We start from the raw sequence: 52500 nt of genomic DNA, 5'->3' as shown, positions 1-52500 counted from the left end.
GTTAAGGTTAGGGTTTGGGTTATGGTTAGGGTTAGGGTTAGGGATAGGATAGAGTTAGGGTTAGGGTTAGGGTTAGTGTTAGGGTTCTGTTAGGGTTAGAGTTAAGGTTAGGGTTAGAGTTAGGGTTAGGTTTAGGGTTAGGTTAAGGGTTAGGGTTAAATTTAGCGTTAGGTTTAAGGTAGGTTTAGGTTTATGGTTAGGTTTAGGGTTATGGTTAGGGTTAGCGTTACGGTTAGGGTTAGGTTTAGGATTAGGGTAAGGTTTCTGTTAAGGTTAGGGTTTGAGTCAGGATTAGGGTTAGGGTTAGGGGTATGGTTACGGATAGGATAGGGTTAGGGTTAGGGTTAGGGTAGGTTTAGGGTTAGGGTTAGGGTTAGGGTTACGGTTAGGGTTTGGTTTAGGGTTAGGGTTAGGGTTAGGATTAGGGTAAGGGTTCTGTTAGGGTTAGAGTTAAGGTTAGGGTTAGAATTAGGGATGGGGTTAGGTTTATGGTTATGGTTAGGGTTAGGGTTACGGTTAGGATTATGGTTAGGTTTATGTAAGGGTTAGAGTTAGGGTTAGGGTTAGGATTAGGGTGATCGTTACAGTTAGAGTTAGGTTTAGGGTTAGGGTTAGGATTAGAGTTAGGGTTAGGGTTAGGGTTAGGTTTAGGTTAGGGTTTCGTTTAGGGTTAAGGTTAGGTTTCTGTTAAGGTTAGGGTTTGGATTAGGGTTAGGGTTATGGTTAGGGTTAGGGATAGGATAGGGTTAGTGTTAGGGTTAGTGTTATTGTTAGGGTTAGGGTTCTGTTAGGGTTAGAGTTAATGTTAGGTTTAGAGTTAGTGTTAGGGTTAGGTTTAGGGTTAGGGTTACGGTTAGGATTATGGTTAGGTTTATGTTATGGTTAGAGTTAGGGTTAGGGTTAGGATTAGGGTGATGGTTACAGTTAGGGTTAGGTTTAAGGTTAGGGTTAGGATTAGGGTTAGGGTTAGGGTTAGGGTTAGGTTTAGGTTTAGGGTTACGGTTAGGGTTAGGTTTAGGTTTAGGGTAGGGTTAGGGTTATGGATATGGTTACGGTTAGGGTTAGCATTAGGGTTAGGGTTAGGTTTAGGGTTTATGTTAGGTTTAGGCTTAGGGTTAGTGTTACGGTCACGGTTAGCATTAGGATTAGGGTAAGGGCTATGGTTACATTTAGTGTTAGAGTTACGTTTATTGTTAGGGTTAGGATTAGGGTTACATTTAGTGTTAGAGTTACCGTGAAATGTTAGTGTTGGGGTTAGTGTTACGGATAGGGTAAGGGTTAGGGTTTGGTTTAGGGTTAGGGTTATGTTTATGGTTAGGTTTAGGGTTAGGGTTAGTGTTCAGGTTAGATTTAGGTTAAGAGTAAGGGTTACGGTTAGGGTTAGGGTTAGTCTTAGAGTTAGGGTTAGGTTTAGGGTTAGGGTTACGGTTAGATTTAGGGTTACGATTATGGTTAGATTTATGTTAGGGTTAGGGTTAGGGTTAGGTTTAGGGTTAGAATTAGGTTTAGGATTCGGGTTAGGGTTAGGTTTAGGTTAGGGTTAGGGTTAGTGTTAGAGTTAGGTTTCTGTTAAGGATAGGGTTTGGGTTAGGGTTAGGGTAAGTTTTAGGGTTAGGGTTAGGGATATTATAGGGTTAGGGTTAGGGTTAGGGTTAGGGTTCTGTTAGGGTTTGAGTTAAGGTTAGGGTTAGGGTTAGCTTTAGGTTTAGGGTTATGTTTAGGGTTAGGGTTAGGATTAGAGTTAGGATTAGGGTCAGCGTTATTGTCTAGTTTAGGGTTAGGGTTAGGGTTAGGGTTAGGGTTAGGGTTAGGGTTAGGGTTAGGCTTAGGCTTAGGCTTAGGCTTCGGTTTAGGGTTAGGGTTACGCTTAGCTTTTTCCAGCTTTCTTCAGTTAATCAAATCAAGTTATCAGTCTCTCAAAGAGAGCAAAGCCTTGAAATCAGCTGTTACATGAACTAACTAAATATTAAAGTTCTGTAAAGCTGCCAGGAGCTTTGTCAGCAAGTGTTCTCTTCCACATCCTCAATAATATGACTTGGAGCACATCTGGAAGCCTGAAAACGGAGTCACTCCTTAAAAAACCACCTGATGATACATGCAAGTCAATAATCAACTATGGCTACAAATAACTTCTCTAGAACACTGTTAGGACGCATTAAACAGCACGTTCCAGGCCCTGTGGGTCTTCGATTTCACCTACCTGGACAACCTCAGCAAAGTTATCGATCTTCAAAGGCTTCCAGTTAACTGCTCCTGTAGGCCGAACCAAGACTGAATCCGTGAATTAATAATAAAGGGGTAGGAAGAATTTTCCTCCTCACTTTGCCAAGGGAACCTCTCATCCACAATTCAAACATAGGATGCGCTTTTAAACAGCTTATAACTAAGAGAGGAAGCAAGTCCATTTGAATGCTCTCTCAGACTGGACGCAGCCAGGGTTAGTTAGCTCTTCAAAAAAATAAAAAACAAAAACCAAAACAAAACAAAAACAAAAAAAAAACAGCGCATTTAGAGATGAACTCGTGATTCAAAGTGGCTGCAAAAATGAGGCTCCATCTTCCACAGCCGGACAATTTAACTTTTTTTTTTTTATTTTTTAATTTAAAATTCAGCATGTTCCAATCTCTGGTCTTCAAGATTTCTTCACCTATTAAGAAAACACAAAAACCTTTCCCCGTCTTTATTACCTGTACAGCAAAAAACATACCAGTGCATCTAAATCCACAGATGTGCATACGCATACACACATCCGTGTTTATACACACACGAGGAGGGAGTGAGAGAAAGTTAGCGAGAGCGACAGTGAAAATCAGAATTTTTGCCTTTTCGACACAGAGCGCGTAAAAATTCTCTCATTTTGAGGGAACTAGAAAAAAATGGAGGCTCTGCAAAAGTTTTTGATGAGTATGCCTTCGAGGCCGATGCTTTGTAACATGAGGGATCTGGGGGCCAGCACACAAATATGCATACGGATGTACATGCATACAGGATAAACATATCTATACACACAAGCGTGCACAGTATATGTTGTATGATCTCCATATCGAGAACAACTCGTAGCCCTGATCAGACATGTAGAGTTGCAATCAATTAACAGCAGCAAGACAGCAGATCAAGGGTACAGCAAGCTTTGAGAGGCAGGGGAATGCTCACTTTGCCAGTGGCACGGCTGCATGATACCAAGGATTTTGAATTACTTTGATTTTTTGGAAGCAATTTGGTTTTTCTTTCTGCGCTGTAGCTGTGGTGGTTTTACCCTGCTGGGCAGCTAAACCCCACAACCGCTCTCTCACTCCCCCTCCTTTAGATGAGGAGGGGGAGAAGTAAAGCAAAGAACAGCTCACGGGTTGAGATAAGGATAATTTAATTAAAGGGAAAAAATTATAATAATTAAATAAAGACTACCATGAACTAAACAATTTAACTAAGGGGAAATAAAAAGGGAAAGGGGAAAAGGGAGGGGAAAAGGAAAAATAAAAAGAAGGGAGGAAAACAAACAAACAAAATAAATGAAGGCTATATGGAAGTGCAGAGGAAAGAAATTACTCTCTACTTCCCACAAATGAGCCATGATTGACCACGTCCTTGAAGCAAGGCCTCAACGCACGCAGCCGGTGTTCGAGAGGAGGACCGACGTTTTCCCAACGAGAGCCCACCCCTCCCCTCTTCTTCCTGTTTCCACCTTTTATTGCTGAGTGGGACATCACATGGTATGGAATATCCCTTTGATTGGTTTAGGTCAGCTGCCCTAGTGATGTTTCTCTCCTCACCTTTTTGCCCACCCCCTAGGAGGGTTAGAGAAAGGCCCAATGCTGTGCCACTGCTGCTCAGCAGTAGACACAACACTGGTGTGGTAACACTGCTGTTCCAGCTACAAGTACAGAGTACGGCACTGTATGGGCTGCTGCAGGGAAAGTAAACATTCCAGCCAGACCCAGTACAGTAGCAAATACCACAAGTTTGCCATCACGTGCTGTTCCCTAATCCATATATCCATCATCAGCCATTGCTGCAGGATCATGAAAGGTTAGAGAAGACGACTTAGGTCCAATTTAACAGCCAATGATTTTTCGATGAGCAGAGCTGCAACAGATTTTATTTCGCCACAAGCAATTTTTTTTCTTTTTTTCTGATATGAAGTCAGAAATTTTGATTTTTTTTTTTTTTTAAAGACACTAAATGTCACAAAACCTGCAACCAGTTCAAATTAGAGTGATTCTGAATCCTTTCATTAAAACGCTGCACATTTCTGTGCAAATTATTTCTGACTCTTCTGGACAAAAGTGGATGAAATAGTTCTTACAAATTAATAATAAAAGGTTGGAAGCTTTTACTCACACAAACACTAGTGAATTTTCCAGGAAATATTGTTTTGGCAGGGAATTTTCCCAAATCTAAAATAAAGAGAGGAAAAGTTGGGTTCTCATATTAGTTACTGCTTTTGACTGCTGGACAAAGGGAATAAAAACAGTAGTTAAGTGCAAGGTTTCCTTCTCTTCTTTAGTATGGATAGGAATCGTCACTTCGGACCTTTAGCACCTTCAGAAACACACCCAGTGCCATGCAGGTTCCTCTGCAGCTACTTCTAACAATTACTGGTGCTCCTTAGCATGGAAGTTTGACTCAAAACACTCTCCAGATTTAGCTCTTTTGACTGCCCAAGGAGCTCATCATTTTGCTTGTTGCCTTCCATTTTCCTGAACACACCGGGAACGCTGTTCAGAATCTGAATGGATCTGGTCTAAGGAATGGGAAGAAAGCAAAACCAACGATACCTTGCAGTATTCCAAATTCCAAAAAAGCAGTCTCATTTTAAAAAGGACCTCAAAAGCTTTTTTTTTTTTTAAACTGACATCTGCCAACATAGCAATCCAAGCGCTAAACCAACTGAAGTTGCCCCTGAAAGCCTGAATAAAAATGAGTAACTCTGGTGCACTCAGCAGGTCTGTAATAGAAGTTGGTAAGGGTTTTAGATTTCTTTTTTTTTGCTCCAGGGTGCTGGTAAAATTTTTGCATTAAGAGATTTTGAACCTTTTGTACCAAAGAATTAGAGATGCGCTACAGTGCCAGTAGCTGGGGGTCTGGAAATACACACCAACAAGTGTCATAAGCTTTGCCTTTGCTGAAGGAAGATGAATAGTACAAAGAAAATCTGTCTAGTTTGTTTTACAGGCTTGTCTTTCTCAGTACGGAACAAACTGACCTCCCTGGTCTAACTTTGCAGTGCCTATTCTGCCTTTGTCCTGCAGAGAAGAGCAAGAAAGGAACAAATCTATTTTTGCACCCCAAAAACGCATTAGAGGAGGATTATCACACCCACCTAAGGGTACTTCCTTGTTTGTTTATAAAGCACAAAGCATTTCTCTTGGACAGTCTCTGTTGCTGGCCTCTTTTGTGCCTTCCATTTATAATAAAGATATTAAGATGCTTACCCCTTGCTTGTATTTGTTTGTTTGTTTGTTTGTTTTTTTAAAGAACAGTGGAAGTGGAGAGTCGGATGACAAGCAAGAACAAACACTAGAAACTCCTTGTTCTGCCCCTGCTTTTTAATCACCCAGCATCACCCCGGCTGCAAAACAGCCTCTGCTGATTTACCTGCTTGTTAAAGCACCCCACAGGCTGCAAGTGCGGTGTGCTAGGTGTCAAGTTATATTTAACGGTGCACACGTAACCATTCATCTTCCCACAGTCGAAGCACAGAACAGCCTCTTGCTAACACAACTCATCCCTGCTGCTGCAAGAAACCTCATGGCCTGCAGGAAAACCTCAAGCTAAGAGTTCCAAAGCAAAAGCAGAAAACGCATCATTTGTACTCTTTCTATTTGAGGGAATTCTAGCTGCTAAATGCTGCCTACATCTGAGGGCACGTTCTGAGGCTGCCGGGAAGGACACTCAACACCCACTGACAGCAGGAGTGCAAAGATGCCAGCCAAGAAGGCAAAGGTTAGAGCTGAACGCTGCCTCAGCTTCCTCCAGCAGCCAGCTGGGGGTCACCTTTCACCACGCTCTCTGAGACTCGGAGCCCCGAGTTAGCGCAGCCGCCACGTACAGCTGCTCCTTGCTGGCCCAAACTATTTGAAGAGTCTTCAGACTTCAGGGACCTGTTTTACGACAGCCTCAAGATCAAATTCATCTGTTCCTGAAGGCGCTGATCGTCCTGCTGTTTCTGTAGCTGTCAAAGAACAATCCTGAACTGAGGCACTCGTCTGATCAAACAGTGCTTCGGCACAGATTTGTCTTTAGCTTGACACATCAAGGTGAAGAGGAATCGATTCTTGCAAGCAACCTCTCAAGCAGGGATCTAATAAGGTGAGCAAAACGACAGATCTGTTGTGCAGATCTGAGCACGTCACTCTGCAGGGAATCACTTTCAAGCCTAAGATGTTTCACCCATCTCCCTGCCCCAGAGCGACACAAGGAAAGCTCTTAAGCAATTGCTAGCCTCTCCTCAGTGCTCACGAGTCCCAAATCACTAATTTTACAATATATAAACCATGGCAGCTGGCACCTAGTTGGCACACGGTGACACTGCACACGTTGGCAGTGCTGTCAGGAGCTGGAAAGTCAGGGGTGAGGGGGTTAAGGGAAAACCACACATCAGTTTAGCAACTTGGCTCCCGTAGGATACTTCCTACGGCAGGAGTTTTAGCAAAGTCCCTCCCTCAGAGGGACCTGCTGGCTAATTAAAACAGGACTTCTGCTGGAGCAGTCAGAAGGCAGCAGGGTATCAGGAGATATCCAGTGGGCATCACCGTCAGCCTGTGGCAGTTTGGGGTCCAGGTATCAGTGGTTATGCGTGGTTTTCTCTGCTTCACTTTCTCCAAAGCTGTGAAAAAATAGTTCTTTTACAGCACTGTACAGTCACACGTTACGGATGGAACCAGCTGCATCAACTTCCAGTACGACGGTGTTGGAAAAAGGTGCCTTTGGTGGTCAGGAGCACAACAGCTCTGGTGAGGTGTTATTTAAGTGTGTTCTTACATCTGAGTTTCCTCATAGCAGTATGTAGCTGAGGGGGTCCAGGTTTCCCAGGTAAGATTGATGTTTTTTCTCCTACCAAGCACCAGCTCAGTATACAAAGCTCTGTTAATAACACCCAAGCGTGTAGATGTTAAACTGAAACTGCTTTTAAACCTATTTGTTGTTACGAAAATAGCTTAATACACCATCTTCACAGGGTAAAAATTCACATGGAAGGACAAAAAAACCCAGAAGCGCTTCCTGAGCTTCAGTTTACCAACAGCACCATCGGATTTAGATCCTGGCCTGGCAGCCAGGATGCAGGGTCTGTAAGCATTGCTGCGATGTGCAAGTGCCAAGGCAGGTTTCTGGCCTGCCCTGAATAAAATACCTTTTTTTTTTAATACAAACAGCGTGCCAGGTACGCTGTAATGCCAATGTGCCAGCTCAATAGAGGATGTCAAACAACAGAGGCGTTTATCCTAATTTCTGGCATGAAAACACTTTTAACAGCATTCTTTTCATGAAGAAAACCCTCTCTATCTTCTCCAATGCTCCAGGATCTGCTGCAGCTGCAGCAGCCGCGCTGGTACAACCCACATCTTTGCCAAATCTTTTCAATAATTGTGCTTTACCTCGGCAATGTTGAGGTCACTCCTCTTCCTCCTCCAGCTGAGCAAGCAGCTCGCTGGCTCTGCCACACCGCAGGTGCGGAAGCGAAAGCTGGGAACACAGGAGTCAAACTCTCAGTGCTCACAAAGCCACCAGGGCAGAGGGCTGACACAGAGGCACCCCGGATCCGCTCTCCCTCCCCGCTGCGAGGCTCGCAGCAGCCCCAACCCGAAGCACACACAATGCTTCGCATGGTGATGTCACCGCTGATTCTGAGTCCCCACATGAGGATCTGCTTCACCACTCTCAACGTTGGTGTTGGTTTTTGATTTTTGTTTTTTTTTTTTTTTTCTTTTAAACATTCTCAGCTTATGGGAAACCATCAGGTAAACCACAGATCGCTAGGGAAGAAGGCCCACACGAGGGAAGTCCGTGCTTTTCTTCCAGGCAGTGGCACGTGCTTTAACACGCCGCGTTCGACAAAGCAGCTCTCCCCGTTTTGCTCAGTGGCAACAGGCACGACTGCAACGCACACAGGTGTAGGCAGCACCTGCAGGTCCCAAACCCTTAACCCGTTTTTAGAGAGCACCAATTTTTTAAGTAGTGCTTTTCCCTTAATCCATGACCCCTTCTTTCCTTTATTTCTATCGGGTGGCTCTCCTCCATTTTCCTCCTCAGTGTCTGAGCAGACACTGGGAATCGTTTCCGGAGGAAGGGCACGGCTGAAGCTCCTCCATCTACTCTCCGAGAAAAGAGAGTATGTTAAAGAATACATCTTTCCTTTCTTTTCCCTTTTTTAAATACAATTTCTGAAATCAACGCTGCGGCCTGGCAGCAAATACCTACGGGACTAAAGGTGATTCCTCATCCTCACTGTAACGTTGTAGTTAACCTCCCAACGAACCCATCTCCCCAGGAAGCGGCCATTTGAGATGGGAAGGGGCAGAGCAAGAGGAAGCTCTCCTTAGCCTAGCTCTTCCCCCAACACCACCTCGCCACCCAGCACCAAATTCAACTCACCTGCTCCGCCCGATCACTCGAACGGGCGTCCGACGCTGGCACACGCCGCAGCGGTGGTTCTGACGTGCCTTAAATCACCTCTCCGCAGAATATCTCGGGTCTGTACGCTCAAATAACGCAGTATTTGAGAAATAACACCCAGAGCTCACACTCTGAGTGCAGCCCAACAGCACCGAAGCACCGGTAGGCTAAACATTCCAAACCTGGCAACAAGGCTGACCCAAGCAACAGCACGGAACCCTTCTGCACCTTCAGCGTGGACATCAGCGTAAGGAAACACAGACCTCCTCGATCCAAATTTTAAGCGAGAAACGCAAAAGGTCACCCAACCGGCTTGTTTTCAGCAAGCTAAAGGAGAAATTAAGGCGACAACCGGGTGCATCCAGAGTTAGTCAGATCCTGAAGGCAGTTCCTTGGGGGAACGGAGGAGCAACGCGCCAGATGAGGGCTGCCTTACAGCGCACCCCTTAGAGGCACTGCTACGGAAGGAAGGCAGAAGGTTGGAACTCGAAAGAACTCGCAAGGCGCCCGTTAAGGGGGAAATCTTTCATTTTTTTCTCAGCAGAACCTCCCCTCTCCCCCCTACCCCCCCCATGAAGGCAGCCCGGGGACTCTTTGCTTCCTTAGGGAGAGGGCAGGGACGGGGCAGGGTGGTGGGACAGATGGCCAGAGGGTCAGATGCACGGACAGACAGACAGCCGGACAGAGGGCCCAGCAACGCCTGACGAAGGGTTCAGGAGCGGGAGGGAAGGGCAGGGCGAGGGGAAGGGCGGCCCCGGGCCTGACAGGAGACCTTGGGCCTAACCCCGGGCAGCAGCTCCGCGTCTCACAGGGCCCAGAAGGGGCTGGTACAGGGGGAGGGAACACCCCAGCCCCCAGCCCTGCCTCCAGGCCCTGCGCCCTTCACCCCCCCCCCTCCCCTAAGGGCACCCCGACCCACAGGGCCCGCGACACGGCCTGCTCCCCCTCAGGGCAGCAGAGGGGAGCCCGGCCGGGCAGGAGGCCTTTCCCCTGCTCCCCGCTGGTCTATGAAGGGCTCTAGTTACCGGCGAGCAGGGATTTTTACTGATACTGGCCGGACAACAAAGACTACTTATTAGAGAAGTACAATTCTTTTTTTCCTTGTGATAACTTTTCTTGACCAAAAAACACGATTGTGAATGAGGGAAAATGAAAGATGTAACATGGGAACGTGCGGATACTCACGATGATGCAGCCTTCTATCCGCATGTTCGCTGCGCTGCTGGGATAGCAGCTGCGGGAGCCTGGCAGCAGAGGGCAGTGAAGCCAAGCAGCTGGGATCCGTCTCTGGGGAAGGGGGCACTGAGAAAGCGCTTGCAAACGGGGCACAAGCCCTCAGCCTCTGGAGGCGGCGCCTGTCAGGCGTGAAGGAAAGGGATCCCTTCACGGAAGATGCTGTGGGCTTGCTGAGGCTCGAACAACAGACGGTGCTGGCTGCTACCAGCGTGCTGCAGCAGCGGCAAGACAGAGCCGTGGTGGTTTTCCTCAGCTGGGCAGCCGAGCTCCAGCACAAGCGCTCTCTCCCTGCCCCTCCTCCAACGCCAAGGGGAGAAAAGAGGCTGGCAAGGGCTCAAGGGCTGCCAGAAGGACAGGGAGATCACTCCACAAGGAGCGTCACGGGCAAAGCAGGCTCAGCACAGCCTGTTCCAGTCCAGCCCGGGGCCTGCTCCTGCGGGGGCTCTCCACAGGCCGCGGCCTCCTCCAGGCCACAGCCACCTGCTCCACCGGGGGCTCCTCCAGCCACAGGGGGGCTGCAGCGTGGAGATCTGCTCCACGGGGGACCCATGGGCTGCAGGGGGACAGCCTGCTCCACCAGGGGCACAGCCTGCTCCACCAGGGGCCTCTCCCTGCACAGGCCGCAGGGGAACTGCTGCTGTGAGCCTGGAGCACCTCCTGCCTCCTGCTGCACGGACCTTGGGGGCTGCACAGAGCTTTCTCACTCCTCCCTGAGCCAGACGCTGCTGGGCAGCAGCTTTTGTTCCCTTTCTTAGATGCAAGATCTTCTTAAATTCAGTCCAGCCAAGTAGGAAATGTAAATGTGGACAGCTGTATCTTGGCAAAGAAGATAGTAGGGAGCAAGGAGGTTCAGCAGTCAAGGTGGAAGGTGATGCCATGAGGCTTACAGGCTAGTAATGTTCTAGTGAAACCCAGCCTTCCTAAAGAAACCTGCCTGACTACTTGATGTGAATAACAGACTCTGTTCAGCTCTTTCCTAACATAGAAACGGTGCTGACTGCTTCTTCAGAGTAACAGAAGTTCATGATACTACTGAAGTAGTTGTGGTTCAGATGTAGATCTGATTTCTCGTAAGCACACTGAATTCACAACTGTTGATCCTCCAGAGGAGGCTTTGCAATTGAACACCTGGAGAATAGGTAAATTTCCCGCTGTTGTTCTCCTCTCCTCTTGTTTTGATTTGTTTTGTTTTGTTTTGTTTTGTTTTGTTCCTAGTAGCATAGGCTTAAGACTCTGAAGAAACAGGCTGCTTTTTTTCATTTCCAGCACTGGCTGTTTCTCCTGAGCCCCGCCTTCTATTTTTGCAGTCATAGGATATGTGGATGTAAATTCGTGGAGAGAGGTAGAAAACTCTTTCAACTGGTGTTTTTTCGGCTATGTGGGGAGAACAAATAGAGTGGCTTTGAATATTCTGGCTCTTATTCAGAGCAGCATGTGGAGGGAGACAGATGCGTTTGCTTTTTTAGTGCAATGGCTTCAGAAGCAAGAGGGGAAAAAGCACTTTCTCTGGGAGCTGAAGAAGGTGTCCTAATCACAGGAGAGGTTTCTAAATGGCATATCTTTGCGAGGGTTCCTGTAGTTCGGAGGTTTTTGTTTGTTTGTTCGACGTTGGAAGGTTTTACTCTTAATATTCATGTCCTTCAGCAGAAGTGAGAAATGTGATTTTATTTTGTGCAGTGTCGTGGACCCTCCGAAATCTCCTGGGAATGATGAATACCTCGCCCAGTACCAATGTGATGACGGTGGAGACAAGGAGAAAGCAAGAAGATCAAAAGAACGTGACCTCATTTCAAAAGAAACCGTTTTGTACGGCAAAGAGTCTTGTGAGCCTGGTGAGAAATTGCGGCAAACTTCCTCTCTCAAGTGTGACACTGAATGTAGCTCTAAAAACCTTTCCTCCTCAGCTGTTACAGAGAGATGCCAAGATACAAAGGACAAGACTAAAACCACTGAGAAAGAGCATTACGAATGCAAGAGGGAACATGCTCCTAGTGAAGAGAAGGAGAGTCAAAAAGCAGGTCCTTCCAGCAAGAGAAGGGTAAAGTTGAATACAAAGAATACAAACTTGAGCTCCTGATTGGCTTCATGCTGAACTCTGTGCTGTTCTTGTCCTAATCTTGGTCTCTCCATAGATAATATGGTTTAAATCCAAATAGAATCGTGCGATGAGGAAGATCTCACTGCAACAAATTCAACATCTAAAATCAAAGTTGACATTTTCCGTGATTTTCTTCCTGAGCAGAAGTGTGCAGTACTCCTTTTATATTAACGTAGAGATTATTTCAAACAGTCTTGAAGTGCTTGATGACTTAACAGTCTGCAGATTTATTATCAAATCAAAAAAAAACCGACTTGGTAGACTATTTTTTTCCCAGTTTTGAATGACCACTAGGAAGAAGGTTATTCCGGCATCAAAAAAGTCATGTGGAATGTATCAAAATTTACTGAACCAGTAAGTAAAAATTATATTTTTCTATTAGTTCCATTGTTTCAACTCTTCAGACGCTTATGGATGGCATAGATAACAGAGGGGAGATCGTGGTAATCGGAGCTACCAACAGACTGGATTCTATAGATCCTGCTTTACGAAGACCAGGACGCTTTGGCAGACACTTCCTCTTCAACTTGCCAAATTAAGAGGTGAGAACTTAAATTCAACGTTAGTGCTACCATGGCAAAGTCCAACTTTATAGGAAAAAAAATAATTGACAACTTGAACAAAAGAGTGACACGTGGAGACACTGCGTTGTTCCATGGAGGGCAAATCTGGTACTGGATATATATGGTCAGGATGATACCACCAAGTAGTTAGTTCTATAATCAAACCTTTAATTCCCAAAGTTGTACCTGTTTGCTTAATTATTTAGTCCACTTGGGCGCTTTCATCATGAAGTTGTGTTTTTGGTCTCAATCCTTCACTTATGAGTGAATAGGGGACGTGTTTGCATTTGATTGTGCCCCGGATCAGTGGTAGTAGTTTGAGTCATAATTCTTTTCTTCTTTATAGTAATTGTAGCAATTGGAAGCATTGTGCCAGAAGTGCTTTCTGTGAATTTACTGGCTGGAAAGCAAATGTGATGAAGTAATGAGACTGTCCCAATGAAAGCTTGCTAAGTTTTAGAGAAGTTTTTTGGACAGCAAAGAAATGTTTCTGGATAAATTTTTCATTACAGTATTTTCCTCTGGGTCCTTAGGTCTCGTAGTTTGGAAACTTGTTATTGAAGCTATAAATGCCTTTTCTTTCACTGTAGGTTCCTAGAAAAAGTTCAGTATAACAAATAAGAAATATTCAATTTCCTGGTTGACAATGCAGAGTGTATATTAAATAACTGTAAAATACTTGAAAGTTGAGCAAGTAAGAAAAGTGTATTAGTAGATGAGGGGTTTTGAGGGAGGACTGTTTTTTTTGTCTGTTTGTTTGCCTTTTGGTTTGTTTGTTTCTTGTTGGTATTTTTAAGGAAAACTTGGGACAAGCTAAAATGCAATGATTTTGCTTCAGGGTTGGAAAAGAAATTTTCAAGATTCATACTTGTGACTGGACCCCTCAGCCACCGGACATGTTGCTTGATGAACTAGCTGAGAAATGCATTGGTAAGACTGAAACAGAAACGGATTCTTGCTTGTGACCAAGTTGTAAAGAACCTTAGCTTGTACCAGGCAGTACCCATGCTCTTGTGCCTTGCTGCACAACTAGTCAACGAGGCAGCTGGCACACCTTCATAGCAATCTGAGTGAGATGCTTTCATCTATTTACTCTTTGTTATCGTTCCTCTTGTTGTCTGAGAACATTAAATGGTTCTGGGGCATCTTCCTCAAGAGTATAGTTTTTGATGAGGAGTCTGCTTCAGCTGCATAAGCGCAGGATATCAGGCAGTGAGCAACATGAAACACCCCTGCAGAGCGGTAGCACTTTGAATTCCCTGTTAAGCTGTTTGGTTTTGGCATTACAAATTCTTTAAATGTTGCATGTTGTAAACCTGGGCCTTGACCGATGTAACGTTTGATTTTTGTTTGTTAGGATACTGTGGTGCAGATATCAAATCTTTATGTACTGAAGCTGTGCTGTGCTCTCTACGCCGATGCTATCCTCAGATTTATGCAAGTAGGGAGAAGTTGCTACTAGACGTTAATTCTATTAAAATAAAAGCAAAGGACTTTTTCATGGCTATGAAGAAGGTTGTTCCAGCTTCAAACCGGATCAAGGCTTCACCCGTATAAGCACTATCACCCATTTTCAAGCCACTTTTTAAAAGATCAGTAGAGAATATTTTACAAGTTGTGCAGAAGATCTTCCCGCATGCACAGCTTGCGCTAAAGAAGGACCGACAGCAAGGTATAACCACAGCATCCACTTCTTTATAATTCTGCTAAAGCAAAAACTTGCGGTTTGTGCAATCAACTTAAACCTTTCAGACATAATGGTGGTAGAATTTTATTATTTCCATGTGCATGTCTTTTTTTTGGGCAAGTCTGGAATACAACGCATAGGTTTTATTGTGGATTCGAAACTGAAATGCCAAATGGAAGCTCTGAATGACTCAAAACACAGTAAAGGACGATGCGTTCTCTACTGAAGCATCCTGCTTCTGACGGCAGCTAAGATAATTAGCATTTGTAGAGGTTGACTTGAGGTTTGAAGTATAAGGCACCTATTTTTCTTTAAAAAATCAAAACTCAGATCTTTGGAGGGGAAGCATTTCTAGGTCAATGTTTCTAATTCCTTTCTGAAGAATGTCAGGACCAGGATACAAGTATAACTGGTCTAAGCTAAATATTGTTTTAGCTATCATCATTTTTAACCAGTCTCCTAATTTAAATGTTTGTGGATCGTACTATACACGTGAGATCAATTAGCATTGATATTTACTAGATGAATGGAATTCTGTGGCCATCACATCCTTTATCCCCATGCTTTCATTGTGGGAACCTCCTCCAGAAAGAAATGGTCTTGTTTGTTTCTTTTTTATCTATTTAGCAACTGCAGAAAGTGTTTGTAATCTCCTTTATTCTAAGGGGGAGAAAAAAATCACCAAGAGTAGCGTACCTTATACGTACACATCAGTGGGACTTAGTACAGCTTTGTAGGGCCTTGTTCCATCTCCTTAGATCTGTGGTGGGCTGAACTCTAGGAAATAGCTTTCAGTGTGTGCTCTCAAATGAAGAAGGGGTTTTGGCACTGATTTAGAAGCTGTATTAATGGAAGAGAAAGAGACAAAGGCTATTCAGGAAAGTTAACAAACCTCTTTTGCCTTTCAGACCATTTCAATCCTATTTTACAAGATGATATGTTTGACAGTGATGACGATGCATCCTTGGTTTCTGGAGATGAATTAAAAGATGGAATGCCTGACGGACCAGAGAAAAATTGCCTCTGTTTCAGCAGGTAAAGAAAGATAGATCCCTGTTACGTTTAAATTCTCAGGTCTGCTGAGTCTTTGTAAACAGTTCCAGCTGTTAAAAGTGCGAGGGGTGGTAGACGAAGGGGCAACATCAAGTTTGTGTGTTGAAGGGGTGCTTGGTATTCACAAGAAGAAAGGGTGGAGGGACTAAAGTTGTAATGAAGTTGCTCTGAATGACCAAATTGAAAAGCCCAGGCTTCTCTTCGTAAGCCAAAGTGATCCGTAGACTACCAGAACACGTTGACTTAATCCATGGCATTCTTTGAAAGACTCAAGACCACATAAATGTGCAGTCTGTCCTTTTAGCTAAAAATACCCCAGCTTTATGGGTTTGTGTTGCCACCTTTTGCCCTTCTGTTTTCCAGGATTGTTAAACCAGTAGTGAATTATGTAGCAGAAAGAAAACTGAGAAATGGCTTGTTAAAACACCTTGAGAGAAAATTGAATGGTGTCTTTATTTGTTAAGCCACCGAGTTGTGTTAATCTTGTGATATTTTAGTATGGAAGTCATGCAAGCCCACAGTTGGAAAGTTAGATCATGTTGTCACAGCTGGATCAGTTATTTTTCTCAGTTTCTATTGCTGTGCTGTCCAGAAGATTTTCTGTGCTTTAGAGCAAGGCTAAGTCTCTAGCATCTTTGATTTAAGCCAGCAGAGGTACAGCCTGATTGTAGTGGGGAAACAAATGCTCCTCACCAATTTATTTTTAAATAAAAATAAATTTAAAATAAAGTATATAATAAATATATAATAAATAATAAATTTATAATAAAGTAAAGCAAGATTGCAGGGATATTAATTTGCAGTCTTGGTTTAGTAAAGAATAGGAAACACAAGGGAAGAAGATGAAACAATTGGAATGAGTGAATAACTTAACTGGAAATCTTACATGTATTTAATGTACCGCTGCCATTTGGATTATTTGGGGAGGGAAAAGAAAGTCTATAGGAAAATTACTTGGAACATCTGTGTGTCTATTCAGCACCTCATTTATAAGCTTGTTTTCTTAACTCTTGTTCTAGGAGTGCTTTCTGCGAACCAACATCATGCCAGCCCCGTCTGCTAATAGTAGGAAAAGAAGGGTACGGCCAGGTTTCTTACGTGGCACCCGCGGTGTTGCACGCTTTGGAGAAGTTTCCCGTTCACACCCTGGACCTTTCTGTTCTGCTTACAAACGTTGCATCGCCAGAAGAAATCTGCGGACAGGTACCTTTTTTCTTTTTCTTCTCATCGGATTCACTGACTGTATGTAAAGGATCAATGGAGTTGCAAGTAAGGTGAGCAAAATTCATTGGTAATGGAGGTGGCCTTGTTTTAATGTGCTGGGATGTTTGCTTCTGTCTGAAAATCCCCTTTTCTTTTAGACAGCACCACAAACAATCTGGATGTTGTACATGTCGACATTTTCCATACTCAGTTTTACAGTGAGGCTGTTGCTAGCAGCTCAGGAAGCTGGGCGGTGTTGCTAATAAACATCTCTTTGTGGAAAGAAATGCTGCTCATGTCACTGGGATCCAGAAAGTAGTTCTCATTGCCTCCTAAGACTGTGTGCTCCCAGTAGATGGCTCTGTATCAGACTGCATGTCGGCTACTTTTTGTAGCCTTCTTCTAAATTATATTAGTAAGGCAACCAAGGTTTGGGGCTTCTGTTTATTTTGTTTTCGCACGGACATACACAACTTGTGCTGTTGCAGTATGTGCAATAAAAGCATTAACATTCAGAAAACACTTCATTTGCACGGTGATGTGGTTTTAACTAGAAAAAATGAACAGATTTGGTGTTTTTACTTTTAGGCAGGAAATCCATTTTCTTGTTTGGCATCACTACCTTAAAATATTTTTACCTTTAGTGGAAACGTTTGAGAGCCATGCAAGTAAGGACAGACATGTTACACGACTGAATACTGATGTGTCCCTTAAGAGGGACATTTCCTTTCTTTGTTATGCGATGATTGTGGCTGTGGCCATATAGCTACGGTGTCTAGCCACTGCGTGAATATATCCTTCCCATCTTCTGACTAGAGTTCTCCGAATACTGATAATCTGAAAGGGTGCACAGAGAAATTCCTTATGTGAAAGGATGCTTGCCACTCTGTTCACGCAGTTTCATTTCATGGGGCAGTCAGATGGCTATGTAGCTATGTATTAAGAGGTTCTTGTACGTGTTTTAGTTTTCTTACCCAAGCTTTCCTTTTCACTAGCTGATCCGAAATGCTCAGAAGACAGCACCAAGCACAATTTATGTCCCAGATATCCATTTATGGTGGGACAACGCTGGACCTGCCTTGAAACTTACTTTTCTAACTCTACTACGTAACATTCCAGCATTTTTGCCAGTTTTGCTGCTTGCTCCGTCTGATGTACGTCACTCAGATCTCCCAGAAGAGGTATTTGTCAATACTTTTCTTACTATTTCTTCAGTGTCTTGTAATTTATATATGCTTTCAGCATCAAAATGCTGTGCTTTCTTAAATGCATGCTGTTATTACTCAGGCACCCTAACAAATCACTTAAAATTTGCTTAGAGAAAAAGAATACTGTGAAAGCATCTGCTTCAGGTTTTTTCTGAATCAAGCAAGTGACTTTCACCCCCTTCTCACACATGCAAATAATAAATTAATACAATAATTCTGGTGGCTACAAAGTGGTTCAGTCAAGAATATGAAGTGCTTGAAATGACAAGAGGATGTTCTTACTGAAGAGATTTCTTCTGACAGTCTGCCATTCCATGCTATGTTGGGTAAACTGCTAATAATGCAATTTAGTAGAGAATTGAAACACTTTGATTAAAAAAATAAATAAATAAATCAGTTTCTTTCTTCATACAGGCCAAAGCTTTCCAAGCTGGAAAGCTGAGTTCCAATTTCTGCTAAAGTAACTTTGGAATCGAATTCTAGTTGTATTCCTAAATAAACTGTAGTAAAAGTACGTGCAGAACTTCATTGACTTCTGAGAGTTTACATTAAGGGAAGGTGCCCAAAACAGGACCACGCTGTTGTCATTCTGATGATTTGGTCTCAGTCATTGGGGGAAGAGAACGGGTCTTACCTAGACGTGTTTATTATCAACTGCTTTGAAAGTGCTTGAGTTCCCACAGAAGTTTTTGTACAGGCTGTAAATTCCTTCTAAAATAAGTAGTGAAATTCCTTACCTACCTTTTAATACTAGAACTTGAAAATGGAGGAAGACGTAGAGGTACTAGCTACTTCAGACACCTTTTGGGAGAGAAATAAAAACTCAGCAAAAAGCCCTCACTTGTCTGCTGAAGCCTTTCTCTTCCCTCTATAGCCATAAAGGTTCTAAGTAAAGGCTGCAGCAAGGCAAGTAAATACAAAGGAGGCGCTGTTGGATGTGGTGAAAGCCATTACTTTATCAGTGTAGCGTACAATCCCTTCACCGAGCATTAATTCTATAGGTGATTCTTAAAGGTGATATTTGAATTTGCCGTGCCAGCCTGTGAAAATGTAGCCTTTTAAGGCCAGGAAGATAACTTTTTTCAGTTTGTGTTCTTCAGGTTATTATTAATTTGAAAAGGTACTCGTCTTTTTGGAATAGAAGATGAGTTTTTTGTGGCCTTAAATCTGAAATGTCTCTCGTCCTTCTGCTTTAGATCCAAAAATTATTTAATAAGGAATTTGGAGAAGTGTGCAATATTGAGTTGCCTGGTAGGGCAGAGAGAGCATCTTTTTTTGAGGACCTAATTCTAAATGAAGTGGCTAAGCCTCCTGTAAAGAAAAGAGGTGAGGAGGATATGAGAAGTACATCTAAAACTTTCCTATCGAAGTTACTAGCTCTTTGGGCTTTGCTTTGGTGGTCATTTTCTGTCAGTAATTTGTCATATGCTTGTATTTGAGTACTGTAAATTGGCTAATTTTTCCTGATGAATTGAAGTTGATTGGACATTGAAAGTCGTGCCTGTAGCACCACCAGCTGAGCCTCAGAAGCCACAAGAGTGATCCCCACAAAAGTAGGGATGTTGGAGGAGGAAGAGGAGGATACCTTGCGTGACCTTAGAATTTTCTTGAGGGACGTTACTCACAGACTTGCCACTGACAGACATTTCAGGGAATTTGCAAAGCCCGTTGACCCACAGAAGGTAAAGTAGTGCTGATCTGTGTGTGTCTGTAACTTCTCAGTGTTCGTATTTCTCAGCGTTTTGGGTGAGGTTCAACTTTGTTTTTAGGGCTGCACTGTAAGGATTTTGCAAGAAGCAGAGGCAGTGCTTTTACTTCTGCTGACTCTCAAATGTCTCTTATGGGATTATTCGCTGAAAGCCCTGGTTTCATTCTAAAAAGCCAGTCCAAATGCCAACACAGTTTGCTCGTGAAAAGGCTTTGATATGTAGGCGTGTCACAGCACTGAAAAGCACAGAGATCTTTCCTTATAATTACAAACAGTATTTACAGGACTACTTTAATGAAGTCTGAAGCCCTTTATTGGACTGTCAGTTCCTGTGGGAACAGGAATAAGAGCAGCAGTTTGTAAAAATAAGTTTTGAGATCCTGTTCTCTGTTTCATCTGGAACTCCTCAATAGGAATCAACCATAAGTGCAGTGTGTTTTCTTTTTCCTCCAATTGGCTGCTTAGATGCCTTTTTCTCCTTAATTTATGAGATAAGCCTAAACTAGGGGCGTATATTTCAAAGACAGATGTAACTTGAATATACCTGCGGATCAGCAAAGTCCTCTTCTTGTGGGCATCCACTGGCTTTTCTTCCCCTTTTCTCCTAGGTTCTTGAGCTGTGAAAAATCTAGACAGATACATATGTCCTCATCTGAACTGGTCATTAGTCTCCTCTTCTGGTCTGAGGGAAGAAATGAGCACCTCAGGGCCCAGTTATCTCATTCTAAAGTAGATGCCTGCAATAGGTACTTCACAGGTGCAATTCATGCACCTTTTCCTCAATGTCGACAACGAAGAGAATGCCGGATGGCTTGCTCAGCTTTCACTGTTGTGATTTTCTGAAGCAAAGTGAAATGAATCTCCCACCCTCAGTGTTTCTTCTCTACCATGCACATGCTTCTGACCTCCCTACTTCTTGTTGTCCTCTCCTAGCCGCTCTAATGAAAAATGAAAGAGCCCTTCCATTTTTGAGAAGCAAACTGGTTAATTTCAGCGTCTTCTGATGCATCGCAAATGTTCAGGGTTTTTAGGAAGTCGTTTATTTAAAGTTTTCAGAATAATTTTAGTAGACAGTGTGCAAGGTTATGAAAACCTCTGAATGCTTGTATTTGATCTGCAGGTACCTGACTATGCCACAAGGATTAAAGAGCCGATGGATCTTTCAACAGTTCTGACTCAAATTGACTCGCGCCAGTACCTCGCTGCAGGAGACTAGCTGAAGGACATCGATCTAATCTGTAACAATGCCTTAGAGTACTACCCGGATCAAAGATCTACAGGTGAGGATGTGCTTTTTAGCCCTAGTTTAAAAAATCTGTCAAACGTATAGATGGAGAAATGCTGTGTGCGGACAATAGACTTCGGATGGATTAGATGATTTTGGACGTCCAGACTGTAAATATTTTATCATTTTGCTACTTGGGCATGGAATTGTGATATAAGTGTTCCCAAGGAACTAGTGCTTTTGTTTTAATTAACTTCGATGTTATGCTGAAAATATTCACTGAGAGAACCTTTCGGAACCAACCTATGAAGAAAGCAATTTTTTTCTGTGATCAAAACAGTTTCATTGGTTGGTAGACAACATTCAGTTAAAGTGTGTAAAATTTCAGATCGTCACAGCGCCTATGTTTTGCAAGACACTGCATATTCAATGGTGAGGAACGAAACGGATACAGAGTTTGGACGACTTTGTGAACAAATTAAAGAATCTCGTGAGAAAAGAGGTACGTGCTTTAACGCTAAGGATTTGAAGACTTGTCTCTGCATTTGTAACTAAAAATGCACGACGAAGATCTTTGGTATCTATTCTTTCTTGCAAGGTCGCACCTCTGCAGCGTGTGCTCCATGCGACAGCTCCAAGTCACCACAGCAGAACCCTGCTACTGAAGACGAGAAACCAGATGAAGAGAGTAATGAAAATGAGGAGGTGCCAGCGGCACCTGTAGATGCCAGTACACCCATTTCTAATGGCAAGTTGCATTTTATTCAGCTGCTCTTGTCGTTCATACCTTCTCTGTTCTTGAGGTGCAACAGGTGTCTCTGATGCCTGGCTCTTTATGGCAGAGGTATTTTGTTTTCAAATTGACTTCCAAATGGGAGAGAGAAATCCAGAGGTCATTCATTCAATATAGTGATGAATTAAAGTTCAAAGAAAGTTGGTTCATTTGATGTACTCTTACTGGAACTTCATTTTGTAAACAGAACGACCCCCCACTCAAGGATATCACAGCTTCCCTCCCGTACTAAAAATGATAGTACTCACCCTTGTAGGAGCAGCAATGTGAAGAAGGTCAAGGGCAGTAAGAAGGGTTCAAAGCTTTGATATAACAAGCCTTACACTTTTTTTGACAGAGCTCCTAATAAGCATCTTTAGCAAGGTCTGGAGATGGGAGAAAAACTCAAACTAGATTTTAATTCTAGGATGTATAATGTCAAGCTTGACTGTTCCTCTGAACAGTCATTTGAATTTAATTTTTTTTAATTTAAATTAATTAGTTTAGTTTTTTTAATTTAAATTCAATTGAATTTAAAGTTTTGAATTTAAATTCCAATTGAATTTATTGAAAAAAATTCCAATTGAATTTAAAGTTTTTGTTGTTGTTTTTCACGAAACACTAAGTTTATGTGAAAGGTTTTGCTGCAATATCTTTTTGCCAAGAATATTAAGCTTAAGTTATCCACAAGAAAATGGTGGGGAGAGGGAAGCTTTAGTTTTGAAAGCTTTTTTTTTTTTTTTTTTTTTTTCTCTCCAGGTTTTTCTTGAGCACAGCAGCGTTTCAGTGTCTGCCTGCCATTAGTTGCCCCACTACCAAGTCAGGAGGGTCAATTAAACTTGCGTGAGGCAGAATTTCTTTATCTGAATCTACGTGGTTCACATAAATATATTCTTGTTTCCTTCTTTCCCTAGGATTATTCTTCTCCCAGTATTGAATGTTTCAACGGACACCGTTTAAGATCAATGAGCAAAAGCATCCTGCGGTGTTCAGTCTCCAGCTTTGAAGAAAGTATGGCGATACTGAGGGGAAATGTCAAGAGAAGATGCTTTTCAAGGTACTGTATTTCTATATGTTCAATCTCTGTTCGATTTGTAGATTGAAAAGCAAGAGAGAAAGCATGTGCAGTGAGTTGTGGCCTGATAAACCTCCGGCTAAAATCAGCAGAGGCCTATGAGCATGCTGATGGCGTACCAGTACCTTAAAACTAGAGTCCCTCTTCTCAGTGAAAGTCTCCCGCTTTTCTAAAAAAAACTGTTTTTTTTTTTTTCCCAACCCCTTTGAGGTGTTCTTGTGGTTTAGCCCGGCCGGCAGCTAAACACCACACAGCCCTTCTGCAACCCTCCCACCTCCCTCTCTGGAATGGGGGAGAGAAATGGGAAAGTGAAGCCCACGAGTTGAGATAAAGACAGTTTATTAAGACAGGAAAATAATAATGATGATGATGATGATGATGATAGTACTGCTACTAGTAATGTGTACAAAACAAGTGATGTACAATGCAGTTGCTCACTACCCGCTGACCAGTGCCCAGCGTAACCCCTAGCAGCCCGGCTGCCCCGCCCTATCCATGGTGCAGCGTGTTGCCATAAGGCATAGAATTCTTTGGCCAGTTGGGGTCGGCCATCCTGAGTCTGTCCCCTCGCAGCTGTTGCTGTGCGCCGATTCTGATCGCCAGTAGGACAGTGAGACACCGAAAGGTCCTTGGCTTGTTGTAAGTACTGCTCTGCAGCAATTGAAACATCGGGGTGGTATCAGCACTCTTCTAAACATCCTTTCACACATTCTAAGCCAAAACATAGCAACCTACCCGCTACTAGGAGGAGAACTAACTCTGTCCTAATTGAAACCAGGACATGTATCTTTTCCACTTGGGTGCTATTGCTCATAATTTTGAGAATTCAACACGAGCAAGCTAGGAAATGTGGGTACATACAGAACCGCGTGTATATGGCACGCAACAGACTTGGGATGTGGATCCTGCGTGAGGCCTACAGGCTTCTCTTTGTATACCATGGAGCACTGGCTTGTAAACATGGTGAAATTTCCCATCCTTGATGGGTCTAATACAACAAGTCTTTTCTCCCTTCTCTGCCCTGTCCTCTTTCTTAATGTAGGCAGTTGAGAAAGCCAAAATTGGAACGAAAAAAAGAATATAACACAGGTAAGTGGCTGTAAGTCCCCGGGATACCTATTTACGCTGGTTACTGAAGAGGATGGCACTTGGTCACTCCATGGCTTTCATTTGGCCCCAAAGCCTTCTGTAGTCATCTGAATTCACTCCTCAGTGACTTTTCTGTGAAGAGAGGTAGGTGCAAATAGGAGATTTTATGAATTCCTTGGGGAGGGAGCAGTGTGAATTGCAGCTTGGTAGGCACAAAGCAAACTGTTCTAATTGTGCAAAGTAAATCGATACTTGATAACTTCAAACTTAGTTTTATAGCTGGCAAGCACAAAAGTAAACCTTAGCTGTGATCCTAGCAGCACAGTGGTGTAGCTCTTCCCTTCCCCTTGTCCTCTTGTCTCTTTTAATGACAGTGCAAGCAACAAACCTGTGCCAAAGGGTGCTGTATGGTAAACAATGGGCAGGCTTTTTTCTAAAAAGCACGAGTTTGAGTTATCTGGTGTTTGGGTGTTTCTCTTGAAACGATTCTTCCCTCCTTGAGCTGTTAGATCCTAATGCAGGAAATGGAAGTGCTGCATGCATAAACAGAGTAATCAAACATACACCTCTTAGGAAGAGGCTTGCAATGTCATAGTGTTTGTTTTGAGCACTGTTAGATACAGTTTGACATGAATGGAGTGAAAACACCTTAGAGAAAGGTGTTGATTGTTCTCACTTTTCCAAGACAGAAATAACTGGAGTAGATTTCCCTCCTGCATGGAACAAAAGTTGCACGTTTGTTTTTGTCTGGCTAGCTTTCAGTCTCTTTAAAAATTTCCCCACAGGTCCCAGTTTTAAGTAGACAGTTTAAACGTGCAGAGCGATAAAGAAGTGGAATGCAGTGGTTGTGACAACAACTTCTGATCTGAAATGTAAAGAAAAATCAATCCACTTCAGGGTGCCTTTTTTGTTTGTCTGTTTACATTTTACAAGAGCAACGGTGAAATAAGGAGAATCCCATCTTCACTGTTTCAAAATACTTTGTTTCTGCGTTTCAGTCACCAGAACATTGAGGAGCAGAGCTGGTGCAAAAACTGTGAGACGAGTCCACGGAGAAAACAGGGACTTGGAGCTGCGCCGCAGCTGTAGAGTCGGACACAGTCGGTACTCGACTACTAACTCGTCCATTCTATTTGACAAACTTATGACAAAGTAAGTCATCTTTTCTTGCAGACCTCTTAGAATGATCTTTCTTAGCAAGCCTTTGCACTATGGCATGATGTTGGCCTCGACTTGCTCTTTATTTTGACAGCAAAGAGGTATGGCTGCTCCTGGCATTTCCTTCATGTTTACAGGGAGACACCGTTACCTGGCTAGATAAACAGATTTTCTTGAAGGTGCTATTTCAGCATATAAGAATTGATTTAAAAAACAACAACAACAACAAAAGTGCTTCATGGCTTACTAGTTTTGTAATCTCACATTTCTCCAGGAATACTTGATTTGCTGCATTTCACCATTACACTCGTCAGCGCCGCTGATTCTGGTTTATCACTATTTGCATTGCAAATATCCTTGTCCAAAGCTTAAACCGATGTATGCACTGCTTGAAAACAAAACCTGAAGTTGCAGAGCAGAAGACTCAAGTCATTATGTTAGCAGCTGTGTAACCATACTGCTTTCCAAGCATAAGATGTCCAGCTTATTTTGTTTCTATGAAGAGTTTAAATGGCTCCCGTTAAGCAAAGATGTCCCCACACTGATACTTACTATTAAGCAAGGATTCCACCTCCTTTGGCTGAGGTCTGCTCCCTTACTCATATTCGAACATTCATCCAAGTAGCCTGCAATTCCACACTCTCGGGGGAAAGTCCATAGAATAGAAAAGGTTCTTCCAGTCTCTTCCTCAGCCTTTTTTTTTTGAAGCATGCAATAAAGCAAAACATTCACAGGCTGCCCTTCCATGCAAAACAAGGCAAATTAGTAAGACAGGAGCCACAAAACTGATTGTCCTTTAAAGTTAAAATGAGATTTGAAATAGATCGAGTTAGCAAGTGTTGTAAGTCTGTAGCTAAGTCTGGTTTTGCCAATGCAGCACAATTCCCTATCACGTAGCCAGAGCTGCTTCTGTAGCTCCAAGAAGCAAAACTGCTTTGAACAAATACTGTGTCATCAAAGCATTCGTTGGCTCAGTAGGCACGGCTCAGGTTCAACAAGTTTGTGAAAAAATGAGTACTAACAGAAGCAGCAGGGTCCAAAGAAACACTTTATGTCCCCACTGCGAAATGAGGGGCTTTACCTTGAGTGTTATGCACACTGTCAATAGAAAAGCACTGTAACAGAATCTGCCACGGCAGTCTGCATGTTACTGAAAGACCATCGGAGTAGGACTGCAGCAAGATCGTTCCGAAGTTACAAAAAAACCATGGGGGTGGGAGTTTAGTTGCGTTAGATAACACAATCTTAGATAAAGATTTTGGTCTTAACGTAAAAGTAAGGATGTCTACTGATCTCTTCAACTCCAACAACTGAAGCCCAAGTCTGAAAAATCGCCTTTAAGAATGCAAAGAAAATATTTAACTCTTCTGTATGTTCATACTTTGCTATCAAGCAAAGGAATGAATGCTGATGCCTTAACTATGTAGGGCTGTAGCTTACAGAGAGACTACACCTTCCTGTTTTTTTCCCTTTAAAAACGTTAAATGCACGTGAAATTATTTGGGGGTGTTTTCACATGCAAAGCCTAATGCAGTGCATGCAAGCCCTGTCATCTTCTTCCTCTAGTAGTGTCGCGTTAAGGGGTGTAGCCAATTGACCGTCATGGGTCCCGTCGGATTCAGGGTGCTGAACTATCACGGTCACGGATTCACCAACAACGCAGTACGGCCTCGCTCTAGTCGCGTTCAAGGAGAACTCTCACAGCTAGGAAGAATGCAATTAAGTGCAATTTCTTACGGCGACAGGTACACAGGTTCTTTGGATTGTCAGTGATAAATTCACTGTCTGCAAAAGCAAGCTAGCATGCATGAAATGCACAGGCACACAGCCTAGGTATTAAGACATTAAAAAGCATCAAAACTCTAGAGATTTCTAAGATTCCACAGAGACGCCTGGTATAAGCAAGCGTTCAGATCTTACCCCACGGCGTCCCAATGGAGTGGGGGTGGGGGAGTGAGAGGCTCAGCCTGTCGAGTGATGTCAGAAGGAATCCTTCCTGATAGTATCTTCCCTAACATCCCCTTTCTCTTAAACCAATTGGTATTATTTTCTATCTTTAAGGTGGAGCTTGAGTGACTCTAGTCGTGCATATCTTGGTTGTGCTTGGTAGAAATGATCTCACTTGCGTTTAAAGGTACAGGCTGTGAGAAATTCCGAGGGCGTGCTCAGTGAGGGGTGGTTGCACCTTGGAGGCGGGGTGCTTTTGGAATGGAGGTGTGCTTATGATGCCTAGTCGCTTAAGGCAATTACTCCACAAGTAGTAACTTAGTGTTGATTTAACTACAGCATATCTAAAACATAAGAAGGATGTTAGTAAGGAAGAAGCTGATGAAACCAGTCCTTAAATCTTACTACTTATTGTGCGTGAGCAGACTGGCGTGAGTTTTAGCTATACTGGCAAATATCAAACCACACCTGTGTCGTCCCAGAGCTGGGAAAAAAAAAAAACAAAAACAAAAACAAGGAAATGTTGAAGCAAATAGGGAGGCCTGTAGCTTGTGCAGTCTTCTAGCTGAGAAAATAAAGAAGGAGAGAGACAGGTAGCCTTGAGCTAGCAGAAGCAAGGAAGAGAAGGGCTAAAAGGGAAAAAACAGGAAGGAGAACACGAGCTCCAGACTGACCTATAGTAACCTTTTTCTCATTAAGGGTCATTAGCACATTAAAAATCACACCTGTCAAAATGCTAATCTATGCTAATGTGGGATTCGGTGTGTGTCCCCCCTCTCCTGTTCCCCCTCCCCCCCGGTATTCCTCTGTAATGCACAAGCTCAGTCGAGATAAGTTAGGTGAGCTGTAATAACCAATCCAAAGGAGCCAAAGAGAGAGTTTTCACAAGTTTCCTGTGTATAAATGATGGCGATTCAAGTCAGAGGTGTGCTTGCTTTGCGAAAGATGGCCAAGTACCTGACTCTGCAGAGTTCTATAAGTAATTATATAATTAAAAGACCTTTGTGTGCATTCCGACTCTGGGTGCTTATTGGCGTGGTGCACTCTGCACGAACCTGCGGACAACATCTGTACTCAGTGTCATGCCTACAGACAACCCTTTACTGTTGGGACCTGCATATTTTTCTGTGCATTCAACACAACCCCTTTGGCACAACTAGTTAACCACGTAGCTGCCAGTCCACCACTCAGTTGCACTTGTGAAGAGGAAAAGCTATTTCCATCTACTGTAGGAGCACATCCTCTAAATGCAAGCTTCACTCACCTGGTCATTTACTGCAGGACAAGATTTGAAAACTGTTGTTAAGTTCTGGGTTTCCTGCTTACAGGAAAAATTAAGTGCTAGATCACCCTCTACTCCGCTTTGTCTGCTGCATTTAATGGAGATTAAACTGATTTTGTTTGCTCCTCTGTTTATGGACAATGAGCTGAAGGAACAGGTACAGCACATTAGCCTGGAATGCCTTCCCTCCCAACCAAAGTAAACTGGATCTGTAACTAACACAAGCAGAAGCAAGGCTTCCGTGTTTTCAGCTGAATAAAGTTCCAACAAAATCATCCTCTGGGATTTGAAGCTTACTTCACATGACATGCCAATGACTCTTTTCCCTCTATTGTAAAGCGGATCCCTGCTGTTAGTTGCTCTAGAAGCAAAAGAATCATCGTTTTGGTTAACAAATAGCCGCTTCTGCAAATGAGAAGTGTTGTGTTCTCTCTTCCCTTTGAATGACTCCACACTTCTCATCAGCTACTGGATTGCTGACCTAGAATCAGAGAACATCCCAAGGTGGAAAGGACTCCCAATAATCACCAAGTCCAACTGGTGGCTCCACACAGGACCACCCCAAAGTGAGACCCGATGTCTGAGAGCATTGTTCAACACTTGTTGACCTCCGTCAGGCTCGGTGCCATGAGCAGTGCCCTGGGCAGCTGTCTCAGTAGCCAGCCACCCCCTCAGCGCAGCACGTGAGGCGCACGGGGCTCGGCGGGGCGGCCCGGGAGGGGAGGACGGCGGGGCGAAGTGGCAGCTCCCTCAGAGCCGTCTCCCCGCCGCCTCGGCCGCATGTTGGGGCTTTTTTGTGTCGGGGCTTTTTCGTGTCACGCCCTCAGGCTCTCGCCGTGGGTGAGATGCTGCTCCCCAGCGCGGACCCCTTGCACGCGGGGCCTGCCCGCGGCGGCGGCGGGAGGGAAACCCCAACCCCAAAGCCCTCCCGGCAGGGAGAGCTCGGGGTGAGGGCCGATCCGGCACCGACAGTAAACACACGCCGGAGGAAACACTCTGGTTTTAGCCGTGAGCAGCGCGGCCAGGTTCAAAAGGCGTCACGCTGGAGCTCGGAGTTTGGCGGCGTTCCGAGGCCGTTGTGGCGGTTGTGGAGACGGCCCCGGCTGAGGTGGCTGCTGCTGACGCTGCTGTCCCCTCTGTCCCTGCTGTTGCCGCTGTTGCCTCTGTTCCCGGACCTTGGAGACCCCCGGCGGCTCCCTGTGCCAGGCCCTGTGGCCCCGGGGAACTGCCCGCCGCCTCGTCGGCCAGCCCGGCAGCAATCCTGCCAGCACAGAATAGCCCACTGCGTTTCAGGGTAAAGTGACGATTAATTTCTATTTCCTGGCCTGGGTGCTGCTTTCTTCTTTAAGGAAGCTTCAAGGTTAAAGGTTCAACTCAGTTATGTCAGGGTTCAACTCCGTTTCGTGAAGGGGCTCTTGTACGAAAGCTTAAGCTGGGATTGACTCTCTGCTAAGCGGAGGCCAAACGTGGACCTACTGAGAAGCAGGTCCTAAGTGATAACATTTTCTAAAGAGACTGCTAAACACATCTGAAGAGTGCTGCTGCAGAACTCTGAATGGGGGGATAGCAACTGTCTTAACTGATCTGGAATCTTGAATTTACTTTTCAATGGACAAGAGGTGTGTCTCTCAAGGCAAACAAAGAGAGGAGTAACACCCGATACTCATGTCAACATAAATTTATGCTCAGAGCATAGGTGTAGGAACAGCATCGGTATGTATATGGAACATCGGGAGAGGAAGCTCTATCGGTATTTACAGTTTTTCTACTACCTTGTCAGAGAGACGTCATCTCCAAATGAGAAATGGATGTATTTTGAAACAGTGGTGGTGGATCGGATTTCTTCTTTCTAGTGTTAATATTTGCTCTTGAATCGTACTTCATACCTGGTAACACCTCAATCAGTTGTCAAAAATAAACTTAAAAATGTGTAAGGCTTATCTCATTGGTCAGTATAAAGATCAAGGTCTTCCCTTCCCTTCCCTTCCCTTCCCTTCCCTTCCCTTCCCTTCCCTTCCCTTCCCTTCCCTTCCCTTCCCTTCCCTTCCCTTCCCTTCCCTTCCCTTCCCTTCCCTTCCCTTCCCTTCCCTTCCCTTCCCTTCCCTTCCCTTCCCTTCCCTTCCCTTCCCTTCCCTTCCCTTCCCTTCCCTTCCCTTCCCTTCCCTTCCCTTCCCTTCCCTTTCTCCCCAGTATTGTTTTTCTGTTCTCCTTCTCACTGCAGTCTTGATTTTGTTTCTTGTCCCTTAAGTATGTTTTCAATGTGTTGCTGAAACATTTTCCCTTTCAATCCTAAAAAAGGAGCTGTCACTGGTGAAGATCAGAGCTTATCCCTGAGCCCAGGAGCTGTCACCTTAGTCTTCCAATCGGACAAGGACGACTTCATTTCTCATGTAAATGCATTTGTCAGGTTTGCGTATTGTTTTTTCAGGAATGGAAAGTGTGTATAGAATGGATTTAAAATCAATTTTAAATGTAAAACGTCAAGGCAAAAAAAGTTCTAATTACAACCTCTGCACACAATTTGCCAGCTGTGGGACTAGGAGTTTTCTTATTTACTGTGTTTTGTTTAACGTGTCTGAAGTTTAATGGATAGCAATCAAGGCGTGCTAGAAATCTGAAAGCACTTTATGCTTTGTTCTCTCCGTCATTTTGGTATAACAAACTAGCTTATGTTTTAAACCCTCCATGAGGTTAGTGGTTTCCCTAAAGGTAACAAGTCCCTGTGTGCTACAGTAAGACAGTAACAAAACATGAAGTACAGAAGTTCATCCTGTCATTATTCAGCTTCTGCCTATGGACACACAGCTATGCTTATTTAAAGCGGTATCACCTTGAAACCTAATCAGCATTTTAAAAAGGACTTTGTAGCAGTTATTGGCTTTTGTCCTGGAGGGCTGAGGTTTGTTTTGTTTTGTTTTACATTCAGCATTTCCGTTTCTAGCTTACATTCCCCTGTTGTTTTGCATGAGGAAAACGTGCAACTTTACAAAGTAGAACGGAAAGAGCTGCTTTTTAGTCTAACTTTTCAGTTTTTCGTAGGAGTTTTAAATGTGGTAGGAGTAAAACACCAGAAGTACTGCTGCCAAAGTTATATTCAAACTCGTCTTTCTTGGAGAAGCAGAAGAAGCCCAGGGAGAAATGAATTTGCAAACATGCTCTTCATGCTCTCCTTTCCCAAGATTTCTCTGAGATATAGCCCATCCTCTGTGGGTTTTGAGGTATATGGTTCCCAGGAGTGAAAAGGAGGGCCAAACATCTCTCCTCTTGGATCTCAACATGCCAGGGCTTTAGTGTACTGCCACTTACGGCTCCGCTTTTTCACCTGGAAAAAGCGACCACATGATGTAGACTGAGGAGCCCTCAGAAATTAACTTGCTATCACCAAGTGACGCCCATGAAAGGTGTATTTAAAAGCTAGGCTCATTATAGAATCACAACAAACCCCTCATGACTGGTGCAGTAGACAGTGAGGTAGAGGGCGAGCCCTGGAAAGACAGAAGAAAAGTAGCAGTGAGTTCTGGGTACCTTTGTGCAGACGAAACAGAAAAACGCAGGCAGTGAAGTAATAGTGTTCCGTTACTCATGCCAGCAATAGATAATTGCAACAATTATCTATTAGATCATAGGTACTAATTAACAGATAATTGCGCAACTCCGGAAATCAATAAATAACTGATTCCCCTCAGAGAATGTCTTCTACATTTTTATATTAAAAAGACTCCAGAGTTGTAATGGATTAAAATCCTACGGAAGGGAAAGAAATGGCATCAGCCACTAGTTCTGCAGAAGCTAGAAGTAATACTGATAGAGTTTAGATGGAAATTTTCACTTTGTGTGTTTAGTTTGGGGATTCTTTTTAAATCATTCATACCAGCGATTTAGTTCTTAAGGCTGTTTCTTTGAGATTAAGTGACAGGACTTCTGCTACTCTTTTCTTCTTGGAATGCTTCTTGATATTCTTACGTCAACCAGAACTTCTGTCTCTGTCGCAGATGTGAACAATGACCGTAGCTAAGAAGCCCAAATCTTCAAAGCCTAAAAAGCCCTCTTCAAGGCGGTCTGGCAAATCCAAGAAACCAAGTCCTAAAATAGTGATGTCACGCACCGCCAACTGGGGCCGGATAGTGCCTGCAGAAGATTCAAGCCAAGTCTCTGTGGCCCAAGGACGTGGAGGTGCTATTTACTGTAGATCATCTGAAAAATCTAAGGCTTTTGCCCCAAGAGATCTAAGTAAGTGTGCGTTTTATCCTGCCTCCATTTTCTTCAAAGCAAAAGTAGAAAATGCAGTTCTTACTTGTTGCACTGATAGAGAAGGGGACTACTGTGAACAAAGACTTCAAAAGCGAATCCCCTAAGGCAACTGAAGTGACTGATGTTACAGAAATTAATTTTGATATATTTACAGTCAACAAAGAAATGTGGGGAGCTTTTTGTAATGCACAGATTCCTCCATGTCTTTTCTGTTTTGCAAAGAAAAGTGTTTGATGGTTGCTATTCACAGCTTCCATTCTTCACAGGTTTTTTGAATGATAACATTGCTCAGGAAAAAACCTGGTATCTGTAGGGGTACCGTCATTCCTAGTTCCTAGTTTTTACGTTTTTACCGTATAATTTCAAGTCTAAGTTTGTGGTTTAAGTTATAATAAGGAAAAAAACAGTAGTTGAGTTAATCAGGTTAAAGATTATAGATGGAGAGGAACTTGGCATTAGGTGCTACAAACAGAATGGTAGTTAGCCTTGCCTTAGAAAAATTAAAATGGTTGACTAAAGTTGTTTGGTTTTTTTTTCCCCAAAACATTGTGTTGACCAGCCAATTTGAATTTGGTGGTATTAAAGCTGTCTGCAATAAGTTTTTCTGGTTTGGATTGTAGCTAGCTCCTCTAGGTGCTCCTGCAGAATAGTATTTTTTTAAATACCTTTCTTAGAAACAAACAAACAAAATCTCTTTTTAAATTTAACTTTCTTGCAGTCGTTAATGATGGAATTGCTCCGCCACAGAGCATTCTTTTTCCACCTGAGAAGATTTGTATGGATTGGCGAGAAACACAAAGTGTTGGAGTTGGCCTGTACAATCTTGGCAACACATGTTTTCTTAATGCTACCCTACAGTGTTTGACCTACACACCCCCACTTGCCAATTACATGCTTTCTCTTGAGCACAGCCAGTCATGTGAGTACTTTCTAACAGTATTTTGAATCTGTTGGATAGCTCTGAAGGTGAAAGAACAGCAGTGATTCTGTGAGATAAGCTTATTTGCCTGATTTTACCTGTAGAAGCTGGCTTTGAGCACCGTATTAGCAGTGGGCTCCGAATAGCATATGGAGTGCAATTAATGCACCATGTTTTATTTAGTTAGTTAGTTATTTGTTTGTTTGTTTATTAAAGGATCATTTATTGCTTCATGGGAATAATGAAGTGCATTGGACAGTAATGCATTTAGTAGTAATTTTGGAGAGTAATACATTTTGCAGCCTGTGGAGTTCACATTCCTGTCAGCCTTTACAACTGCGACTTTGCAGTAGTCTTTTAGATTTCTCATCACAAAATGCATTTGAATACAGGCTTAGTGGATATTTTTCTTCTGTAAAGTTGTGTGAAATGAAACGTTACAAGACTGTTGGGACATTGGCATCTTGGGAGAATAGAATGTAGCAAGGAGAGTGGATATTGTATCTATAGTTTAAATTGTACTTAGATGTTTGTAGGTATGGATATTTCGCTGGACTGGGATGCTTTGTTCTTTCACTCTTCAGGTCGTGAACAAGATTTTTGCATGATGTGCACGATGGAGACTCACATTAACCAGGCCCTGCGTTGCACTGTTGATGCTATCGAGCCTACGCATGTTATCAGTAATCTCAGTCGTAAGTGGCTTCAGATGTGTTTCTTTTCGATAGCTTGTAATCTTCAAATAATTATTTGATGTGTCTAAGTGGTTTTAACACTCAAATGAAGAGAGATTCTAGAAATACAAGAATGATTTCATTTTTAAATGTGGTCAATACTATCATCTTCTTATTTAGGAATAGGACAACATTTCCGTTTTGGCAGTCAAGAAGACGCACACGAGTTCTTGCGCTATACTGTTGATGCTATGCAGGAAGCGTGCTTGAACGGAAGCACCGAGTAAGCATAAACAAGTTCACTTTCATACATTCTCTAGCACCTTCTAGTCCTTTATTTACTCTCAGAAATGATCTCTAGCACTTTTTAGTGCCTTATTTACTATCAGCAACGAAAGTCTACATCATCCTTGGTTTTCATCAAACTCTTTGAAGAGTTAACTCTGTGCCTTAAATCTTCTGAGGTCTGATTATAATTTATTTCCAGATTGGACAGATCTTCTCAAGCTACCACCATCATTCATCAAATATTTGGAGGATTTCTAAGATCGAGAGGTACTTGAAAAAATATTCCTGTCCTTAGAACTGATCTGTGTCTTTTGTCGGTAGTAAAGCAGTCTGTAGTTTGTCTAAAGTAGTATCTGTCAACAACTTGAATTTGGACAGTTAGTCTCCTTCACATAATGTTAAGCATTTATATTTTGCTTCCAGTGAAGTGCTTGAATTGCAAAGCAGTTTCGGATACGTATGAGGCATTTCTTGATATCACTTTGGATATAAAGGTAAGATGTTTTCTAAATATAATTCATGATGTTTAAGTACATGCATAACTTTCTAAATTAAACTTGTTTAACTTAAAAAACCAAACCACATATAATGTTAAAACATAAGAGCTTGGTGGTGCTAAGGAAGTGGATTGGACTTTGTCCTTCTGTGGAACCCATGTAAATAGTCTCCACATTTGCATTGGGTTTAAGGGGAAGGAATTCTCTTTCTGCAAAAATGATAATGCTGTCATACTTCTTTGTTGTTCTACCTCAATATACATCTAATTGTTAGACTGATGAATTTGTCCCCAGTATTGATGACAAAACACACTATAGATGCTGTCTAGGCTACTGGAAAAGTATTTGTTCCAAAGTCAAATGCCTTCCAGGTGAGGTCAATGCTGAGCATGCTCTTTCTGCCTCCTTCTTCACAGTGCTCCTAGTAGATCGCTTGAGTATGTTAGTAAGATTCTCTTATAAACTACTAGTGTGTCTCTGGAATTTTGAATTACGGTGACTTTACGCTCTTCTTTCTCGCTGCTCTAGGCGGTTTCGTCTGTTAGCAGAGCTCTGGAACTCTTTGTGAAACCTGAAGAGCTGGATGGAGAGAATTGCTATAAATGTAGCGAGTAAGATTTTGACGGATTAGGTCTTAATCCTAGATGTCAGTTTTCTATGTTGCATGACTCTGTTGGACTACCTCTAAACTTTGGATCTACTTACAAGTTTTGTGGAAGTTTATAAAAGACTTGGATTTTTGTTTCTTTGGAGGGGGGAAGTCTTGTTCATAGGCATTCCCTATGGGTTTGCAATTCTCTGGCTTGTATTTTGCCATCAGAATTCAAAAAGAGCTACTTTTGTTCTTTCTATTTATTAGCTCTCGACAGTACTTTTCTTGATGTAAACTGCCCAGTTTCCGTTGTTCTCTGGGCTAGTGGCTAATTTTCACTGCTTACGCCGTAGGTCCTACCTTGGAGCGGGCAATGTGTCAAACTGAACTATTTTGTTTCAAAGGATGGCAGATGGTTTCAGTGTCTTTCCAGACAAGCTCAGTACATGAAGACTTCCTACTGTTAAATGTCTCCCTCCTGTAGAATGACCATGTGCTTCTGTTGTATTTTTGATGTTGATAGTCGACCTATGTTGGAGATTATTTGCAATTTCTAGTCCTGGGGACCAAGGCTCTCTCGTTCCGCTTTCAGTATTTGTATTTCCCTTGAAAGCTGAAAGAATGTATCCAGGATTGGAGTTCAAATAGCCACTTTTGTAGACCAAGAAATGGTACCTTGCCATCCAACCTGGTAATACCCTTTCGTGAGAGATTCCTGTTCCCGCTATGCTCTGAGTTGTTGGGAAAATTGACCTTCTTCTCTGTATTAACAAACCTGACACGCAGTGCATGGGTTTATGAAAAGAAAAAAGACCAACCTATTATGCAAGTAAATATCATTCAAATAGCATAGGCATGCGTGAGACATTAAAAGGAGTTTGTTTTGGGGGCGAAAAAAGAAGATGCCTTCAAACACTTCTCTCTGCTTGTTTTTAAGGTGTAAAAAGATGGTTCCTGCGTCCAAGAGATTTACCATACACCGTTCTTCCCAGGTTCTCACAATATCACTGAAAAGATTTGCAGATTTCACAGGTGGAAAGATCAACAAGGTATATTTACCACTGTAATGCAACTATATCATTGTGTAATGGGACATCCCCCAAAGCTGAAAGTTGTTAATATTTTCAGACAATAATTGTAGACTAACGACTATGGCTTATTCTTTCTCTTAATATCAATAAAGTTCCCGCTTGACAAGAAGCATATGCTTTCCTCTGAGAAGGCTGATTCATCAGGAAACAGTTCTCTGCAACTTCTAGTCTTAACCGTTGTTTATGGGAAGACTTATTTGTAGTGAATCAAGAAATATATTCGAGAAATATATTCTAGAAATAAATTCTAGTCTGTGTTTTTTGGAAGTGTTTTTCTCTGGCTAGTCCACGAAGTACTCTGGGATAACTTTTCTATCTTCTTGATGTCTCTTTAGGAGGTGAAATATCCGGAGTATTTGGACCTGAGAGCCTACATGTCGCAGTCAATGGGAGAACCACTGCTCTATGCCTTATACGCGGTGCTGGTACATCACGGTGTCAGCTGTCACTCAGGACACTATATATGCTATGTAAAGGTAGAAGTCAACAGCATTTCTAACAGGGTAAAGGTTGTGCTGGCAAACCAATTAAAGCATGACTAGCAGCTACTGTTTCTAGGGAAAAAGATTTCATTATATTTTTATTTGACATGTGTGTATTTTGTTCCTATCCGTGATTTCAATTGGAAAACGTGCAATTCACCTAAAGAAATCGTTGTCTTTATTTGCAGGCTGGTAATGGACTTTGGTATCAGATGAATGATGCAAAAGTAGTGCGTACTGACATTAAAAGAGTTCTTGGTCAGCAAGCTTACATACTTTTTTATATCAGGTAATAACAAATCTTAAAATGTGTTCAGAAGAGATTTACTTTCCTGTTATTGATATTTTTCTGTTTTGCAAGTGTTTTTCTTGCTATCCGGGGAGAAGATTATTATTTGTCTAATTCAGTTCTGTCTAACCTGAAATTCTCTGTGTCGTTTATTATCTTTTGTTGCTTGGCCTTAAACTGCAGCACTCATGTAAATTGCTATCTATGTGTTATCTGTAGCTGGCTAATTTAGAGAAGGAGAGAAATGAAGGTCATCTGTGGTGTAAGAATGAATTATTGCTGTGCAAGTGATAGTCTTAGTAGGAAGACTGTTCTCTACTTTTCAGTTTGTAGTCTTGGCGAAGCCTTCTGTAGAGAAGGCTTCCATATCGTATGAGCTGTTCCTCTAAAATGATAGGATGGGATTTAATCCAAGAGTAGGCTGAAAGAAAAACTAAACAACGATCACTGCTCTTTTCTGAAGGCGCTATGATTTGACACTTGGAGAACGTGCGTTTTACTTGCCAGCACCATCTTATCCCTGTTCATTCCCTCCTGGTCAGCAGGGGACTAATAGTAAGCAGGCTGGATTTCTGGGACCACGACTTCTTCCTCATATGATTAAGGTAATTCAGGGAAGTGGGAGGGCAGATAACGGCACCAAACTGCTAGTGGGTTTGGGGTTTGGTGTGGGGTTTTTGGTTTGGTTTTCGGCATCTTAGTTTTGTTTTCCTTCCCACGCTGCAGCTTTCTTCACAGCCCTCATGCTACAGCCAGAGTCACTCAAACAGTGGTTACTGCTAAATTGTGCAGCCATGCGACTCCATTACTTTATAGCTCCAAGACAGCTTTCTAAAGCACAGAGAGCTACGCTCTTTGACAATTTAAGCAGAGTGTACTAATCCTCAAATCATTTAAAAGAGGACTTGTTTTTCCTATCCTCGTCACTTTAGCTAAGACAGGGAAAACTAATTGTCTTATTCCTGAGCACCAGAACAATTATTTCAGGCTTTTCAGGGTATGTTTAAAGGGGAAAATAAATATATTTGGGAATAGCAGCAGGTAATGTTAAGTTGCTTGGCTGGTTTTCAAAGATGATGTTAATTTGATACCAATCTGCAGTAAACCAAAAGCAGGAATTGAATACGCTTATTGGACTTGCATTTATCCTTAAAGGGCAGTGTGTTTTTCTTTTTAGGTGTTAAGACCATTTGTAGAAACACTCAGTAGGAGAGTTTTGTGTTTCAAAATGTTACATGCAGTGTTTGCGTTAATCCATCTTGCAATTTCTTCTTTTTAAATACAGAATTCAAGCCGTTTAAATGGAAATGGATCCATAAAAGAGGACGCAAAGACCACTGGTGTCACCCTAAAAAGGCCATCTTCAGCACCACCAATGGCCTGTGTTCAAAACCAGGCAATTACCAGGCCTTCAATGACTGATACGTCAAGAAAACAGAAGATCACCATCAGTATTCACAATAAATTGCCTGCTCGTCAGACTGTGTCACAGCCTGACTGTCTTAGCAGTGCTGTGGAGGATGAAGATCTCTACCAGGCTGTTCCTTCATCCACAATTACAAATTCGGTAATGCAAATGAAGCAAATGCAAACAAACAAAAAAGTTTCTGATGAAATTTTTGTGGAGCCAACAGTGAATGAAAATCCTAAACTCAGCTCTGATAACACAGTCCCTTATGGTGCAGAATCTTCAGGAAAATCTGAGGAGGAGTCAAAGGGCTTATTTCAAAGGAATTTGAAATGCAATGCAATGTCCTCTAATGGAATTTCGGTTGGAAAGGTAGTCCGTACATTGCAGCATTCCAACTCTTCCTGTCAGAATGCTGACAAAGGAAGATCCCAGCATGAGCTGCCAAAAACAGATTCACTAAATGGTGCTATTAGGTTAGTTAATGAATCTAAAGAAAACGGACTGAAACTTGATGATTCCACTTGCCGAGTTGAACCTGTTAAACCTTCTGAGATGTTCTTTTCTAAAACAAATGGATTGCTTGAAACATAGATTTGCTCCATCGAGAATTTCTCACCTACGATGTATCCGGAAGTGTTTATTGTGTTCCTAATTCAGGTGAAATACTGAGAAAACACAGCACAAATGTGATCGTAAGACTTTGTGGTATTATCCCCTTAGAATTTGCAGACCTGAGCTTACATTAGAACTTGTCAACTTAAGCTCAGCTGAGATAAAAATTCCTAATTTCATAAAGTAGATTTTGGGGGGTGAGTTGGGGTTATCTTTGAAGTGTAGATAACGCATACAACTCACAGCGGTCTTGCTTACCATTTAATGGAGACATTCTGACAAGACTAGTCCTCAGTACTACTACAAATAGTATTTTTTTGTCTACTGACTTGTGCGTTTTAATTGCAGATGCCTGGAGCTATGCCTTCAGTCAATCGAGAAGTCATCACGGAGTCCCTCACAGCCAGCCAGCTGAACAGCTTGTCAGAGGAAATGAGGTAAAATGAGCACAGTCTTATTAAGAAAAGACTTTATGGAAGTTCGTTACAGTTTTATCTGTCTACTAATAGTACTTAATGGAAGGATTTAAATTAGTACAATTCCATACTGTGTGTCCAGTGTCACGAACAGAACTAATGATCAGCACTGAGCATATCACTCTGATGCAGGTTGGTGCCTCAAGGAGAACTTGTGTTCCTTTATAGAATGTTTTTCCGTTTTTCTCCACTGTCTGGAGAAACATTGGCTGTTCCCCGCTCGCCCCTATGCCTTTTTTCTCAGAGCAGCAGGTGGAAGGAGACAGATGCGTTTGCTTTTTTAGTGCAATGGCTTCAGAAGCAAGAGGGGAAAAAGCACTTTCTCTGGGAGCTGAAGAAGGTGTCCTAATCACAGGAGAGGTTTCTAAATGGCATATCTTTGCGAGCGTTCCTGTAGTCCGGAGGTTTTTGTTTGTTTGTTCGACGTTGGAAGGTTTTACTCTTAATATTCACGTCCTTCAGCAGAAGTGAGAAATGGGTTTTTATTTTATGCAGTGTTGCGGAACCTCTGAAATCTCCTGGGAATGATGAATACCTCGCCCAGTACCAATGTGATGACCGTGGAGACAAGAAGAAACCAAGAAGATCAAAAGAACGTGACCTCATTTCAAAAGAAACCGTTTTGTCCGGCAAAGAGTCTTGTGAGCCTGGTGAGAAATTGCGGCAAACTTCCTCTCTCAAGTCTGACACTGAATGTAGCTCTAAAAACCTTTCCTCCTTAGCTATTGCAGATAGACACCAAGATACAAAGGACAAGACTAAAACCACTGAGAAAGAGCATTACCGAAGAAAGAGGGAACATGCTCCTAGTGAAGAGAAGGAGAGTCAAAAAGCAGGTCCTTCCAGCAAGAGGAGGTGTTCTCAGAGCGTGGAATTTGTTGAGCAAAAGAGTCACAAGCAGGAGTACTGGGAGGGAAGCAGGTACAGATCTTTCCCTCGTGAAAGAAACAGCCCTGAGAATGGCAGAAGAGCAGTCAAATATTCAAAGTACAGATCTGGCAGTGGAGGAAGATCAGAACAAGGTAGCAATAGATACTACCGATCCAAAGGGGAAAGAAGTTGGAGCAGAGAAAGATACTATCGAGACGAAGCACGGAGATGGGAAAGATGTAGCTATTACAATGATTACTATTCACCTCATGCGACAGGAGACAGTAGAGAGAGAAAGTTCTCTCACGGCGATGCAGCCTTTGACAGATCGACTGCAACTTACTACAGCAGGTCACATAAGCATTATCGTTACAAAAGCGGATGGCCTCACGGTTCCCTCTTGAGAGAGGAAGATGTACGTCGCTTTAGCACACCCCGAGCAGACTTGCATCGTTGCTCGGTACCTCAGCAACATTCCGGAAGACATTCTCGTGAAAGACATGCGCTTCCACCTGTGTCAGCTCATTTGGAGAACTGTCGCCAGAAAAATGAAACAGAAGGAAACAGAAAAAGAAAATATACCCGTGCAGAAGGTAGTGAAAGTGAAATAGAAAGGAAAGACAGAAAGATAGAAAAGGAGCTTTTAGGTGGTGAAAAAAATGCAAAAATATCACAAGTTCTGGAAGAAAAAGAAGTCTAAGGATAAACATGGAGAGAAGGATTCCAAGTAAGCAAGGATTCCAGCATACTCCACATTTTTTATCCTAATTTTTTTCTGGGTGCTTCTCATGTCTTCCTTTTTTTTTTTTTTTTTTTTTTTTTTTTTTCCTGGTAGTTTCTAAGTTATTTAGATAGCATCAGCTGGCTGGGGATCATGTTGTTAGGTTGATCAGTGAAGATAGGAAAGCTCTTGCTGAATTGTGTCAGAGCACTAGCTTTGGACCACATAGTTCGAATCACATCCGTACACCATTCCAGATTAGGTTAAAAGATTTTTTCTGCTTGCACGTATTCCAGAGCTAGCCATTGTTAATGATCTGTGTACAAACCAGGACCTATGGTCCTTCAATCTGATGGCTTAAGTTTGCTGCATCTAAAGTAAGTTGCGTGTGCACAAAGCACCACAAAATAGCTGGCATGCTGCAAATCATCACCTGTGGTAAAATAAATCAAGTTTCATATAGGCAACAAGTGCCACATCTTTTTTTCCCTTTTTAACTTGCATGTTTCTTTCAGACTTCATGATCTGTGTTTCTGTGCGCTTCACTTTGACAATGCCAATCGCAAGCGTAAGAAAAAGAAGAAAAAGGAGAAGAAAAAGAAGAAAAAGGAGAAACACCAGGAAAGCGAAAGGCTCCTTGGAACACTTAGATCCTCGTTTCCAGAAGATAACACGGGAGAAGAAGGAAGAATCCCATCCTCCAGATGGCTCTTCATGTCAGTAATGCAGAAGTGAGAGCAGTAAACAACCTTACAAGGAAGGGAAGACTTCCAGTGCAGGCGAAAGCAAGAAATACAGCTCCATCCCATCCAACAACTATACTAAAGGTAAGCGGCCGCAGCGTGTTTGAGGAATTCCTTTTATATTAATCTCGAGATTATTTCAAACAGTCTTGAAGTGCTTGATGACTTAACAGTCTGCAGATTTATTATCAAATCAAAAAAACCCCCGACTTGGTAGACTATTTTTTTCCCAGTTTTGAATGACCACTAGGAAAGAAGGCCTGAAATAAAGAGGTTAAAGGCAAATGGTTTTCATCTGGTTTGATGATGAAGTGGCAAACAAGAGGAAGAGTTGCAAGCTCCCTTCTTAAATTCAGTCCAGCCAAGTAGGAAAAGTAAATGTGGACAGCTGTATCTTGGCAAAGAAGATAGTAGGGAGCAAGGAGGTTTAGCAGTCAAGATGGAAGGTGATGCCATGAGGCTTACAGGCTAGTAATGTTCTAATGAATCACAGCCTTCCTAAAAAAAACCTGCCTGAACAATTCACGTGAATAACATACTACCTTCAGCTATTTCAGCTTCTTGCTGTACAGCTGAATGCCTTTTACGTAATGTTTGGAGAAGTAAAATCTCGGAAGAGGTTTTCATATCTTTTGCCCAGTTTGGATGATGAAGTAAATTGCCAGAGTCAGTAGATTCTGGCACTGACAAGTTTCTTCAAGCTTAAGAGCGAGTGCAATTGTTTCCAAGCATTTTTCTTTTCTGAGACAGGGAGCACCAGAAGTTGTCATCTTAAAATACGACATGGAGGGGAGGCTGGTTGTTCACACATTCTTGCCAACATTCATGCAATCTGTCCCATTATCAAGAACAAAATTAGGGACTGAACGGAGGTCTTTCAATTTCCAGTGTTGCAAAAATGGACTTTTTACGATACTAATGTCAAAAGAATCCTGAGTGTACTGGACTGGAAGTATCTCTTCTAGCTGAAAAATCAGGAAGAGCACAGAAGAAAATGCCTCTGCTCTACTGCTCTTCGGGCTTCAGTGAATTCTCTGGCCAGCAGATGGCGAACTCGTTCTTTCTAAACCAGTCCAAAGTAGAGGAAGAAAGTAAACGTCTTGCATGCATTACACAAGCGCGGGGCATGGGGATCCCTGGGCTATATACGTGAAAGAGATGTTCGTTGATAAATACAGCAGTACCCACCCCACTTGGATACACTACTTGCAAGGTAAGCAGGGTAGGAGGGCTGTGCAAAGCAATTCTGTTAAATTGAGGAATTCAAGTATTTCGTCAAGCCTAAAGATACTAATTAGTTTCCTTTTGGGGAAGGTCAGTCTTTCAAAGCAAAGAAAAAATGTCTCTTAAGCAGGATTTTCTGAATGGTGGAATCTAATCTGAAAAACGACCACTTCCACATGTTAATTATTTGCTAGTTTATTATTTTTAATTTTCTACTGTATTGAAGCTCTCAAAGAAGCTAGGGACAGACTAGGAGCAACGGAGGACTTGTTAGAGTGCCTTTTCAACCGGAATCATGTTCCTTTGAATAAATGAACAAGGATAGCTAGTGACAATTTGTGATTTAAGGAAATTGCAGATACGTGAGAGAAAGAGCAGCATTAAAGCAGTTAAATTCCTGCATTCCTAAGTGCTCTCTCTAGCAAGTTTCTGAACGCTTCTGTTCTGTGGCTAGGATTTGGTCAGCTTTGATCACTAGTAAACCAAGGATGCCGTCCAGTCAAACCTTCAAATGACTGTAACTTACCTAAGGGCAACCATTTGCTATCAAAGCAGGTAGCTTTGTCCTACTATTCTGTACAGCTCACCAATTTTAGCATAGAATTCAAATGTAGTCCGTTTAATGGGAGGGCTTTGGAAGCCGCCTTCTCCAGTCAGTTCAGCCCTGTAGTCAGAGAGCAGATCAATCCGTGTACAGGGTTGTGACTTCTCTCTTTGGAAAGAAAACCAGTGAGCCAGACAGTTCCATGTAGACTATCACAGCAGGGAATGACATTTCTTCCCTTTGTCTTTCAGATGCAGAGCTTACTGCTGGAAGCCTTCAATACTCAGACTAAACCTACCATCAAATCCGACAACCTTTTTACCATCGAAACGCAACAACTTCTTACCGTCAAACCCAACAACGTCTTATGACTTCTTACCATCAAAAACCCAACAACTTCTTACAATTTCTTACCGTCAATCCCAACGTCTTCTTACCGTCAAAACCGACTGCCTTTTACAGTCAAAACTGACTGCCTTTTACCTTCACAACCGACGATGCAACCTCATCATGTTATAAATGAAGTCTCAACTCCCTCTGAATTTAGTAACATAAAAGAATATTTATAAAAGGCAAGTAAACAGCGCTGGGTGCGTGGGGAGTCTATGCTCTACCACCATGCGCACCCAACTGTCAAACTTTCCAAATATATAGAGGACATTGCTGTTACATATTTACAAGAAACCCAAGTACGCCTATACATATGGATATCCTATCCCCGCTTCATATTAGAATTCTCTTTGTGGCGGTCCTTGTGGGTGAAAGGCTCACGGTTTCCCCATCACCATTAGCAACCTTTTGTTCCAGACTGCAGGAGCGGCTTCGACTGTCTCCCTCTTCTTCTGCACATGCTCTGCCCACCACAAGGTTCCCAAAAGCAACAAAACGGGATTGCTTTTCCCGCGTTTCATTAACCCTTGAAACCACACTAATAATATTATTATCATATAACATAAAACAATAAATGTTAACAGTTCTAACCAGCAACCCCCCCAGCAACTTCCGTGCCTTGTGCCTTAACAGAGGGGAAAACAAGCAACCCCAGACAGCAGGGCGTTGCCTCAATCCCCCTTCTTTATTTCCTCTAACCTCTTTACATTCCTGATGACCTCACCGTTAAGAGTCTGATGTTATCATCAACCAGGAGGCTTTCCGACCCCCATTGCCACATTCCCAAATCTCTCCCTTCTTTATTAATATCAGCCATTTTTCTGACACAAATTACCACTCCATATATAACAATCCCTCCTCTTCTTTTGAATGTCATTAATTCGTGTCCTGGCTTTGAATTTGGCCAAGGCCAATTGAACCATAAAAGAATGCTTTCACAATATTCTCTGTAAGATTTATAAACAAGTTTTTAGCAATGGTTGGAATCCCATAGTTAGCTCGTGTTTCAATTTCATGATTCCGCAGGGTGTATAATAATTGTACTTTTCCCAGTTAACCCTCCTTCATTATTAGCTCTTACCTCTATCCGCCATTGATAGGGGACCTCTTTCAGCTTGTAACTGGTTATCTTATTGCTTTCATTACATCGAGCATACTCTGGTTTCCATAGCATAGGTTTAACAGGCATAGTAGTGTTTGTTCCTGAATTCTTTCCCTCCGGGTGTTAACAATACATTCACTACAATTCTGAGACCAATAGCATGTAATTAGGAGAGGTCCGGTAAAGGCCATGTTACCCGGTGGTTATTACCCTAAGGGGTTGCAGCCCTTGGTAAACCTTCTTGAGCCACAGTACTGGTCCCTTCTCCGGTCTTGCCCTCTCCCTGATGCTTCTTAGGAAATGGTCCAGACTTACACACACAATGGTTCTTCTATTTGCGTTCAACTTTTCCACGAGTTAGTGGGGGCTCGATTCAAAGCAGATAACCAATCATCTAGGTAAATTTTCCCACCTATTATTTTAAATTTTTCAGGTAATTCAAGATGTTGTGGGTATCTCTACTGGAGGTGGCACTCCCCCTATGGGATTTTGGGGTCCCCCAATCCTTCTATTAGGGCCTTTATGTGAGTTTCCAATGATGGCTAATATTCTAATCAGTACAAGATTTAATATACATACAATTAGCATCCAAAGGGTAGCTATGCCCTGATATGCTTCAAGTTCTTTTAAGCTTAACTTTCGGATCTCCAGAAGTAGACTCAGCCTTCCAGGTTCCTGTTACGGGTCCCTTTACTCGTGATGCATGTGTCCACCCCTTTTCCACCGTTCTTCTAGCCGTCTCTTTCGTAGTTCAGTAAAGTCCACCTGTATTCTCTCAAATGGTCAATATGCAATTCGTCTTCCTCCAGCAGGTGCTTGCCTAATCACCTTCTTATTCACCTTTTGACATGTTAAGCATCCTTGGACGGTTTGTTTGGCTATCTCATATATTCCTACAGACCCATAAAATTTTAGAAATTGATCACTCAATGCTTTTGTTCCCCAGTGGGTTTGTAGGTGTAGCTGTAAAAGTAGACACCTAGTTTGTTCCTTTGGCAGTATTTCTCTTCCATCAGGCAGAATCCATTTTCCTTCTTTCAGTTCTGCTCCTATGGTCTTTATAATTTTTATTTCTGCTTCTGTATACTTTTTCTCTTGTGTCCCTTTTCCGTTATCCGTTTCTTGTAGGGTGAGGACTACATCATGCTTCCTAAGAGCTGCTTCCCTAGCTTCTCTATCCACTAGGTTATTCCCTCTTATGTGGAAGGCAGTTCCCTTTTGATGTCCTCTGACATGTACCACAGCAATCTCCCTAGGTCCTCTCAGTGCCTGCAATATTTGAGTAACTAAAGTTTGGTGAATCAGCCCTTTTCCCTGTGTGCCTATGAGTCCCCTTTCTTCCCAAATTTTCCCAAATGGGTGGACTATTCCATAAGCATATTTAGAGTCTGTATAAATAGTGCCACTTTTTCCTTTCAATAGTTCTAGGGCTCGTAATAATGCATAAAGTTCACGTGCTTGAGCGGACCAGGCAGCGCTGAGTGGTCCTGACTCTATTAGGACCATATCCCCATTTACGATGGCATACCCTGATCTTTTTCCATCTACTACTTTGGATGATCCATCAATAAATAATTTTTCCCCTGTTTCTAATTCTGTCTCCTCGAGATCGGGTCGGATTTTGGTTTGCAATTCAATCACTTCCACGCAGTTATGTTGTAGTTCTGTTAGGGGTTCCCCATATCGAAATTGTGCAGGGCTCTGTGCAGCAGCTATTTTTCATTCTAAATCAGGGGAGTCGATCAGGATGGCCTCATCCTTCAGCATCCTACTATCAGTTAACCATTTTTCAGCCTTCTGCTGGAGTACTCCCCTAACATTATGTGGAGTATATATCTTCAGAGGTGCCCTACAAGTGACTTTTCTAGCTTCCTCAATCAGTAAGGCAGTAGCCACAATAGCCTGGAAGCACACTGGCCACCCCCTCCTCACAGGGTCTAATAGTCTGGAACAATATCCCACAGGTTTCTTGATTCCTGCCCATTCTTGACTTAGCTGTAATTGCAACTAACATATGCAGTTTGGTTAGAAACATTTACAAATAAATAAAAGGGTCTTTGTAAATCTGGGAGGCTCAGCACTGGCGCTTCTGTTAACGTTTTCTTGATCAACCTCAACTTTTCCTCATCTTCCTCGTTCCACTTAATTTTTTCTCCAGTCAATTTTTCATATAAAAACTTTGCCTTTTCACTAAACCCTTCAATCCAGGGTCTACAATATCCCAAGAGCCCGAGCAGTTGCCTCACTTCCTTCTTCGTTTTGGGTGATGATAGGGCTAAAATCCCAGATACCCTGTCAGCATCCGATTTTTTCTTTCCTTGGCTAAGCCCATGTCCTAAGTACCTTACTTCTTTTTCCACGAATTGTAATTTAGATTTTGAGACCTTCAACCCTTTTTCCCTAAGAAATTAAGTAATTCGATAGTGGTTCTCCATGTCTCTTTTTCAGTCTCCCCAGCTATTAATAGGTCATCCACATATTGCAACAATTTCACTTCCCCCTTTACCTCAAAAAGTTGTAATAATTTTTCTGAGGTTTGGCCAAATAACTTTGGGTATTCAGTAAATCCCTGAGGAAGTACAGTCCATCTAAGCTGTTGTCGCCTTCCTGTTTCAGGGTCTTCCCATTCAAAGGCGAAGTAATTCCAAGACCCTTCACTTAATGGGCAGGCCCAGAAAGCATCCTTCAAATCTATTACACTATACCATTTATGCAGAGGTGTTAGGTGGTTCAATAAAGTATATGGGTTAGCCGCCACTGGAAATTTGGTTATGGTTCGCTGATTCACAGCCCTAAGATCCTGAACCAACCTGTATGATCCATCAGCCTTTTTTACTGGCAAAATGGGGGTATTATGTGGGGACATACATGGTTCCAGCATCCCCTTTTGGAGCAACCTGTCTATAACTGGTGTTATAAATGGCTAAATCCCCAAATAGGATTATAATCAACGTTTACAATTTATTAAAGGAATAGAAGTAAGCAAACAGTGCTGGGTGTGCCAGGAGTCTCCGCTCCACCTAGACGCACACCCGTTACATCAAGATGATGATTTTTTTTTGCTCCTAGACTAATACATATTCATTACTACTTCTAAAAAAAGCAGGGTTATTATAATTAGTTCCAGAATCTGAACCCCCCTACTGGAGCATGCGTATCAGTCTCTGGTGGTCCTTCTGGGGGTCTCTGGGGGTCTCCCATACTGAAGGCTCATAGTCTTCCTCTCAGGCTTTTTTTCTTGTCCTTCTTCTTTGTACTTCTTGGGTGCATGTCAAAAGCTTGCACAGCGTTCCCTGCAAGCTTTGTCTTGTAGCCGTCCTTCAGCTTTTCCCTTCTCCTTCATCTCCTGGCCAGATATCAGGGGCTTGCATAGTGTCCCATGCAAAAGTCGTAATAGTTAGCAGTTGTTCTGAAACCCCCGGATATCAGAGACTTCAAGGAAAAAACTTACGAATACATTTTCCTTCAAGCTCTCTATTGACAAGAATTGTTCAAACATTCCTCACACTGGTTTGAGTCCTCTTTTCCCCTCCAATGGGATAGGATATTACCTAATCCTTATTGGCTGTTGTGGATCCACTATTTCTACTACCAAGGGTTCCATATCTAATTTTTCTGAATCTCCCTCTTGGTACCATACCTGTGGGTCTATTTCTCCCTCATCTTCTTGGGTTAGGGTATATAGCTGAATTTTAAATTCTCCCCCCTGGCTCTTGATTTCCAACCCTAATCTTATTATTAAGTCCCTTCCTAATAGATTGTGCTCAGCCTCAGGCACCAGCAATAGGTCATTGAGACATAGCTTCTTTTCTGATTCTATTTCTATATTTTCCAATATAGGAACCTTAAAGGGCTCCTACTACCATGGTATTCCCCTTTCCTTCCTTAACTCCTTTTGGTAATTTTCTCATAGGTGATTTCTCTGCTCCAGTATCTACCAAAAAATACACCTCTTCCCTCTGGGGACCTATTAATAATTTTATCAAGGGCTCATTCGATGTTCGGGTCCCCAAAAGATATAGCCCCTGACACCCCTAGTCTTCCTTCAACATTTCTTCATCCTGTTTCTTTTTTCTACAGTTCCTCTGAAGATGCCCCTTTTTGCCACAATAGTAACAGATAAGGATTCTATCTTGTCCATTCCATTTATCCATGGGTTCTCTTTCACCCTGTTTTTCTCCTGATCCTTTCCTGCTTTCCTGTCCACTTTGTTTTTGACTTTCCCTTATTGCTGCCACAAAAACTTGCTTTTGCCTTCTGTTTTTCCCCATCTCTCCTCACATAGACCTTTTGTGCTTCCCTCAATAATTCTTCTAATCCTTTTTCATGCCAATCATCAAGTTTCTCCAATTTCTTTCGGATGTCTTCCCAGGATTTTGCTACCAACTGGGTTCTCAACAGTGCCCCTCCTGCAGGGGAATCAGGATCTATCCCCAAGTACATCTGAAGGCTTTTTCTCAGCCTGTCTAACCCTTCAGTTGGAGATTCGTCTCTGCACTGACACTCGTTAAAAGCTTTATTTATATTTTGTCCCCTTGGAACCGATTCCTTTATCTCTTGTATCATTATGGTCCTAAGATCCCTCATATTTTGCCTCCCCTGAGCAGCCTGATGATCCCACTTAGGGTTGGTATTTGGCCATTTCACATCCCCTGGAGGACCTCCCTGATTTTGTCTTTCCCACAGTCTCATTCCTGCTTGCCTGATCATTCCTCTTTCTTCTATAGTGAAGAGGATTCCTAATATGGACTGCATTTCTTCCCAGGTATACGTGTTTGGACCTAGGAACTGGTCCAATCTTTCGGCAACTCCTAAAGGGTCATCTAAAAGGTTTCCCATTTCCTTCTTAAAATTTCTTACATCTGACGTGTTCAAAGGAACCACTACAAACCCTATTTCCCCCTGGTGCCCCCCAAGGGGTACCTTCCTCAAAGGTGATTCAAAGATTGAAGCCGAAATTCCTTGAAGTGGTATATTCTTTATTGCAGCGCTGGATGCACGGGGGATCTCTCCACCTATCATGCATACCCAAAGCGGAAAGCAGTCTTGAATTTATACAATCAATCTATTAATGTTCTACAAGCGCCTATACATATTCATCACCTATCCCCACCTTCCCTCGTTTCTCATGCTAATTAGCTTTTTGGCACCTTGCACCTGTGTATAGCCTCCCAAGAATTGCAGGCAGGGGTCTTTGGGATGTGGGCAGTGGTCTTTGGGAGGAAGAGCCCGAGTCCTCCTCACAGTGTACTTTTCACCATTGGTCAGAATTCTGCTGGGTTGGCATGTTTCTGAATTGCAAGAGCTGGCTTTTGCTGATTCTTCTGTTTGTTGTATCTTTATCATGAATTCCAATGTTCTGTTTTGAGATTTATAGTCCTTACATCTGTTTCTCTGTCTGTCTGCCGCTTCCTTATCGGGGGATTGTCCTTGCCTCCCCAATGTCTATTGCCCTTGCCTCCCCAATGTCTCCTTAATCAATCCCCCCTTTTCTTTTCCCATGCAAATTCTTTTGCATCAGATTTATTATTCGCAGTAACACAACAAAGCAGGCATCTAAACAACATGTACACAAATATTCCTAACACCACTAGCGCAATTAGAGCAATGAAAACTTGTTTCAACCATTGGAAATTGGGCAACCAGGAGGTTAACTTATTCCATATTTCACTAAAATTCCATGAAAGATCATCTTTACTGATTTCATGTATGATCTTTGTTTGCTTCCCTATTTCTTCCAGGTCAGCAGAGATTCTTCCGCTCTGATCTACATACAGACAACAACTTGTGTTTATTACTGTACAGACTCCCCTTTGAACGGCCAATAACAAGTCTAGGGCCATCCGATTTTGTAATGCTACCTGTGATAAGCTAGATATCTCTTCTTGTTGAGCCTTTATAGCATCCGGAGTTTTGTTTTCTAACTTCTCTATAATTGCAGAAATATTAACTATTGCCTTTTCCAATTCACTCACTCCTAACCATGGGATAAACCATCGAACAAAACTATGAAAAGCGGTGGGTCTCTCTATCAACGGATTGTTAATTTGTCGTCTGATTCTCCTGATATGATCACTCAAGTAACCATCATATTGGGGACTGCTGCTCCAAGAGTGCAAGTTCCCTTCCAATTCTCGGGCAAGACCTTATGGGCTGTATCATTGCATAGCCAATACCACCCTTTTCCTTCTGGAACCGGCCAGCTGGTTGAATTTGCCCAACCGCTAGTCGTACTAATATCAATTGTTCGATCACAAGATGTCTGATTTCCCACAGAAGTAGTATTCGTATTTATACAATCCTGTTTTCCCATGCCCTTAGGCAGGTTACACCTTTGTACACATGCATAGTAAGATTCCAACGGCAGGAAGCTACTCACTTCTAGTTCCAAAACTTCTTCATATTTTCGACCCCAAGATGTGTTTTCCCACAAATTAGTCCAAGATAAATCTGCAGGCAAGGGAATCCCGATTAACGATACACTCTTATTCCCATGCTCTGGCAGATGGGTGCATACCCAACATCTCGTCTTATTAATTACTTGAGATATTGTTTGTATCAGGGACAGGTGTAAGTTCTCATCCCAAGTTGCCCACCCCAAATCCGAGAACATCACCCCCGCAATCATTAGGATCTGGAAAACCGCAGTTTTGCTGGTCCAATTGGGGTGGTGCTCCATATCCTCGCCGGGGCCTTCTTCACCCTTGAATAGTGGATCCAAGCTGCTTGCTCCTTAATCTTAATGGCAGCGTGTGTTGTCAGTAATACCTGGTATGGTCCCCTCCACTTCCCTTCCATTTTTCCTCTAGGGGTTGTCCTGAAAAAGTCTTTATATAATCCCCAAGCTTAAAGGGGTGGATTGGTTGATCCAACCCTCTAGCCCTGGTCCCTAACACAAATTTATGTACTTTCTTTAATTGTTTCTGAAGTTCAGATATATAAGCATATAAATATTCTGATCCTAACTGCGTTAGGTCTTCTCCACTAAATAGAAATTGATACGGCCTTCCATATAAGATTTCAAAGGGACTCATATTCCCTTTTATTTTAGGTTTCACTCTGATTCTAAGTAATGCTAAAGGGAGGGATTGAGGCCATGACAAATTAGCCGATTTTAGCTATTTGTTGTTTAATTAAACGGTTCATTTTTTTCTACCTGTCCACTTGCCTGCGGTCTATAAGGAGTATGCAGCTGCCAATCTATCTTTAGAATCTTACTTATCTGTTGTACCACTTGCGCACAAAAATGTGAACCTCTATCAGAAGACATTGCTACTGGAATCCCAGAGCGTGGTATTACTTCATTTAACAAGACTTTAACCACTTCTCTTGCTTTGTTTGTTCGACAGGGAAAGGCTTCAGGCCATCCTGAAAACGTGTCAGTCAGAACCAGTAAATCACGATACC

At 42.5% G+C, this 52500-nt stretch overlaps 1 protein-coding gene and 2 long non-coding RNA genes across 4 annotated transcripts; all 3 read left to right on the top strand.

Annotated features, from left to right (window-relative positions):
• The first annotated feature begins 11543 nt into the window (after positions 1 to 11543).
• LOC311428795 lies at positions 11544 to 13441 on the top strand. 2 transcript variants are annotated; one of them, XR_014687890.1, is made up of 3 exons: positions 11544 to 11681; positions 12352 to 12489; positions 13349 to 13441. It is a non-coding gene; the product is annotated as an uncharacterized lncRNA (long non-coding RNA). The 2 variants fall into 2 exon arrangements; XR_014687891.1 differs by lacking the exon at positions 11544 to 11681 and adding an exon at positions 11753 to 11887 and having other exon boundaries at positions 12330 to 12489.
• A 451-nt stretch (positions 13442 to 13892) lies between these two features.
• On the top strand, positions 13893 to 16393 carry LOC311428796. The gene is made up of 3 exons (XR_014687892.1): positions 13893 to 14182; positions 15106 to 15232; positions 16270 to 16393. It is a non-coding gene; the product is annotated as an uncharacterized lncRNA (long non-coding RNA).
• A 4100-nt stretch (positions 16394 to 20493) lies between these two features.
• On the top strand, positions 20494 to 40149 carry LOC311428794 (ubiquitin carboxyl-terminal hydrolase 42-like; the record flags this gene model as incomplete). Its single annotated transcript, XM_084540075.1, has 21 exons — positions 20494 to 20649; positions 20983 to 21096; positions 21193 to 21342; positions 22281 to 22423; positions 23484 to 23530; positions 24529 to 24682; positions 30216 to 30307; positions 31910 to 32147; positions 32887 to 33087; positions 33672 to 33782; positions 33942 to 34044; positions 34249 to 34316; positions 34473 to 34543; positions 35075 to 35157; positions 36076 to 36187; positions 36565 to 36705; positions 36900 to 37000; positions 37464 to 37605; positions 38286 to 38567; positions 39372 to 39460; positions 39995 to 40149. Coding segments are annotated over exons 8-21 (1888 nt in total), but the record flags the coding sequence as incomplete, so codon positions are not given.
• Positions 40150 to 52500: the final 12351 nt, after the last annotated feature.

The sequence above is a fragment of the Aythya ferina genome (genome assembly GCF_964211825.1).
Source record: "Aythya ferina genome assembly, contig: HAP1_SCAFFOLD_140, whole genome shotgun sequence".
NCBI classification, from domain to species: Eukaryota; Metazoa; Chordata; class Aves; order Anseriformes; family Anatidae; genus Aythya; species Aythya ferina.
This window is presented reverse-complemented; position numbering and strand designations above follow the sequence as displayed.